This window comes from Opisthocomus hoazin, chromosome 28 (assembly GCF_030867145.1).
Source record: "Opisthocomus hoazin isolate bOpiHoa1 chromosome 28, bOpiHoa1.hap1, whole genome shotgun sequence".
In the NCBI taxonomy this organism is placed as follows: Eukaryota; Metazoa; Chordata; class Aves; order Opisthocomiformes; family Opisthocomidae; genus Opisthocomus; species Opisthocomus hoazin.
In genome coordinates this window covers 5,500,057-5,572,145 of record NC_134441.1, presented here as the reverse complement: position 1 = coordinate 5,572,145, position 72,089 = coordinate 5,500,057, and the positions used below count along the sequence as shown (strand labels likewise).

The 72,089-nt window shown below is 44.9% G+C and overlaps 1 protein-coding gene across 1 annotated transcript; it reads left to right on the top strand.

Annotated features, from left to right (window-relative positions):
• The first annotated feature begins 39,570 nt into the window (after nt 1-39,570).
• ADAM28 (ADAM metallopeptidase domain 28) lies at nt 39,571-60,635 on the top strand. The gene is made up of 24 exons (XM_075444682.1): nt 39,571-39,622; nt 42,379-42,479; nt 43,128-43,204; nt 45,019-45,097; nt 46,848-46,924; nt 47,963-48,158; nt 48,620-48,682; nt 49,084-49,155; nt 49,688-49,857; nt 50,621-50,705; nt 51,892-52,022; nt 52,853-53,030; nt 53,563-53,652; nt 54,092-54,287; nt 54,953-55,055; nt 55,584-55,740; nt 56,416-56,496; nt 57,095-57,173; nt 58,101-58,191; nt 58,552-58,651; nt 58,932-58,997; nt 59,325-59,399; nt 60,409-60,471; nt 60,571-60,635. The coding sequence occupies exons 1-24, from the start codon at nt 39,571-39,573 to the stop codon at nt 60,601-60,603; spliced, it is 2,415 nt and encodes an 804-aa protein (XP_075300797.1). The 3' UTR covers nt 60,604-60,635.
• Nucleotides 60,636-72,089: the final 11,454 nt, after the last annotated feature.

The following is a 72,089-nucleotide window of genomic DNA, read 5'->3' as shown; positions in this document are numbered from 1 at the left end:
TCTACTTTTTGTGGTGAAGTGTGCATTTAAGCTCTTTTCTTCCACTGGCATTAATTAGTACCCTTGTCGTTAGTCCTAGATGAGACACAAAACAAAAAAAAAAAATCAAGACTGAGGACTTGATTCAACATTATCATATTCCAAGTTTGTGTAAGGCATCTTGTGTCCCTTTGGTCTTCTACTCTGCTGTGTAGCTCGGAAATGGACATCAGCGGCTCTTATGTGCTCAGTGACTGATTGGTGCGGGGAATCCTTGGAAAACAAGATGGGAATTCAGGCTGCATTGCAGCCAACAGAGCAACATATGGATGAATCAGACTCCATATTTTCGAGCCTAAAGGTCACTCCCGAGTATGCTGTTGGGCCATGACAGTAAACCACTCTGCCTATTCTTTGTATGAGCAGATAACTCTAGTCATGCGGCTACACCCATCAACATTTACCACAAGAGCTGCCTTAACCTCCTACTTCATTGCTGTGGCTCTCTAACTCACCATTGAGAAGGACTGTTCAAACTGCCCAGCCTTAGCCCTGTAGCTAAACCAGTCAGGCACAGGATGATCTTGGACTGGACTTCTACCTCCAGCTCAAGCTGGTGCAAAACACTTCACCACTGGGAGAAGGAGGGAGAGCAGCCCGGTCCCCTCCCAGCACAGACAGCTTGGCTGGAGAGGGCAGCAAAACGCTGCAAGCCTTGCAGAGCTCTGCGCCCTTAATTCCCCAGGAGCACACTTCCTAGCAGCTCCGGAGCCATTTCAATTCTACACGCAGAACCTTTGAGCATTAACAAAGGTTGTGGTGGCAATGAGGTGGTGTTGGGCCAAGTTAAACCCAGACAGTTTGGTTCTAGCTCTATTCCTTTTAAAAATAGGAAGAGGTTACAAAACAACAATCACAGAAGCCTCATTTTGTCCCATCCCCAGTTCCGGTATGAATAACTGTGTGGCAAGATAAGTGGGCGAAGCATTACAAGATGACGTTTCTGTCGACCGTGATTATAAACAACAACAGAAGAGAAATGTAAGACCTCTTGGTTAATTTTTTCCCATTATAAAACCACTTGGTATTTCAAATTAATCTGCCAGGGAAATGCTTGTTTTAAAGTTCCACTGCTGTAGCTACAAATCATCTCCTTTGTAAATGCTGGTTATTGGTGGTGGGAAGGGGATGCAGAGGAGGGAGAGGAGATCTGGTTTAACTTTATCTGCTGCACATCCAGCCTGGCCGAGGGCTCCAGCATGGTGGTTTTCCTGCTGACACGCTGGCCCCTTACATCAGCTGTGAGATGCACACAGGGGCAGGGTCCCGGTGGGGGACAGAGGACGTGGTCTCCAGGCCGCGTTACAAGTTCGGTTCTCAAGCACTGGTATGTACCAGCCTGCACTGGTATCTGTGTGAATTTGCCACTCACTGCTGCTGCTGCTGCTGTTTAAGAGAAGAAAACACGCCTTAGCCTTAATAACACACTGGGAATATTTGATCCCAAGAGAGGTGAAGGGATAGGGTGATGTATTTATTTGTTTTAGGCTTTTATAAAAAGCCCACGGTAAAAAACATCTGGATTGTTGAATAGAGAGAACCAGGCACAGCCTAAAATGGGCCCGAGACACCATCCATTCTCACAACCCGCAGAGAAATGGGAACATGAAAATCTGATCCATAAACAACAACAAAGGACATAGGTTAAAGCCACCTAGAACTGGCTGATTTGCTTGGGAAGACGCATGCCTGGTTCTTCATTACACCAACTATACTTTCTAACATGCTGAGGCATAGGGGGTCTCTAAAATGGCCACCAATTTTCTTATCCTGTTTCCAGTGCCAATAATATAAAAGAGGCTCGGCAGAATTCAGGTAACTCTGTGTAACTCCAGTCCTTTAGCTGAACTGCTCCTGGGTCAGCAATGTAAAAGAGAGCTAACAGCTGTTTGGATGTGGTCAAGATGAAATTCTCTACATGTTGAATTCCAGTCTGCAATGAAGTGTTTAAGGACACAGCAGACGATGTTCTGCTTGGCAATGCAGGAACTCGAAGTCCTTCAGAAATCAGCTGCCTTTTATCTGCAATAGAGGTTATGATTCAAAATGGGGCTTTTCCAAGCTCCATGTTTAAGCAGCAGACAAGCTAAGATGTTCATCCCAGACAACATGATGTTTTCCCTTCTCCTCTTGATAATATATTCTGTGTCAAGAAGGACAGGGGCATTTAACCAACGCCTTCCAGTAATCCGGGCTCATACTAATCTCTAATTACTAGGCAATGGGAAAACTCAGAGAGACCTTGAGGTTTCAGACTCAGACCAGACTCCGAAATTGGACAAGGATTAAAACCAAAGCCAGTTATGGAAATGGTCCAGGACTTACTCATTAACCACCACTAAATCAGACTATGCTTTATGGGTGCAATTATTATTTTTGAGGAGGGTCAACAGAGGAATCACAAACGATTGAAACCACATCCAGCTCCTAGATGGGAGTCACACACAGCCCTTGTATGCCCTTCATTCGCAGAAGGGATAGGTGAAGGTCAGAAGAAGTGTAAATGTAAGTTTCAGAGGAGTAAATAGGTTATGCAGGCTTTAAACCCTGGGAGCTTTCCGCTGGGGTGTCTGGTTTTCATATTCAGGCCTGCTTGGATTGCATGCCTATAGCTCATTAGTTGCCTTGCGGATCAAGTTAAAAAGCATATTGTTTTCAGAGCAAACTATAAAATTAGTGATGTTGTATAAAAGAATATAACTCAAACTGGACCTCTGTCCTTGACGTCCTATCTGTAAAGAGAACGTTGCCTTTTGCAAACCAAAGCAAGTACTGAGAAGGGAGGGAAGTCCCTTTAATTCTCAGTCCAGGCAACTGGAGAAATTAAAGACGTCAAATCTTCTGACAGCTTTGTTTTACCTTAAACTTCAGTCACTGCTTGGTCCTTTAATCAATGGCATTTAATGAGTTCTATAGGATTAAAAAATTTACATTTTGTTCGCTTTGGACTGAACATGCTTGTAACAGCACTCACACATCGTTCATACCATTAACAACAAAAACTCGCAGAAGATCCGACTCTTGCTTATGACACTTCTCTGGACCTTAAAGGTACCTGTGTACACCAGACGGCCAGTCAAGGTCATCCTGGGTGACCTCACGTACACTGCTGTGTCCTGTCTCGTGCTCTTAGCCGTGCTTGCGGGGTAAACATCTCCAGCTAACAGGGAAGAGTTCACCTATCCTTCAGATTATTATTCAGACACTAGACAGGAGAGCATGCATACGAGACTGCATGCCCAAAGGATACGAGTACGCTTTCGTATGCTTCTGCTGTAACAGGATCCACTGAGTTGCTTTAGATACAGCAATACTTACACAGCCTCAAGCATAAAATGACTTTTCATTTTAAGAGGTACTAGATTACAGGAGGTTCATGGCATGACACCTGTCAAAGGATAGGAGTTTTCAGAGGCAAAACATGGCCATTTTTTGGAAATACAGTAATTCAGAGTGGATGCTTTAGCATGACATTGGATAATCTCTCACATCTCAGCAGATTTTTTTCAGTCGCAGTTAGTCCATAGGGACTGCGAAGACCATCAGACCAGTGGCACACCAAGGACATACCTTTGCTGCTACAGATCAAGAAGACTCAGCACAAGAGGGTGACTGGTGGGTTACACAGGTTGGGAGCCTGAACACTCTTCTCAGATGCAAGCAGTCTAGGGACAAGTTCCTGATGTACTTCAGGCAAAAGAGGGATGTGGGTTTTCTGCATCCCAGGTGATCTATTCCCTGAGCCATTTTTTATTCTGGAATCTCGCTCAGTTTTTTCCATCAAATACTTCAAAAGATCTCCATTTCATCCTGTTGCGAAAGAGAAGAAGTTTGAAATCTTAAAAAATTTTGCAGAACGGGAAAGCTATTTCCTCCCCAGCTCTATTCCTAGACATGCCCTGTGTATCCAGATATAAATCTGGAAGGCGGATCTCTGCACAACAGCTCTCAGTCTAGTTATATTCAGACAAGTGGAACTGTTCAGGGCCATTCATATTTATTCTTTTTCAGTTATTCCAGGTCTCCTCGGTTCTGTTTACAAATCAGATAGCATTTTCATCACATCCTTCCCGTCAGAGCAAGCATTGCCCAAACAGAGCAGCCATCTTCCCATCTGCGTTGTTGTTAAACGAGAGTGTTTGATGATCCAAACTTTGCTGACGCTGTCTGTCAGAGAGGCATGAACTAGAACAGCCTTGAGCGGTTCTCTCTCCGGTGAAGCTGGCTTTCCAGGGCTGGCGAGAGTGAAAGCTGCTTTTGAGCAGGAAGGCCTTGACCTTGCGAATGCAGAAGCATGCAAGTAGCTCCTCTCCTAGCGCCAGCCAGCCAGCTGCTGGGCTGCGACCACTGTCCATCAGACCGAGCACCAGTGCACAATTGTTTCCTTGTGTTTTTCTGTCTGCTTCTATTCATCTGCCATCCACTGTTGTAGCTAAACCCCCTGGTGGGGAGGCCACTGCCTTGATTGATGTTCGTAAAGTATAGAGCGCATTGAATTCATGCTCTGCAGTGAGAACTCGCAAAGGCAGCCACCGTAAAAAACAAACACCGATGCAGTGGAGATCCTACAGTGATTCACAGTACTACTCACATATGTAAAGCTTCTGAGTGTCTGGGAGCAGGGACCAAACCAAGAAGGTGCAACCGAGAGCAGGAGGTGTCTCCTGAGAAGATGCCAGCTTTGTGTCATTGCTTCCTGCTAGACCCCTGCCTACTGCCCACAAGCTTCGAAGTTTGTGGTCCAGCTCACTCACTTTCCTTTTAGAGCTAGAGAGCATGCTCTAACGCCACTGGGAAGAAACCGGGAAAGAAATACTTGTCTACATATATATAGTAGATAAGATGTAAGTTAGGCAAGATGTAGGACGGATCAACCACCAGATTTCTTGGAAAGGTTCACCAGCTCTCAAAAGTGTACAGATAGCCCCAGACTAAAGGAAGAAATGGTCTTACCTATTGTTTTTCTCCTATTTTGGCACAGCCCCTGTGTTCTTTCTCTAGCACTTTAGGAAAGGCACATTAAGACCTAACGACTGAATGCCATTCTTCAGATGGAACCACCTGGGTACAGCACTTCTGCTTTGTCGTTTCGTCGAGTTGGTAACGAACACCTTCGGGAGCTCTGTTGGTGAGTGGTGTTATGACGGGCTCTGATTCACTCTACACGGTAGAGCTGGGACACTGTAGTTTAAAATAAGTAGAACAGTATAAATTCTACATCTTGAACTCAGTCAAAACAAAATTCCTACCAATTCATCAGAAAGCTATTTTTAGAAATGGAGGGAAAAAAGAAACAAAGGCAACTTGTACAGTTCAGCATTTAGTTCTAATCCTGCAAGATGTACCCATGCTTTGAATTAATCGTAGTAAATACAAGGCATAACTCACTTAGCAAAGGTAAGCACATGGAGAAACATCTCCAGCTCTACAGGACGCCAAGCCCTCCCTCCACAAGCAAGAGAAAGAGTCAAGACAGTGCCAAAGAGCACGTTTGATGAAGGAAGGTCATAGAGCCACTGGAAGCCCAACACCCAAGCTCATCACTGAATGCTGACAGCCCCTCACGACTGAGCCCAAGGTACCCCAGCAAGGGCAGATGATCCCAGGAAGGTAGAGAGAAATTTGCCACCCCACAAGATTTCAAACCCCTGTTGTTATCAACAGCGTAGGTTAGCAATCGCTCTGCTGCTCAGTGTTAATTTCAAACAAGTGGTGTGTTCACTTTTGGTTTGTGACTATTTTTAGGCCCCTGGGCTCCTTTTCGGGTTCAATTAAATGTCACTAGGTAATTAGCTAACATAAAGTCAGCTGCTAGGGCCAGTAAATGAAAAAAACATATGTTGAATCCTGAATTAATGGAAAGCTTTTTCCTTGGCAGATAATTTTCAGGGACTTTTTTTTTTTAAGGCCAACTTTTTGTGCTCCTATTGTAGAAGAGCTTTGAAAATATAAATTAACTTTATGAGGTATCTTCTCCTCCCCTCTCTCCATACTCATAAGGAAGAAACACCCATATGCAAGTGTGTGTAAAAGTGATCACAATAGCTCTACACCAAAACTTTTTTTAACCTTAAGTAAATGTTTAAAAAGTTCCAGAGCTGAATAACTCCAAAATCAAATTTACAACTTCCCTTCCTCAAAGCCAAAGGAAGCGGGGAATTCTTTAAAAGCTCTGTTTGACAGAGTAGAATATTTCAGCTTGTCTTAGGACATATTACAGGAGGTAATTTTGACTGCAAATTATTTCAGCCGTATTTTACATTACAGTTACATGTAGAAGTGGTTTGCAAAAGGCTGATAACTAGAGATAAGCCCATTAAAGACAGCAATATACAGCACATGTTAAGCACACATCCTTCCAAGATGTTCTTAATGATTGTAAACGCGTTGCTGGAAGTATTGCCAGTAGGTGTAGGTAATTAATTGCCTTACAGGATTAAGTCTTTAAAAGCAGTTGATCAATTGTTAGCATTCCTTGAACTCCATAAGCCCTGTGTAAGTAGAACCTCAATATTCAATGCTGCCACATTCTAGATGACAAATACCCACTGTAAGGTTTGAGCTTGCAGAGGGGCACAAAGGTACAACATGAATTGTATTTTTGTAACCCAAAACAGCACAGTTGTGACAGCAAGGTGACAGACCGCGACTGGGCGCCATGCGAAGGAGATGCGGCACTGGAGCGTCATAGCAAGGAGCACAATCAGGTACAATCAGAGAACGCAAGCAAGTTACCCTGAAGCAATACACATGACTCAAGGTTTGCAGATACATAATCCACCAAAAATGCAAAGCATGACAGCCATTATCTAAAACTACTTAAGCCTGTGAAACCAGTACATAATTCTGCAGTGCACTTTTTTTTTGGTAGCAAACACAATCAATTGCTAGTGGGTAGAATATGAAGTACATAAAAACAGAAATAATTTTTGAAACCAAACAGTCTCCTAGGCCTGCTGGAAAATGTGGATCAGATGTTTGGCTGGTTCTGGCAAGGATTTCTACTGCTACGGCCATAGCTTTGGTAAATCTCATACCATGTCTCTTTATTGTATTTGGGCCTCTCTTAGGTTCTCAGCCACCTCCCCTGGCCCAGGGCTCCTAAAACCATAACTTCAGCAAAGCCTTCAACGGTCTCTCAGTTGATCTGAGTTGATGGAGTAGAGCAGCAAGAGCTGCAATGAATCAACCTTTTCTTGGGACGCAGACGAAAAGCTGTCTTTTTTACATCATCTCACACCACAAAGCCTTCCAGGAGAAGCCTAACATCTTCCTGTGAAAAGCTCTGACTTGGGAACCAGCTCTGAGTGACCAGACACAAGGCAGGTTTCGAGATAACGGACACCTTCAGGGAAGAGGCTTTGTCCCTAACTGTATGACAGTTTGCTCACTTGAAGGACACAGCGTAAGCTCCTGGTGTCAAGCTTGGCTCTGACAACTGCCTGGTGACTGAGGCCTGGTAACCGCACAGTCAGATTCCTCCAGAGTTGGCATCTTCCAGAAGAAACACCTACATTTGAGAACAGCACTGAACACTGGAGTTCAGCTATGTGGTTTAGGTCTTGCTGTGATCAGAGATCACTGCCTGAGCTTCACAAGACAAGTGTTACTGATCAGTCAAACCAGACGGATGACACAATACCAGCCAACTCCGGACCAAGCACAGAAGGAAGGAGAACCCACTGGTCTCCAGAGAAGGCTGGGCAATTCTGGAGAGGAGCGTAGTACAGGGATTTTTCAATCTGCAATGTATTTGTTATTAAGAAATCGATTCACAAATTTACACATGGCCTCATTACACTGGAAAAAATTTAAATACACAGATCTTTTTGCAAGTGCATGTAAAAATATTCTACCACCTACAGTGAAGAAAGCAAAGGCTGCAGTAGATTAAAAATAAGCAAGACAGCGAGAGAACATCGTACAGACTGTCTTTGTTCCAACTACACATCTCAGTCTGAAATCTCCACTGTTATTAACTAAAGCCATTGCAAATAAAATGGAAGTTTTATAGCCACACCAGTAAATGTTGAACAAATTTTACTGTCTCTGTCTAAGGTTTGTGACAAATTATAGTGAGTAGAGCCCACAGCCAGGAATGAGAACAGTGACTTCTCTCACATATCCTCCTATCTATCTGTATGAGCAGTTGCCACAACATTTGCACTCTCAGCAACTTTGCGTACCTTGGGACTGGATACACCGGATGTGTTCGAATGACTTGCAGTGATTAAACAGTGCTGCATCCATTAACGATGGAGAGGAGAGGGACTGATGGTCAGCTAGTAAACCAGCTGTGGAGAGGCTCACAGAAGCAGCGATGGTCAAATCATGGTGCTTCCCACATATGGCTCCAATTAACGAACAGGGGCAGCTACAGCTACTCGTGCTGGAGGCAGGTTAGCAGATGTGCTTCCAGTACAGCTCAGCTGCTCAGCTGGTTGATAAGCAAGGAAAGAAAGGTGCGAGCAGGAACACCTACCCCATGCTGGCTGTGCCAAGCAGGGAGCTGTGGCCATTCGGTAGCAGCTCTGCAGCGAGTTGAGACATCCATGCAGTGAAGCAGGAATGCTAACGGACAGGCAGATGAAAGGAAGGCCCCACCGCTGCCCCAAGACAAGCTGTTGCTGCTCATAAATTAAAGCTTCAAGCTTTCACTGGGAGCAAGCAGGACTTCTGAGTCTTGGGCCGTGTGAAGCTCTTTTAATTGAAGATATTAAGTCAAGAACACTGTAAGCATCAATGATGCTTTATCCCATTCAAGCCTGAAGAGTCAACATCTGTTCAGAGGCTGTTTTTGTCCCCTGGGTATGCTGCTAGTTTTAGGGAAAATAATATTGTGGCTGTCTGGAGAGCAGAACACATGCAGTGGGTCAAGGGAATACTGTTTAATGTGTTGGGTTGGTGTTTTTTCTTGTTAACATGGTGTTAAACGGTTGGGTCATGCATACTGGCTGCCTAAAATACATCTCAGTAGAGTATCAAGATCCCACATAGATCCTCTCCACTATATGCCATTACATCAAAATGAATTTGTTGAAATTACAGCTGTTGAGTTAACCATGACGCAGTCAATGGACAAACTGAGGAGGAAAGGACGATTATGTGACTTCACCGGTGATCTCACTGAGCCCTTTCAAAGGGCAGTGAAAGGAAGCTACAGATATTGTCAGCCACAAGGATCAAAAATAATCTCATATTTTGGATGTTGAGACCTTTTGAAAAGGTAACTGAGAAACCGATTACTTTCCATAGACTTTGGCCTTCCGGAGTAACAGGTCTTTGAACGAGAATCTGATTCTGTAATTGGAGCTGGTTCTAATAACAATGTGGGATTACATATTGTATCACCTTGCTTTAAATCTCTGCATTTCGGAAGAGGGAGGATTAACACTTCCTTACATGGTTTCTCCTGTGTCCAGCCCTGCAAACACACAAACAGAACTTCTAAAACACCAAATCCGTGCTTTCACTAGGAAAAAGCAAGGGCATATTTATAAAACTACATTAGATAACTCACATTCATAGCCAGAGCTCAGAATCTTGCAAACACAAGGCAGTTGAATAAGCGTTAGCTCCTTGACTTCAAGGGTACTGGGATGCAGGGGTGTGCGGCTGCCTCTTCCGGAACACTTCCAACGAGACCGGCACAAGTTTCACAACCTCCTCAGTTTCAGCAAAGGAAGCCTTTTCTATGTATCTTCATTTCTCATGAAAGAAGGCGGATTAGCGCAGATATTAATAGCAGTTACCTCTTGGCGATTAAAACTAACTTCAGATTATGTTAAAAAATATTAATCTAATTTTTCAAATGTCTGACTGTAGCAATTTCCTGGCAGGGTATGCAGCAATCATTACATACACATTTACAGTAAATCTGTGCCTGCTCTAGTCCTAATCTAAAACTGATGGGCTGAATTATTTTTAGTTTAACCTTGGTATTTTGCTAAAAGGAATGCAAATGACATTGCTAAACGAGAAAACGAAAAAAAGAGAGACAGAAATAACAACTTGGTGGAAAATTGAAGCACAGAGTTGACTATGACCCCAGCAATTAGACACACACAGGTAATTGATCTTTAGTTGCCTAGGTTCTAATGTCAGAAAAGTGATGTTTTTGACTCTCCCATAATGAAGCCTGAATGCGGGTAATGTTCCAGCAGCCCAGATAGGAATCACCAAGGTAGACATTTAAAGCAAATTGCATTTTCTTTATCTAGATTTTAAATCTACTACTAGAATACTATTATTTTATTTCCTTCCTCCCTTCCACCCAGATACTTTACTTGCTACATGAGCTTCCAATTCCAGCACAGCAGCGACCAAGTTCGTTTTGCTTCCACGAGGAAAGCCAGCAACGGCAAATCCATACCCTAGATTATTATGAACAGCAACACTGATTCCAGTGTCATCGCTGAGTCCCAGTATCCAGTACGCATTCACAGTCTCATGGGTTCATTAGTCTTTTACCCCTTGTCTTGCTCCTTATGGGATTAATGGACTAGATCCCCCTATTGCTTTCTGCCTCCTGTACTCATTTACACCATCATAACAGGATTCAAATGCACTTTCCTCATACTCATTTTGTGCTCCTTTATATAGCCAGGCATATCCTTGAAAATTCTTTTCTATTCTTCCTTTTGAAGCATCTGTAAACAGCCACAGAAATACCCTGCTGTTTGATATGGATTTAGGCAGATAAATCAGTACATTAACTTGAAGTCAGCAACTCCACTAGAGTGCTATAGCACAAGTCACACCAGTCACATCCAGAATCAAGGGAAATTCAAAGTCTGAATTTCAACCCAATCTAACTTTGCAGCTTGTCCTTCTTTGTGCAGCATGTGGGACCAGAGACCGGCACAGGTCCCTTCCTACCAGAACCACTCTGTGGCTCTCAGCTGAGGACGCTCTGGGACACTTGATGACCTTTGAATTGTAAAAAGAAGCTTCGGTCTTGCATTAGCATTCTCTGCTCACCACCAAAACACCCCCAGATTTCACCAAAACCCCCAAAACAAACATTTTTTCCCTTAATTTAAAATGTCTCCTTTTTTCCAAGGGAAATCTAATAGAAAACATGTTTCGTTGATGGAGCAGAGTACTCTGGTGTGTAAACAATGGAGATTCTTGTGTGAAAATCAATTTTGTCTGGCTTCTAGGAATTCCACAGGGATAAAAGAAGAGTGACCTATACACAGCCTAGGACTTGTACTTGGTGGGAGGAATCCTGAAGCCAGTGTTAGTAACAGCCATCACAGAACTGGAACCACAGCGATCTCCCAGTGCTTTTCTTCCTCAAGAACTCGAAGGCCTGACAGTCCCTCACAAGCTACATCGCAGGTAGATCTGCTCTCACAGATGAGGCTGGAAAAACGTAAGTCATGATAACCCCAATGCCTGAGCACCAGCCGTCAGCCGCGATGCTGACCGAGCCTGCGTGTCTGCGTCTGGTGACGGAGTGCGCGTGCACAATTCACTCTATTAGAAGAACAGCTTTGTACACCCCAGTGAAATGAAGAGCCTTCCTACTCACTGCTCCGAACGTGGATCCACATTAACACCGTGTGGTTGGAAGTCAGACACGCTACAGCGTGTTGCTTTTTCACGGCACCAACTCCACTGAACGAGCCGCAACGCTCTGCTCTTGCTGGTGCAGCTGAGGACAGCTGTAACACTTCGAAGCAATGGTCACGCTCTGAGCATTTCCCACTCTTTTCACCCTTTTACTTTGGCTTCTGCCTGTTTCTGTTGTTCATTTTTCCCCTTACTATGGTCTGTGTAGGACTGTATATCACTCTGCTTTCCTCTCTGTCACTTCCTCAGCAAACCTCCGCCAGCCGCGTTTTTGAGCCTGTTGGTTTAGATGAGACCCCGTAGCCTGGCTTTCAGCTGGTGCCAATCCGGTTTTGCTGGCCTCACTGGAGCAGTGCTGATTTACACGAGCTGATGATCTGGCTGTATATCTTTAAATGTATATTTATCCCGCAGGTCTGCCCGTGGTGCTTTTAACTTTCCACCCCTTATTCATTCAGCCTCCGCTGGCTCTTTCGGGTTGGGAGCGGCGCTCGTCTCCATTCTGCGCTGTCTCTCTCCTCAATGAGCCAGCTGGAAAGCGCACCGTCCGCTCGGCAGCAAGATTACGCTCCAAGGTTATACATTACAGCATGATGGGTGCATTGCTGAAGGCTTCAGAGCGCAGAATCAGGCCAGTTAGCAACACCAAATATCTCGGAAGGCTGGTTGTTAGAGCGCAGCGTGAATATCTGTGCTGTGAGAGCAGTGCTGGACAGAGACACAGAAACGAGCGCTTGCATCCGTTTGAGCTCTACATATAGGGACAGGGATGAGATAGCCACGTGCAGAGTTTTCTAATTAATGTTTTTAATCTCCAGGCTCCAGCGCTGAATTCTTTTTGCATTCCTTCATTCTTCAACTCGGAAATCGCTGCAGCTTACTGCAAATTTTAGCAAAGAATTTGTCCTGGATCTAGATATAATGATTTTGGCTATTCTTTGACAAGTAGGAAGAGGGGCCCCTTCACAGATATGGGATCTCTGGATCCATTAGCCATAAACTCCCTCTCTTGCCCACTAATGCACCTCCTCTACCCACACGCAGGAAGTTTACTGAGAACAGCAGACCACAGGAATAACCACGAGAGCACCCACGACCATTCAGACTTCATTTGTGTCAGCAAGGTGAAAGTGCCCTCTCCCATCCTTAGCAAGCCACGCTCTCAGCTAACAGAATGTGGGGATGCCTCTTCACCTCTACGCCGTGCAAATTCAGTTAGCCGAGGAATGGCCCTTGAGTCCTGAAGTCAAGGCCTTCTCTATTCCAATTCTTTCATATTTCATAGAAGTGGGTACCACATCACCCACTGGCGCTTCACAAGTATTCTGCTTTCACGTATTGTGCGTGACAATTCTCTGTGTAAGCTAGGTTTGATCTACATCTACACTTTGTTTTCCTATGCAGAAGGCTAGATCTCTTCTCCAGCTTATTTCATAATTTTGAATCCTAATTCCTCCCCATCCTCTGGGAAGAATGCATTTTTTGCAATACCTATGTTGTAACTTTCTAGAGCACATGCTTCTAATTTGAGCATTATTTTCCAAAGCTCCTAGCACTTAACCACAAAAGTTCTTCATTTGTTTTCCTTTTGATTCTCCATTTAATCCATCTTATTTTATGCTTTGGATCATCTTTATATGTTACATTATGGCCTCTAGTATAAAAGCTTTTTGTTTCAACTAAGCACTTAAAACCCACAGGGAAGTACAAAAGTTGTACAGGGAGAACTAGACAGAACTACCCTTTCATTTTCTCATTTACTTTCGAATTTTCATCCCCTCACAATCCCAAATTCTAAAGCATAAGAGAAGCTTCTGAAGAGCTCTACCAGTTTTAAACCAGCATTTGAAGGGGGGGGGGGGGGAAATGTTACCAGAATCTAGTTGCTGCCATTCATTTTCTGAGTGACTTTGGCTACATCATCTTCCCTGTGCTTCAAGGTCCACTGGGAATGGGAATGCTTTATCCTTGTCAGTCTAAATATACTGGGTTGGGTGGTAAAGATCTGTAGGCGTAAGATTTTTCATTCCTCCAAGTTCTGAGGCGCCTCTATTAGCAGATGTAGATTAGGAGCTGCCAGAGTGGATAACTTGTAATAAGCTGTGTTTCTCTGGCCCGAGCAGAGAAAGCCGTCGCGCATCTTGAGACAGGAGGTTACAGAGACCTCGCGGTAGGAACGCCACACTCGCTACACCCATTCTGCAGCAAAGTTTAAAGCAGAGCAGGGTCCCAGGACAGAAACACAGAAGAAGAGGGAAAGCCTGAGGAGCTCCGAGCCAAAGCCTCCCCAGCCTACCAACATATGATGGGAGACCAGAAGCTTATCTCCCTGGCCCTCCCTCCCTCCCCCACACCACTGCAAACACCTGAGCTTCCAAGACCAACCTCCCCCTTCCAACACAAGAACGGATGCCCCATTTCTGAAAGCAGCTGCACAAAAGCACCCATTTCCAGCAGCTCTCCAGCACCCGTGAACGCTGCTGCTAAGATTCAGCCAATTGCTTTCCCTGTGTAACTACAACTCCGATCTCTTCTTCAGCTGTGACCGGGTTAGGGCCAATTCTTGCGCTATGGAGACTACAGGCATTTTGCCAGCAGCTGAAAATTGGCTTCGATATTCTTCACCATCCATACTGCTTACGCTGGGGATGCTCAGTGAAAAATTGGCAGTTTATTTGAAAGCTGGGCCAGGTGCTCTCTCTGTGGGGCATTTGTTTGAAGGGGATGGGACAGCTTAGAAGCAGCAAGCACAGGGTTTTACTTTTAGCTGTCCTGAAGCAACTTCTATCTGTACTAAATCACGGAGCAATTCCCATCCCCTTCACACAAGGGTTTATTATTAGGGACAAAGCAGGAAAGAAACGCTGCTTGCAGACAGTTCCACGTGGCTCTCTGTAGTACCCATGAAGCACAGAATAACTCCAGAATGTACAATAACACCAAATTTCTGGTTTACTGCTCTGTCCAATACCTAGGCCTGGGCCAGTCCTACCGTCGGCGCACCGGGAGAGTACCCAGCCAACCCCAAAGCAAGGAGGAGGCTGAGCCTGTTTCCTTGCTCTAGCACACGGAAGATAGCACAGCTTCACAACTGCAGTAAAACAGTTATTTTAGGCTTGGGCACACCTTGCTAATCCTTAAACCGGGAAAAAAAAGCCTGTGTGGCTACAATGTGGCTCCCCAACCCAACCCATCTTGGGGGACCGTGGCTCTACAGAGTCAGTACAAAAATGAATCTTGGTTGTATTTGTGCCTTCAGGGGACAGGGTGTTCCCATCTCCATACATAGCAGTGCAAGTGTTTGCTTTTTCTTTGGGGGGGGGGGGGGGGGGGGGAAGGCAAACAAAAACAAGAACAATAAAGCAAAGGAATTACAGCATGCTTTAGCCAGCTTCAAACAACAAACATGACCCCATTCGTATGAATACGCTTCCCTCTCCAAGTTTATAAGTATTTGCCTGGTATGTAAATCATAACAAGATGGAGACTCCTGGGCCTGTAGATTTACAATAAGACCTGCCTTTAGTTAGTCCCCCGTTTAAGATGCGATTTCAGCATGGACACCTGTGCTGACTCCAGCTTTCAGCTGCGGTGTCCGTGCATAACCAGCCTTCCAAGCAGGGTGGGCCGGAAGGTAACAGTTCCCTGGAACTTTCTGGTACAAAACAGTTGTTTGGACAAACTCACAAACAGCCTGGCCAAAAGGTTCTCCAATCCCTCCTCCTCTTACACAAGCTCTTTCTTCCAAAGCTTGTCACTGTATCTGTTGTCATAGTAAAGACTCCGAGTTACAAGCTCTGAGTCAGACAGCTTATTAATAACAAGTGAAGGACAGCACAGCACAGATTTCATTAGGCAGACTCCATTTAGCAAACCAAGTAAGATGCCAGGGTCCCAGAGGGCATATTGAGACCATGCTGGAGAATCTGGTATCCTCCTCCACCACCGCAGGCAAGCTCAGATCACTGACTACAGCGAGTGCAGGAATGGACGCTACATTGGTGCAGATGTCCCTGCGCTCAGGCTGGAAATTCTCTGCAGACCAACCTTAACTAGCACTGTTGTGGCGTCAACCACAGCACAGGAGAGCTTTGAATAGCGAGATGCTACCTGAAAGCAAAATACACTGCTTACACTAACTTAGGAAAAAAAAAAAAGTCCAACCAAACTGCACAGAAGTATGAATCCACCTCTTTCTTCCTCACAGTCAGAGGGGGGAAATTCTGGGGCTCAAGACATAAGATTTACTACATGGAGTTTACTCCAGGCTGGGGCTACAAACAGAATCAGTATGATGTGTACACAATGAGCACGTTGGAAAGTCTGGGCTTCACTGAGATGCCCCAGAGGACCTACATTTTCCTAAAAATCACTGGTTTAACCCCCATTGGGACTGTTAAAAAAAAAAAAACAAATCGGTGTCCGTCTGCAATACCGACAGTGGCGGCTCCGCTCCAAGGCAAAGCCACCGCTGACATGCTCTTGACCAGCGACCCTGGTTTATGACGGTCAGTCGGATTACGACATTTGGGAACGAATGGGGCCTTGCACACTGACACCCCTTTCAGTCTCAGCGAAGGCACATCGCTGACAGCAAGCCAGGTTGGTGGGCAGAGGTCCTGCATCGGCCCCCATGGCATCGGTACCACCTAGGTCAGGGCATTGTCAGCGAAGCCACCCGCTGCCCTCAGCGAGGACTGCGACTCAGACAGCTGCCTGCTACACCTGCGGCTACACGGTGTGGGGTGGCCCTGCCTTCCAGCTCCGCGTTGCTGTTTCGGTCTCCCCAAGACTTGCGATCAGATACCGTGACCAAGAACGTTTATTTCATGAAATCTCAGCCCTGTTATTACCAGAATCCATCCTGCCACTCACACAAGAGCTTAGGGGGAGAGGAGGAGGATTCAGCTGGCACTGTTCTGTCAGGGATTTAATCTTTGGATACAGTGCATTAGATGGATTAGAGCAAAGACGCAGGCTATCAGTATTTTTAAAGCCCGATGACCTTTAACAATGAGAAATAATAAGAGGAAAAACGTGAACCCTGACAAATTCATAACTACAGCACAGGGGAAAGGAATGTATTCTTTTAACATATGAAAAAACATTGCACATGACATGTCTATTTTCTTTTCAGTCCCGTAGCTGTTATGAATTATATACAGCATATTTAGTTGTCGTTTGTTCTTGTGCCTTTTTATGTGTGTGGGGGGGTACTTTGGCTGTTCTAAATTTTTTCTTTATCGTTGCTCAAATCATTGTTTAAATGCCATTTGTTTTGCCTCTCCGGAATCCCATGGTAGCGTTGCGTTCCTGTACTACTGATATGCTGTCAGTAAGAGCTCAGAGATAGGGCTCGGCCGTTAACCAGCAGCATCCACGCAAGAGGCACGATATATCACCTAGCTTAAAGAAAAATGGCATTTTGAATTAGTTCCTACTAGCCTTACACAAGCAGTTCAGGGAGAAAATATGTTATAAATATTCCTCATAGCTCTCTCCAGATGACTTAGGAAGGAAAGAAGCAGGTTTGCCAACTTCCAGTCCCCAACTCCAACCCCCTCTGTTATGGTGACAGCAAACAGCAACAGGTCATTACTGGCACGGTGACGGCCAGCGCGGCTGTGGACCGGCAGGAACTCTTGGCTACGGGTGTTATCACCTGGGGATGCAGATGAAAGGAACCAGGCTGCAGCCCTCGGTGAGCCGAGAAAGGTCACTCCATCTCGAAGAAACAGCAAATGAGTGCACTACCTCATCTCCAAGTGCAATCACAAAACAATGTCAGATGTCAGCAAACAGCTCAAAAACTCACGGAATCTAGCAAATACCAAAAAAAAAAAAAAAATATTCCTTTTAATATGGAAAAGTTACCCCCAGTGTCTCTAATGAAGCTAAAGATGAAGAAATCCCCTCCTTCTGTGAAAATTGCCAGCATCTTCATAAAAACACTATTTATTTTTAGTCAGTTGAAAGCTTTCGTTTCTTTCTCTGTATTTTCCTCATTCAGCAACAGGCCACGTACCAAAGCTGAAGTTTTGTTTAGAGGGAAAAATAAAAACAAGCTGCAGCAAGAGGTCCACAGATCTCCGGCTACTTTCCCTGCAAGGGCACTGCCTCAGCCACAGCCCTCCCACCGCTCGGCCAGGGGCCCGGCATCCTTAAAGAGGGTTTTCTCTTGCTCCTGATCATCCCCGTTGCCTCCCCTCTCCCCAGGCTCTGCGGTGGTGGATGCTTTGTGAGCAGGGTTGCAAGAAACAGGCCCACGTTGGTTGCAAACCTTCATGGGGCTCTTGATCTAGAGGGGCCCGGGGTTGGAGCAAGAGGGAGACGCGAAGGACCTTCAGCCCTCCCCATTTCTACGTGAGAGAACAGCAAATACGCGGTAGATGTTTCTTTCCAGTGGGCCTACTGCTGCTCAGGTCACAGAGAGAGTGTTCTCCTTGTGAGAGACCTTCACCGTTAGAAGCGGGTATTACGGCTTTGAGATACATCTCAACAAGATGCTTTTTTCCCCTGAATACTTTCAGATAATCTCCTAGATAAGTTCACGTTCCCTTTGAGATGGTGTATGAGGCTCCACGGGTATATTTAGATGTCGCCATTGGCTCTTACTCCTTTTCACATACGAACATCTGATGAAGACAAAGGTGGTTTGTTGGGTTTTTTTTTTCCTTTCTCGAGAGCAATGCGTTTGGCTCCCTCCTGTGGGCACCAGCACCGCGAATCTCCCAACACAGCTGATCTCAGCAAGACAACACCACCAGCCAAGCTGCAGCCAAATCCACCCTTCCCCTGGCAGAGTCCTCTACTCACTTGGCCAACAGAGATTTTCCTCAGCTTAAGCATTGCCAGCAATGCCATAGAAAGGTGCAACTGGCACACAGCAGTTTTCAAACTGGGGAACTGGGCGGGAGTGAACCACAGCCTGTACGTTCTTTTCTTTAAAGTACACGAGAGGTGGCCTGATGCTGCACTGCCTGGGTGAATGCAGGTAAGCAGTTGACTGGCTTCAAACTTTACTAGGTAATTTTCTGTTACCTCTCAGTGTGAGTTCAACTCAGCACCTTCCAGGATTATTTCCTATTCAGGATCCAGCTACTGAATAGAATAAACTCAAGAAGCTTTAACTCTTCGTTTGCCAGCTGCCCTTACCAATCACTTCAAAACCCCAGGAATACGTGCAAGTACTTCAGAACTCAGCCTGGATACTCTCGATGTGGGTCCAAACCAACACCACCAGCTCAACTAGGAAAGGGAGCTCCTCTCTCCAGAACTATAAGTTGCAGTTTGTCCTGTTCTTTCCACGAAAACATCCCACAGAGCAAAAGCTCTAGGCCACTGCAAGGCAAACGTACCATGTAAACCATAGAAAAACAACAACTTAATACTGTCTCTGTATTGCTTAATCCTTAAAAACATTCTTTTTTTTTTTTCCCCAGGATTAGTTGCTTGAGCTGTTTTAGTTGCCAGCTAGATTCTTTGCAAGCACAAAAATAATAAGTGTGCAGGTAACAGCATTTGCTGTGGGATTTGGATAGCTCTCCCTGGGGCTTCTCTGGAGAGTTTCCTCCAAACCTCATCCCTTTTCTGGTATGTCAGTAATTTGTTATAGGAGACTGTGTGCCCAGTTCCAGATTCGTGGTTTCTATAGAGACAAAGGGAATTTGGGGTGTAGATGAGGCATAATCAGCATTGTTTTATAGAAGATTTAGCTTAGAAGAGCAGTTGCCGAGACTCAGATAGCAAATGCCATTGGAGGTTCCAGCACATATGAATGAGGCTGGGAAATTCAGCCCCTACAGACAGCCACAACCTTCTGGAATGGGAACAGAAACAGCATTTCATGGAGGTTTTCTGTGACATCTTGGATAGCATTAGCTATCTTTGCCTGGATGGCTAAGTCTCACCTGAGCAGTCTTTCTCAGAAACAGTAGGGAAGACTGGCCAAAAGTTTTTATTGCAGAAAAGCTTAGATACTTCATCTGCCTGTGGGGAGCTGAGGAAGGAGGGAAGCGGGGACCTGTTTTCCTCTTGCAAGTTTTCCCAGACGATGCCTCCGTAACACTGTGAAACTCTAACAAACAGAAGTCTGGAGCGGTTTCTGGGGAAGAACTGACGGGTGACTGGGAAAGATCAGTAATTTTTCTTCTCTGCTCACTAGCTTCCTCTCACAAACCGGGACTGAAGTCATCATCTGCATCCCATAGCCATTTTCATACAGAGAAACACTTTATCAGCTTTCCACCGAGAAAGCTCTGTTGACTCCAGGAGTCTCAGAACAAGACCTCCAGTGGGACCAGCCTCAACCAGGGAAATCAGAAGATGTAAAAAGCCGAGATCATTCCCGAGCTACAGCACCCCTATGGCACCAGGCATGCCCACGAACGCAGCCCAGCGGGCACCCAGAACACACGTAAACCTTCTCCACATCACCACACTGGCAAGCAGGTCCAGGCGAGCACATTTGCAGCAGTTTGCACTGCCCTAACCCCCTGTAAATCTTGGTCCGTGACAAGTTTTTTGATCCCTGCCTCAAATAAGTGGGGTTTTGCCCTGAGATGGGGAACAGAGAACAGAAAGTACCCACAGAGAACAGGCAGCAGAACCCAAACAGCCCTGGAAATGCAGAGAAGGACTAACACCATGCGAACATCACAGCTGAGAGGAGTCCTGGCACCGTGCAAGCCAGCAAGGCTCCGGGAGGACTGTGGTCCTGGATAAGAGTCTGACTGCTGCCATCTCCTGCTCCTTCACTGTCAAAACAAGCCTGGGCGTGCTCGGATCAGCCTCTCCGCTTATCAGTGCCACTCCAGTGTCTCAGTGCAATGTCACCACCCACACCCGCATCGTTCTGCTTACAACACAACACCCATGAAGCAACAGCGTTGTCTGATTTCTGTGATTTTATGAGGGTGGGAGGCTGACCTGCCTCCACCTCAGAACCTTCGAAGAGGGAAGGAAAGCAGGTCCTTCAAACCTCCAGTCTTTCCTGACAGTCCACACAAGCTTTATGTCTCCACAGCTGTCCGACCATGCTGAAGTGCCTGTCCTCTGGTCCCTCTTTGAACTCATGGACACTTCAGGCAACAAGATTTGGGATAAGCACAATCTCCTGGACAAGCTGGGAGACATCTGCCCCGTACGACTCTCAGACAGTCCCTCCTATTGCATTCCCTCCGATTTCAATCGAAATGAGATGAGACAATACTGATCACTATAAAGTTGCGAGAGAAGCAGAAAGCCAGACCGTCTTGTCATGCTGCGAACAAAGTTAATGCTCTGCCAACTCGTCAGTCACCCCAGTTGTGAATTATTGACCTGTCACTCCAAAGACACCTACTCTGGAGCTACAACACAGCCAGACCTCACCAGCGCCCGTCACCCCTCGACGGCCAAGGCTTTCCGTGCAGCTCCCTTGTGTCCAAGCAAAGCAGGCACGGCAGCTTTCGCGGGCTCGGGCAGCCTGGGCGAGGGGGTTAACCGCTGCGATCAATGGAGCCTGGCATGACTTGGCCCGACACATGACATACGAGTAACTCACGAGTTCACGCAGGTAGTGATTTACAGTCTGGATTTGAGCTGGAATATTGCTAGAGGGGGAATGTGGAGCTTTCAAGTAAAGAGCTGGCTGACTCATTTTCTCGGTATTTGTTTTCTTGCACCACCTCTGCTCCCCATTCCTCATGCACGATCTCGCAACCAAGTCTTGCTCTCCAGTAAAATGGCTGAACTTGCTCTTACACCAGATCAGTAGTTTTAAAATTAACCAGCAAGCCTCAGTCACACCGTGGGTCACAAGTGCCTCTTCGTCCAGGTACAATCAGGCAACGTTACAGCAAACACTCCAGGCAAGAGCCTTGGGTCATTCGCACTGATTTCAACAGAGCTGTGCCGCCCGCTGCCAGCCGAGGAAGGTCCTCCACAGAAGCCAGCTCTGTCATGTGGATGGGGTGGGGAGAAGCAGCAGACCAGAACGTGAATTGAAGTGTTCTGGGCGTATAGGAATTGGTAAGGGCATGACCTCCCCTCGCTTAACAGCAGCACTTGAAAAATAAGTAAACAAGAAGCCACACTAATAGCCCTCCTGAAAACCCAGAGCTGACTAGAAGCCGGTTTGTTCCAACAAAGCTCGACATTACAAGAGCTCACAAAGATGCCCCAAACTGCAAGCAGTTCACCTGCCACAGATTTCCCTGGGATGGTTTTCCTCAGCCTCTCTCCATGGCACAAAAGTATCTTAACACGACCGTGTTTCAGATGGCTGTTGGTGTCTGAATTGAGGGCTACAGTGCTATATCCTTAGTGTCTGCGTCTGACCCCACAGCAGTCCCCAGGGATACAATTCTCAGGCCTCTGTTCTCTTTAAAATAAGAAGTCAGAAGGCCTCGTGCAATAACGCAGATGGTAGAGCTGTGCTTCTCCTCACTTTTAATCACCTTTTTATCACTAAAATAAAGAGCGGTCAAAGTTACACCTATTTTTCATACAGAACTATCAAGAGTCATTTAAGAGTAACTGAACAAGGTTATAGAAATGCTAATCTCTGGACACTGATCTCCTGCAGGCTCTCTGGAAGAGATTGTGTTGTCTTCATTGAAGCCGGTGTCTAGGGGAAGAGAGAACAGCCTGAATATGAAATGAAGACAGGCTTGTTCCAGATGTGGCAGATCCAGCTTCCAGTTCTTTCTAGAAACTAAAGCTATTTTAGAACATTGTTCTTTATTTACAGCATTTATTATTTATCGCCTTTACCTTGCAGGTGCAGCACCAGCAGCGCCTGCCTCCAGTGCACCTCACCGCAGCGAGCTCTGGATGGCAGCAACGCCCAGCACGGGAGCGTTGCCCAGTGCTGCGGGGCTGGGTTTGCGCCCTTCGCCGGAGTACGGGGACAGGGACCCCAGCATGAGCCCAACGGGGAGCGACGGCTGCGCCTCGCCTCTGCCATTCCCCATGGGTCTGACGCTTCCTGAAGAACTTTCCAGCACTATGAGAAATGGCATCGAAAGGGGCAGTGGAGAGGCTATTTTTCTCCTGCCGTGCAAAGCTGCTGTGAGAGCAACTCCTGAGCTCTACACGCTGTCAAAGGCAGGCGCTTACAGTGCAAGGCAGCGTGTCCCCAGCCCTCACACCCGCATTGCACAGGCATGGAAAAAGAGGTTTTCAAGCCACCTCTCAAAGCACGAGGTGCAAGTGCCCCCTCCCAGCCACATCACCTCTCCCTAACCCAGCGAATAAAGCCGAACACCAACATGCACGGGTCTCGTGCCACGATCACAGAGCTCACTGCTCAAAGGGAACTTTCTCTGCTTTAACACCCTCCATTCCTCAAGGCAGTTGAACCAAATATGGCAAATACAGAACTTGATTCTAAGCGTGCTTTCCACATGTTTTCAAACATAGTTCAGCAGCTGTTCCTGGGAGGGTTTATCTAACATGGGGTTAGGAGTAACCAGCAGCTTTCTATCTACCTCTGGTCACAAACACCAGGTAACAAAAGCTGAGTAAGAAATGAAATAATAATAACGTCTCCAGTGAGGATAAACCCCTGTTACACAGTGATAAAGTTTATATCAAAGCTCTCTGATATGCCTAGGTTGCTTTAAGGTAAAAGCCGCAATCCACAAAACTATGTAAGTTCTACTCTTATGTAATGGTCAAAATTTTGCCCTTAGCAAATGAATCCATCTCTCCCTGCTTGAAGTATCTTAATGAGAAGTGACCTTTCAAGAGAGCTTTAAATCTTCCTCAGTAATGCGAAACCCTGGAGCACGCTGGGAAGTTGAAAAGAAACTTATCTAACATCAGTTGCGCTTGCTTAGTTTCCAAAATGCAGTTGGTTCCAAGCTGTCGCAGCGAGTGGGACTGCGAGGGCCCAGGTACTGGGGTGTTTTTTGTCTTTTTTAACAGAACTGATTCACCTGTCTCTAAACCCGAGGGCACAAATATCGCTTTCAGTGTGACTCATCTTGGAGTAGATTGAAATGTTGCTACAGACCTGAGTAGGTGCTATCATCTTTTGCCTTGCAGGATTTTTACAGACAATGCTGAGAAGTCTTTGGAAAAGCTTTGAGACTGCCTCTTCTGCATCTTCCTTCTCCTCCCACATCCCTCTTCACTCCCAACTATTCTATTTTTGGCAGTCACAGAGCATTTCCTGGGGCTCCCTTTTTATTCTTTCAGCCTTGCCATAGGTGACACTTATAGAGTTTAGTGTCAGGAACTTTTGCAGTAGGCAAGAGTGAGGTGTGAATGTAAATTTCCTTCTGTGAGCACCAGAAAAAATAACAAGCAAGGGTTAAAAACCTGGCATCTCTTGAGAACTTCTGATACAATTAAGCACAATTATGCTGGCAAGCACCAAGGACTGTATCTTCTGCATCAAGAACACAGCACAGAGGAGCTGTCAGCAGAAGACCTGTGCTGCTTATTGAAGGACAGGAGGGTGGCAAAAAAGCGAATTGTATGTACCGTACCTCTTTCCTCCTACCCTAACAGGAAAACAGGGTGTAGCTGCAAGATACCCAAGAAGAGGAAACGAGACAATTGCCTAAGATGTAGGGAAGGTAAAGTAAACAAGATTCTTCTGACCGTAACAACTGCTGAATTCAAAAGGGCACGAAAAGACCTGTTCAAACCCCAATTCACTGTCACCGTTCCAGAGGAACACAGCAGATGCAGCGGGGACACAGGAGCTGGCATCCCTTGTTCTCCATGCTGCCGCAAGGAATCCTGCCCAGACTACTTGGACACGGATTTCTTTGTGGTTTTGACTCAGTGAGTATGAGAATGTGAATAGATAGATACAACTCAGAAAAGTTAAGTAAAATAAAAGCCTCCTTTCCCTTCCACCAGGTCTTCCATCGAATTTTGCAGACATGAATTCCTACACACTTGAATTGAGTAGTTTGATGACGCAAATATAGAGTCACTGGCTTGTAACAACCGAACGGCGTTAGTCAGCAATGTGAAACCTGGCAAAGTAAAGACTGACAGACTGTTCAGCAATAAATCCTTATCTTAAGTACTTTTTAAAAATGTTTCGAGCTATAGAGAGCGGGAGGCTGGCTTTGTTCACAGTCTTTAATCACTTCTGCACCTTACTCTCCACTTTTCCTCTGTTTTTCTTTGCTGTGGTACATATTGAACAAAATCATATATGAAAAAGAAGTTGCAGTATGGAGCACATTTCAAAAGCCTCTAAAGTATTTTAGACGGTAAACTGCAGTTTTGCAAAACTGTTCTTCTGTGAAGTGCTCGAGTATCATTGAAATTCCCAAATGACAGTAATTTCTAAGGATAACATTTCTAACAGTGAGGTGTGACTGAAAAGCCTAAAATTCTGCTGCTCCTCTGGAGAAAGCAAAGGATGATGTGGCTTCTAAATCACTCGTAAATGTTCCCCCTCTCCCCTAAGTCATTACAAGTTGGTTTGCACTTCCTTGCCATTTGGGCACTGTATTCCCACGGACTCTCTGAAGAACCTGAGCCTAAAAGTTTTACTGAGACGTCTGAGCCTACGCAGCAGAGTGAGTCCAGAGCGCAGTCAGAGACCTCGACACTACCGTTAACCTCATCAGCTTGGGTACCAAGAGAAGCCAAAGCTGCAGGGAGCTTGGAGAATCATCTGTGCTGATCTTCACTCCCAAAGCACTCCCAGTACTGTACCTGCCTCTGGGTTTCATTACTGATCCTGGCACTGGCACGCCCTGCAGCCCACCCCCAGCCCTGACAACAGCACCGGTAACAACTCAGGTGACAGCTTCGCTCCTCCGTTTTCCACCTCATGAACCAGACCCAACAATATTTACGCAGCTTTTCAAAATGCATGGACAGGCTCGTGCAATTAATCACAAAGCTACATCTACAAAACCTGCTCATTCAAGCAGCTCAGCCTGAGCGTTCTGGTGTTGCAGCAAAAGCAAGCAAGTCTGAAAGGTGCAGTGTGGCAACAACGGCTCACATTTAGAGCCTCCTGGGTGAAATCAGTTAGGTCCTCAGCTGATTGCTCCTGGTCAAAAAACCCGGTTCCGTGAGTGAGAAGTTCACAAGTGCTCACAGCAAATTATCACAGGACAAGGGATTGAACATACATTCCTGAAGAGAAGAAGAAAAGCCTTGTTTATCTTTTTTTGTCCTAGAAATTCAAGCTTTCAGTATCAAGATGATGAACACCTGCTCCGTGTACACACACAGAGAAGCCTTCTTCTCTCTGTGCACCTGCAAGCACGTGGGCAGGTTTCTCCCTTACGCTACATCCCCTGTAACCCCGTATGGCAGTGGCTGTGAGCGACGCAGAGCTACGGAAGGAATTAACGCAACTCATGGCCGCTTTATTTCCTCCCACAGAGTGGTGCAAGAAGGCCTAGTCTGTGCAAGCGATGTGTGTTCATGTGTACCTGCGTTGGAAGGAAAAGTCCAGGAAAAGTGTGCCAGACAAAAACGGCTTTCAACGTGCAGAGCTGCCCGATCTGCACAGGACCAGCAGCCACCACGCAGGCAGGCGTATGTCCGGGCAGTATTCACGCGGGTAAGGCAGCAAGCACGCCCACCAACCTGCAACAAGAAGTTCTTCTGTGGCGTCACCCTCAATACTCCCTCCGTTTGTTACCTAAAGCTTTGGAAATATAAAGTCACCGGGTTTATTTTAAAAAGGGCATGGTACTGGGGATTAAACTCAGAATGACAGATTCATTGTGTTGACCTCTATGGCAAGATTTTACTTTCCCGTCAGAACCTTTTGAAGGGAATAAGCATATAATGAGAGTCTAACAAGGGCAAATAACAATGATGTGGCAGAGATCTCATAGCCTAATATTTTGCAAGTGCTGATATTGTAGAAATTTGCTTTCCTGGCATTCATCAACGGGACAGATTTTCTGATATGTGCTAAATAGATTTCAACTTTTAAAAATAACATCTTCTAAGGATCAGATTTAGTCTAATTCAGATAGGGAGATACATGGCAGCTGTGGACATATTGCAAGCTATGTTCCATGCCCGGAATAATTTCCCATCAAATTTCATTCGGACAGGGCAATTTACTGACTAAATTGCAGAATAAACAGACCTGTTTGGCTAAGCTGTTATCTTGGCAGTTGTCTTCGTGACCTTGCTCTCACTTGCTTCCTCCCATCAGAAGGTCGTTGCCAGTCCAAGGGGTTTTTGTCAATGAGAACTCATGGTAAAGCCCACCATGCAGCGAAAGACAGGTCTCTAGAGCAGCTACAAGCCTAGCGAGCTCCATGTCCTGCCCGTCCACTGTCCCACGCCACCTTCAGACACCTTCTGAGGGACCTGTGACTGGTGCCTGCTGGCACACCGTGTGCCCATGGACAGGAATGGCCTTGCAGGTCAGAGAGGGCATGCTGCAGCATCCTCTGGGATGCCAGGTCCAGCTTCACAAGACGGCAAGTGGGTGGAAATGATCAATAGTGCAAAACAGGCCATGATCTGCAGGTGATATTTGTGCCCTAACCAGTGTAAAAAGGACAAGGAGCAGAGAATCTCACTCCAGGGATGTTCCCGCTTTGTTTGCGAGGTAGACTGCCGTATGTTTCCTACCCAAATGTCACCACAAGCACAAGGTTTTCTCACACACATCACAGAAAAGCTTTTGTTTGCAGCTATTAACGGAGATATTGAACACAGACAGCATTTTGCTTTAGAGTACCCATTCTAAGCAGAGGGCTGTCCTTTCCTCAGGATAAAGGTGGGTTGCCAGAGTACAGGATTATATAAAATTAGACAGTAACACCAACAAAAAGCATAGTATGTGAGATTATAAGTAGATTACTGGTCCTGGGCTCTTCTTTCCGCCCCTGTATGTCCTTGCGTGGTCAAAGAATAATGGCATAGAGAAACCAACTCTTCATTTAGCTTGGAACCGCTCCCTTGAAGCAGCGACGTCCTGAGAGCTCTGGTTTGAACCAGACGGACGCTGCAGCAGGAGCCGTCTGCCACACTAAGCTCCTTCTCCCAGTAGTAATTAAAAAACTTCCAAAAAGTAGAAACCAGAGACTTTGAGCACGCCATATGTGAATTAGGTATCTGGTTTTCACAGGAAGAAAAGGGAGGTTGGAGTACTTAAAAATCCTAGGATCTTTTCAAAATACAGACATAAATTACCCGGGGAAGATCCCACCTTCTCCACAAGACCCTTTGCTTTGCCCCCTCCGGTTCCCCAGTCAGACCCCTCTTCAGGTGTCGAGCCAGATTCCCTGGCAGCTGTTTTGCAAAGTGGCTAAGAAGCAGCTCCTGATACCTTGGCCCGCTCTTCCCTCAGCCAACGCAGTCTCCTCGAAGGAGACCCAACGCCACAGCTCATTTCCCAGGGACTACAGGAGCACAACGTACACCCTTGACTGTAAATTCTCACGGACATTGACAGCCACAATGCTTAAACACACAGAGCAACTTAACTTTTGCCGACGCTGTTTCATCACGTATGGTAGAATACAAAAAGACTTAGGAAAACAAAAAAGGTTTGGGTTTTTTGCTTTTTAAACACAATGTGAATGAACGGGTATACTGATTAAGCAAGGTCACAGAAGTTATCTGTGTAGTAGAGGGTAAGAATCCACTGCAATTCAATAAAACATAATTTCACTTTACATATTTTCAATTTTATTCTTGTCCTTATTGGACTCACCCTAGAATCTTTTGTAAAATAGGGTGCCTTTAGCACAAATAAACATTCTGGAGTTTTTTTTATTTAATTTTTTACTCTGTTCTATAGCTGACCAAAGTCCTTAAAAGTTACAGTGTTCATTTAGTAGAATACTCGGGCAATTGTATCCCCAAACATTTTATTCCTGAAATCTGGTAATGTTTCTCTCTCATGAATTTTTGTTTTACTACTTCATGGCACTAATGAGCTTGGAAATACTGCAAAATCAGCCGTTCTTGGGGCATTCTGGCACTTCTCGCACAGAACTGACCAAGACCAAGATGATCAGAAGAAAACAAAAAATTTTTAAAAAATATTTCCCCGAAGTTTTATGAAACTACAAAAAAAAAAGTCTGGCTCCAGATAAGTACCTTAGCAAGCTTCCAAGGTTACTACGCCCTTCCCAAATTTTAACGATTGCAAACAAAAAGAGAAAAAAAACATGAATTTTCCTAGGCATCAGATCAGAGCTCAAAAATATCTACCAGACTTATTTTAAGAAAGGAACTTGGAAATATTTAACTAAACCCACTAGAGGAATTGCCACACACACAAAAGCAATGATTACATGGGGTATTTACTTCAAGATTTTGTAATCTCCCCTGTGCATTCTCCTCCTCTCTTATCTACACGCAGACACACAAATCAAGACTCTAAATGCCAACATCACGAAGATTCAGCCGAAGGGCTGCATGTTCAAATACACAGCAGAATTTCAGGGGGTTTTTTGTTCTGTTTTAACACTTCTTGCTGCATTTGTGCAGACGAGCAAAGCCCATAGTTCTACACCTGAAGGCTGCAATGCCAGCGTGAGTAATACACCGGCTGCGTGGGGCACGAGGGCTGGACAATCACCCTCGGCAGCACGAAACCAGTAAATGGCTCCCTTTAGGGACAGTGGTGCCAGCAGCTGGTGGCACAGAGGGAACAGGTACAATTCTTGTGCAAAATGTGCGACTCATTCTCACTTTACTTCTTTAAAATGGTGCAAATTTAAAGCCAGCACCGTGTTTGGAGTTGGGGCAGTGGAAAAGGCATTGCTGAAGTCTTCTCCCTCATTTGTATTAATGCTTTTATGCCTGTATTTGAACGGCGTTAGCAAATACCTAAGTATCTCTGCCGCTATTTACTAACCTAAGTAATTGCTAACCGCACATTAATATAGTGCAGGGATTTGGGGCATCTTTACTGATACTATCAGTGCTGTCAGAGTCTCAAATAAATGAGGTGAGGAAGAGTAGCGGCGTGTAAAAAGCCAACCAAAGCCAAGAGCTGTAGTAATACAAGGAAAGACCACGACAACAAGAGCCACTCGGCGGCAACTGCCTGTCAGCGTTACCCTTGGCACCACTGCCACTGCGAACAGGAACTCTTTCCTACATTGCCGAGAGCTGCACAAAGCTGGAGCACTCATTACTGCTGTGTGCCATCTCCTCTATGAAATAATTGAGTAAGTCTGCTCATTAAAAATTTCATTGTTTTCTGAGGATTAAAACAGCAACAATAACAGGAAAGTGTGGATTAATAGCTCGAAAACAGTCAGCTAATAAACGTACGATATTTTGTAAAACTGACTAACTTCCAATTAAATGCATTTGGAAGTTTATTTTTCTTGATTTAATTTTCAGAATTTTACCTTTTGCAGGTAATCATTTGAAAGGACCTTTTCTATTTAACGTACCTGTGGACGTTTGGGTTGGCACTCAGCAAATGTACTCTTTAAACAGGACGGTTAAAAACTTCTCCCGTACAAATGTAATTTTAAAGCAGTCTTTACTTTGCCTCCAGTTAAAATACTCAAACATGCCAAAAGTCACACGGAAATCAGGAAAAGGTGGTAAATAAGTTTTGGCTGAACAACACCAATTAAAGCCTGGCTGTGTTCCAGCTTCGAAAGAAAAATAAATGCAAGTCAGTAAGTTTTGAATTAGTGAAAGTTTACACACCGAGTATGGACAGGTTCGGACAACGGACTAACCTGTTGCCTCTGTTTGGAGATGTGGTTGTGGAGAGCGAACGCAAGAGTTTGCCAACCTGCCGGGCCCCAACCACCAAAAATGTCATTCACAGGGCTGGCTCCTGCCTCTTGTAGCCTTCCTGGATCTCACATCTTGGCAGCGCTAGAGCAACAACCTACCTACTATATCACAGCACGGGAGGGGCTGGAAGGGACCTCTGGGGGTCACCCAGTCCAACCCCTGCCGAAGCAGGGTCACCTACAGCAGGCTGCACAGGACCTCATCCAGGAGGGGTCTGAGTATCTCCAGACAAGGAGACTCTATAACCCCTCTGGGCAGCCTGTTCCAGTGCTCCGTCACCCTCAGAGGGAAGAAGTTCTTCCTCATGTTCACCTGGAACTTCCTCGGCCTCAGTTTGTGCCCGTTGCCTCTTGTCCTGTCGCTGGGCACCACTGAGAAGAGCCTGGCCCCGTCCTCCTGACACCCACCCTGTTAACATAGTTATAAGCATTTATAACATCCCCTCTCAGCCTTCTCTTCTCCAGGCTGAACAAGCCCAGCTCCCTCAGCCTTTCCTCGTAGGAGAGATGCTCCAGTCCCCTCACCATCCTTGTAGCCCTCCACTGGACTCTCTCCAGTAGCTCTTCATCTTTCTTGAACTGGGGAGCCCAGAACTGGACACAGTATTCCAGATTGGGCCTCACTAGGGCAGAGTAGAGGGGGAGGAGAACCTCCCTCAACCTGCTGGCCACACTCTGCTTAATGAACCCCAGGAGACCACTGGTCTTCTCGGGAGCAAGAGCACACTGCTGGCTCATGGTTAAGTATATGGCAGATGCAGTTTTTCTTTCCAATACCTGATTTCATCACCCCCCGTCCCCGGTTTGCCTGACTTAGTGGGTAAAATCCTGATGCAGGAAGATCTATCTGCAGCAAGAGGCACACCTTCGAGCAGGACGAAACTCAAAGGCACTCTCTGCACAGCAATCACAGCCAGTTCCCTATCATATGACCTGGCAGGGCAGGTAAATACCTGGGACAGATGAAACCCGAGAGGTCTGGTGTTTGTCTCGTAGTCTCACTTCTTTTCTGACTTCTTTGGATCTGGAAATGTTCCACCGTGCGGCCACAGGCTTATCTGATCAAAGACAATAGTGCGTGGAGTGAGTAAACAGCCACACTGGGCCTTGCTTTTGTTCCTTCTCTTCTATGCTCAGTGCCTGTCCTTCTCAAAGGGCATGCGGAGGGTGGCAGAAGAAACACTACCCACACCAAATAAGTTCCTGGTACTAGATGAGTTGAGCTGGTAAGCAAGGATCACTTTTTACTGAAGTGCATTTTGGGTCCGGGAACTCTCCTTTTAGAATTGACCCCTCCATGACCAAACACTGCAGCTCTGCTCATTTATACCCAGCCAATGACTATTCACAATTTTACTACTTTTTTTTTTTTTTTACTTTAGGAATAGCTTGCTCTGAGCTGCTCAGAAGCAGCACAGCATCATTATTAGAGGCTCCAGGCCACTTTGCTCCAGAGAAGACTTAGAAGATCTGAAATCGGTTCTGTATGCCACTACAGACTTCCTATGAGACCTTGAGTGCTTAGTCCCAAACTCGCCAAAACACTACATCTGTAAAGGAGGATTAAATACATGCTTTAACTCACCTTTTGTCTTTTGATGGCTTGCAGCCTCTTTGGAAAAGGGAATGGCTCAGATCAGGACTTGGGACTGCCAACTCCAAGTGTTCAAAACCACCAGCCAGGCCTAAAAAAACAACAGAGCCCAGGAGAAATTTAAAAAAAAATATATATATATATATAAAGGCATTTGGAGTTCTTGTTTTCTCAGTTTTACATTGTTAATATTCATGTTTTCAAGCATTTCTCTAGATCCCTGAGACCTACAATACCGCTTTCTTTTTAATTAAAATAATAATAACTGAAAGCTGAGACCACAAACTATTCACATGACTCCAGGGATCAAGACTTTAGGGAAAGCAACAAATGTACTGAGACTCATCGTGAAACCATGCAAGCTGGCAGGCTTCTACCAAGATGAGGCCCCAGTAAAACAGAGCCATTTATAACTTCTATTGTGCTGTTGCTAAAAGTGGTCCTCCCTTCTCAGAAGACAGACACAACTTCATATATCACAGAGGGCTTCTGGCACTGCCCTCACCACTTGTACTGTACATACACTGAGGAGCAATGGTCTTCAGTCCCCAGCTGCGTGGTCCCCCCAGTTTGCTATGGCTCCAGTGGAGCCATCCCAGCATAAATATTATTGAAAGGCACATTTGACCGTTCAATGCCAGGACTGGAAGCAACCCTCTTCACACATCCACCACAAATGCAAAGTGACCAAAATGACCCACCTTAGTGCAGCATTTCAAACACTTCATTAGCATGCTCATACCTAAGGAAAGGCTCAGGTACTGCTTGAGAGCAGCTGAAGTATGCAGAGCAGTCCAGATAAGTAAAATGAGATGATTTGAATAAGTGCGAAGGCAGAACAGACACCCATCTTTCAGGAAACGGTGTAGTTCATTCTGTTGCTCTATTCTATCACACTGACTGGGGGTTGCCTCTTGTCAGCGATACCAAATCAGCACTTTCAAGGTCTGTCTAATGACGACAGCATGAGAGGTAACAAAACATGTTCAAGTGTTGCAGCCCCCTGTATCCAAAGTATCCACAGACGCTCTCGCTCATCCATGGGTTGGGGTTTTTTTGCTTTTTTGCTGTCATTATAGTTGCTCACACCAAAACAATATAAAAAAAACAGATGACCAACATCTGACCTTGAGCGTAAATACCGTCCGTATTCTCTCTCAAGGCATGATAGCTCATTGAAAGCTCAGTTTCATACAAGCCCAAAGATATACATCTGGTCCAGAAGGTTGCCACCAGACTGGGTGGACACTTGCAGCAAACCACCCAATTTGTAGATACCAGGTTTCCCTACCTGTAAGATGGGGAAATACTAACCTTATTGTGAAAGCACTTGAAGACCTACTTAAGAGAAGCATTCCGTAAAAGCTAGGTATGATTAGACTCTTGAGGTCTGATTCTTATTAATAAAGAGGTGTAAGATGGTCTTAACTGTGTTTGCACCTGCTTGGTGGCTCTTTGATCTTGAAAGGATACTGTCACAGAATGTCTGGGGCCACTCACAGCTGTATCTGTTGCTTCAGAGACAGGCTTAAAAAAAAGATTAGTAAAGCCACAAATAATTATAGAAGGCTGCAGCTGAGCAGGAGCGGGGAGAATTGTCTCCTCATCCTGGTGGGTAGAGATCATCTCAGAGCAGAGAGCCCTTACAAAGGCTCCAGATGTAATGGAGGGAATAGCACAAAGCCACTGTCATTCTCCTGGGTTGAGACTCACAAGAAGCTGGGAGTGAAAGGAGGAAGCTGTGAACACAGGAAACGAAAGGTGAACATCACTTTGGGATACGTTCCTCACAGCAAGCATTTCCACAAGGAAGGCAACAGAGGATGGCATGCAACTTGGCTGGTGGCAGCTCCTTCTCACTAGCCTCCCTACTCGGTGGTCTTAAGAGCATGCACATATGACCAAGATAATGCCAGGTAAGGTACGGAGTAAACCTGCAGTTGACTCCCTGCTCAGCTACCTCCACACACACGCTTTCATCTGGGAGTGAAAGAACGTGCTCATTCGCTGCAGGTGGATGTGTCTCCCACTGTGCAATAAAACACAACTGGGGGTTTCCTGCAGAGTTCCTGCCATGTGTTTGCTTTCACACATCTCCTCTTTTCCTTTCGAGTATTCAGTCTGTATTACGTAAGGAAGTTAACTGGGATGAAGATACCTTTGTGCTAGACATGGCATCTGACATAATCACAATTGTACTTGTACCTGTAGGGCTTGTTTTACTCAAGCGGAAGGCACCTTCACCCTGCTGGTCCAATGCACATCTTGGCTGCTGGGTAGCCCTGTCCACACTGGGAGCTCTTTGTCAGTAACTGCATCAGGTTTCTTACGCCAGGAAAAATCTCCTGCTGCAGAGGTAGCTCAGGTTGGACAGTCGCTTCTTTGTTCATGTTCTTGCCTCAAGCACAGAGGTAAGACAACTCAATAAAATGTTCTCTATGCACTCTATGTGTGTGGGAAGCAATTGGAGTCCATCAGAGTGGAGACACTATGACAGGTCATCCAGGTAAAATAGTCCTGCTTCCCTTTCTTGTTTGCCAGAAAAAAGCTGCCTGCCTTGCCAGCGCTCTCCAAATTCCCTGTGAGGGAGAGGATTTGAGCTGAAAGGCCCGATTGTGGCCGATACGGTAGGACAGCGGGCAGCGCAAGCAGGTGCAAGGTCTCCCATGGGCAATGCGGGAGTGAAGGAGGAAGAGGACGGATGGGTAGCGATGAGGCTCAGCTCGTGGAGGTCTAAGGTGTGGATCCATTCTTTGCCATGCACACACGCTGCCTCGCACGGCTCTAACACAGCCTCTAGGTCTTCCCACAGCCTTGGGCAGTGCCTCCTCCCTCCTAAAACCCAGCTCAAAGAATTGTGCCACTCTTTGCCCTTGTGTGTAGCAAGCAGAGCCCCGGATGGATGCCAGCCAGCAGAGAACCGTGCTAGACACCACGTCGTAGCATGCAGGACTCCCCGTCCCTCGGCAAAACTGAGCCAGACATCACGTACTACAAGTATAAAGAGTACAATAAGCAACACCTTAAAAAAAAGGAACTAAGACCACACTGAGTGCTTAATTCAGTGATCTGCATTGTCGCTCCTGCTGTACAGCTGGAGAACATTAAACAGCTCGTACGTGTGCACACAATTGCACAACACGCGGCACAGCCAGAAACGGGGCTGCACGTGTTATCTAAGAAGCATTAACCTTCAAAAAACTCGCCTTAATCACATTAAGAGGTTATGAGAAGTTAGCGGGTCTTGAGAAATATATCGAAAGGTCCCGTACCTTCAATTACCTATCTACAGTCTGTGTTAGGTTGCTACTGTGTGTACTGCATTACGCTGGTGCAGGAGAATTAAGCAAAACGCAGCTGAGGAAGAGAGATATAGAAGGAAGATGAAGTAACCATTTTTCATCCTACAATTTGAAGAAAAGGGAAGAAAAAAAGGCAGCAACTTACTTGTAACATACCATATATGTCTACAATACTCTCCAAGGCAAAAAGATGTAAAAAGTTTGTAATGAGGTTTCATTAGTCAGGATCAGATGACAGTCTGTGGTCTGATTAGAGCCGCACCAAAACTTCACTCGGCTGGTGCTCACAAAGTTAGTTTGAATCACAGTTTAGGTGAAAGCTTTCTACTTTATATTAAACCCTGGCAATACAAGCGTAGTCAAGCGCTGCACGTAAGCTGAGGAGCAGGTAACTGATGGCTGGAAGGAACGTAACTTATCCAAACACTCTGAATGGGGCTAACGCAGCCATCTGATTACATCCTTCAACAGAAACACAGAAAACAAGAAGGACAAAACACTGAAGACTGGTAGCTGAAGAAAAAGAAGGATAATTCACTTGAGGAACATGTGAGGCAACAGAGACAAGCACAAAAAAAAGCTTTATGTAAAGAGTAAGTTTTCAAGAGGAACTGCAGAGCTGATCCAAGGGCCCTGGAAGGCAATAGAAGATCTTCTGTTGACTTCAACGGGGTTTGGATCGGCTTTGGAAATGGAGGGGAAGGGCCTGGGGCTGGCACGGAGAGGCAGGTTGTGGGGAGGCTGGAATGCAGCTACGAATAGACGGAGGAAGCAAACAGGAGCTTAGAGCTGGAATGCAGATACAAACAGAACCGTGTGGCTTTTGCATGTCTGAGAAAAATAATCTTCAAGCCGGCTTGGGCTGAAGCTTGGGGAAAAGAAAATGGAGGCAGGCAGGTCAGAGTTTGAGCTGAACCAACAGACCCATGGTAACCCAGCTACTTATCTGTCTGTAGTAGCTATATAGACTTCCTTACTGTTGTGGCTGAGTATCTATCTACCTATCTATCTATCTATCTCTCTACTGAAGTGCAGGGGAAACAGACACCTATGCTGTTTACACACTCCTGACCATTCCCATTCGGTGCATTCGTACCTTTGCAAACCTGGTTCAAAGTGAACTTTAGCACAAGGCAGAAGCAGAGAAGTGATTTGAATCCAGTTTTTCCCTAGGCTCAGCCTAGTGCCTCAGGATACAACTGTCATTTTGCTTTTAATACTCAGTTTAACCTCACACGGACAGGATTTGTGCAGACCCTTGGTCTAGGGGTGAAGTTCACCCTTCTCTGCTTCCTTCTTCTAATTAAGCAGATAGCATTTAAGAATACCAATAATCTAGCTACTAAATGTTGAGACAAACTTGTCATCCAGTTTTACTCCCCCGCAAATATGAAAACTGCTCACTTAGACATTGCACAATCGTTAAGGGGTTTCAAAAATTCAGAAGCAGCTTTCCTGTCAGCTGAGACCTCGCAGATACCTCTCTGACCACCTCCGGGGGAAGAAGCTCCAGTCAGACTATTACAGAATCGCTGAAGCAAGGGCAGAAACATCAAATGCTTCTCAAATCACAGAAGGAAATTATGCCCAGTTCCCTTTCAAGTCTACCCAAGACCTTCACCACATCACATTCCCTTCTTCATGCCAGGTCTTTGTCGGGATGTTGTGTCTATTCATACAGTAACTCTCCTTCATATACTATTTGGAAGTGCAGCTTATTAAGAACATTAGCTTAGGAGATTGGCGGGGTCAGTTCATGGTTTTCAAGTGCGTCACACAGAGAATGAGCTGAGATAAATGCTTGGATAGCAGCCACTCATTTTTAAAACCAGTTGTTCACAGTTATTTTTGTTAATTATTTTTGTAAGGCAAAGATGCAGTCCAAGAATGCGCGGCTTATTTCTATTCATCTAACATCTCAAATACTAAATTGCCTACCTTTTAGACTAAGCTTTGTCTTTACAGAACTAAAAAGGCACCGACGTAAATCAAACCACACAACTCCTCTCCGATGTTCGCTGTGACTGAATCGGACACCTCGGCAGGGTCTGCTCAAACCCTTTCCAACGGCGCTTCATGAATTCTTTGATGAAGGGCTCTGTCATAATCCAGGCTGGCGACACGGTTCGCTGTGCTGTGTGACTTCACTTACAGCAAGGAGGCTTGCTCTGTCGCCAAGCTACAGTGTCCCCCAGAAGTCCCTAGCAAAAAGCATTCCTGTCCTGGGAGTGCCAGGCTGCAGCTCTGTCCTGGGAAGGCTCAGCTCCCACGGCGCTGGGAGGAGGTAGAAGGTCCATCTAGAAAGATGTCTTTTGTCAGAGCACAGTGCTAGCTAAAATTAGTGTGATTATAATAGCAGATGGGAGATTAACATTGACCTGAGTTATCATAACGTTGCTGCAGGCTCACCAGAACTCCTGGGTTTCAGTCACACAGCGGAGAAGAGGTTTGATGGCAGTTATCAGGACTCTGGCTGACAGATGCCCTTTGCCTCTCTCAGGCCCTCTTCCTGCTCCACGGGCTCTCAAACGCTTGCAGAGACTGTTCAAACCCAACTTCACTCATGAAGAACGAGGTGTTTGCACTAGCACATCTCAGAGCAGGCTGGGAGGCCAGACAATATGTGGGGTCTATGCTTACTCTTGTGAAGGAGTATTTTACGCTGCCGTGTCCCCAGTAGAAATGTCGTGCTACTGCCAAAGCAGAGCATACCCTGCAGCAGACCAGAATAAATGATCCGTAAAACACATCTGCTGAAGGAAGACCCAAGAGCTAAACGGCAAGAAAAGCTGTACAATGGGCTTGTAGGTGCATCCAGCCCAGCATCCCTCAGAGCAACAGAAGCCAAAGCAACATCACTGGGGCACAGTACTGGCACCTGGGGTGATGGGAGGGTATTCTGCCCTCAGCCCCCGTCACCTACGCCACTGCAAAGCAATGCTAAGGGACAGGAAGATGTCCTCCTCCTGTTCAGCAACGTTCTGCATCCTTTTTAAAATCACTTTGCCTCACTGTAAATGGCTAAACAAAACGAAGACACAGGAATAATCAGGCTCTTATCTTACAGTCAGGTTTTACTATTAAATAACAAGTTCTACCCTGAAGTTGATTATTGCAATCAGCATTGCAGATAAATTGTTAGTAATTACTACCGTTATATCCTTAAAGAAAGCTCAGAGCTCACTTGTTGGTAGCTCCCAATCTGTCCCAGAATATCTGGAGATTTAGTAAAACCTAAGAGGAAAGTTTGTATTTACAATTTCAGATTTCAACATTAAAAAAATCAGACCACTTTTCAACATATACCTGAGACAGAAATAGTTATCCAATAACAGTTACATTGGAAGTGTGCAATTTTGTTATTTATGGCAGTAAAAATTCTCCTGAAGATTTACATATCTTTATTTATAAAAGAATGTAATAAAATAATATATATTACTGTGTAATGTGTATTGCTAATATAAATTTTTATTCATAAACTGCAGTATACAGCACGATCCATTCTAGTTCTGTGTACTCTGTAGTAACTATTCTAACCTATGAAAAGTTAAACTTCTGTAAAGCAGCTCGGTATTGATAGCTGTGACCCTGAGAAGCACATAGCACTACTTTATTACAACTGGCTAAGTCAATGTGATAAGACAGATTTTTAGAATATTATTTGACTGATATCACCATGATTGCTCACTTGTCTGCATCCCCTTTTATCCAGACAGTATGACATGAACTTCAAAAGCAAACATTACTAATACAGCTGGAAGGGGCAGAGAAGGATCTACTCCGTGTTTATACCGCAGATATGATTCACAGATGCAGAATTCCATGTGCCTTTACTGGTGCTCTACACCCTTCCCTCCCGTACAGACCACACGGTAATCAGCAAGAACTGAAACACACGCTGAACCCCAGCTCTGCGTACCTGTGTTACCCTAAACCTCTTCAATACTTCTCCATTCCTTGAGCCGCCAGTGGTGCCCACTGGTTCTATGGTTTCTATTTGACCAGCCACACTAGAGAAAGACAACAGCAGGACCACTCCGATCTCCCTCCTCCTTTCTTTTCTTTTTCCTGATGAACAGTTTTTGGGACCTCATTCCAAAGGAGTAATCAATATATCACAATTCGTGTGACATTAACTAACCAGCAGGAACTTCCGCTTGCTGTAACACACTGTGACTTGAAAATTGTGCAACACCTTTAGTAAACACTTCCTCATATAGGAAGAAGAATAAAGCTGAGCAGCTCCCTCGCTCTCATTCACTGCCCAGGAGAGGGCTGCTCAAACCAGAGGCAGCCTGGGAACCCAGCTTGCCCAGACTACGGGGACCACTGCCAGACAAGGGCAACTGAGATGACTCACGCACTTCTCATTTTGGTCATTTTGCTACGTTTTCTCCAACAAGGTATGTCGCCTTTTGTTTAATCCTTTATCAGTGGTTGCTATGGATAACCTTGTACAGCTTTTATGAATTTTTAATCATTAACATGTAGATAGTACTGAAGAACAGTCAATTGAAGCCATTGGAAAGAAATGTTTTTGCTGAAGTTAAAGAGGTTTGTTTCTTTCGCTTGCTGTTCAAAGCAATTATCTAAAATTCTCTAGGTAGAGAATTACTTGTGTGAAAACTGGCCATAGATTGCCTACAGACCCAGAACCGGTTAGTTCTGTGAGCCAGTTAAGAAAGCAGTTCCCCTGCAAGTGAGCAGACAATTTATCCGATTGGGACTGCTTCTTACACTGACAGCATTTTGGCCTTAGAAGAAAAGACTTTTCTTTGAATTCAGCTAATGACACTACCTGAATTAAAATAGTTAGCACCCTTGCCTGTGTGACACTCCAGATTAGCAGTATTCACATGACTTAACAGACCACACTTTTTTTTTTCCACATGCATTTTTTTCTTATAATTCATGTCAACAGGGAACAGATTTTTTTCAGAGCTTGGCATGCACAAGCATGCACAGGTTTTATATACGTAATTAGACACGTAATTTGTATTCAGGCAGATATCTTTATGATTTCATTTTTTGAACAGAATATCTGAAAACGTGTACAATACTAATGCTTAAAGTATTCTATATTTTGTTGCTTGACAAAACCAAACCTTCATTGTCAATGAAATCCTCACTAATGATTTTCCGTCTTGATTTAGGCTGTTGGAAAGGTACATAATTATTGGTTCCTTGTTAGCATTATTCTAGCTGTTAAGGAGGAATTTCTTTCCTCCTTAAAGCTACTGACTCAAGGCAATGCCTGAAGCCAGACAAAGACAATATGCTGAGCTGATTTAAAAAAAAAACAACTACCTCCAAGAAATCATTTGTTCCAGAACAAAACTAACCCGTTTTCCTCGAAATGCTGTTTGTATCACACTGCAGGAAAAGGACGAGTTTAGTGCTGAGTCTTCATTTAAATCTAGCCTAAACGTGAACCATCTGGGCTACAGCTGGCCTTGTGAAAAGAGTCTGCAACAGGGAATGGATAGATAAAACAGAAGCATAAAATTCTGTCTTGAGAGGCCTAAAATCTTGCTGTGATCATTACGCAAGAACGTACTTGAAGCTCATGGAAAGACTAAGTCTACAAGGCAAAAGATTTTTTACAAGTAAACATAATTAGTTGCTTAAAATAAAAGACAAAACAGCATTTAAATTACAGTAACAAGCTTGTACTTGGTATTTACTAACAGCACGTGCATGGGTAGTTATTGTGCACTGTGTAACAGCTCAGGTGGTGAAAGGTAACTTCTTAGCACTTATTGCCATTACACCATCTTGCCTTTCTCTACAGCACTCACCTTTATCAAGATACAACCAAGTTTATTCTGCAATTATTCTTGAAAAGGGTTTAATCAAATAAACCTGTTAGCAAGAATTAATCTGTTTATTTTACTGGAACAATTTGCACGAGGCTGTGCTCTGTTGTTCCAGATACAGAAAATTACAGTAATGGGACGTCCCACTCCTGTGAAAATCAGGCCTTGAGGCAGGCAATTAAAATGGGAGTTGCGCTCTCCCTTTGTTGTTTGTGGGTTGGTTTCTTTTTTTTCAAAATACAGGCTCTTGTGCTGAGTCCTCAAGAATTTGCCCATTCAGGTGAACTGACCTTTTGTAGGAGATTAAAGAGCTTTGGAGACATATAAAACCTGTGCTTGCCTTGTGGGGAGCTAACACATCCCTCGTGCCACCCTGTTTTCCCCAATGCTGTCCACCAGCTGATATCTGCAAGTGGTGCAACGTGTGCTGACCACCCCTGCGAGTCATGCCACAGATTAGCTCTTGTCAAGATTCACTCCGGCTCAGAAACAGAAAGCAAAAAGAAACACTCTTCATCAGCACTGTGTTTCCTCAAAAAGTTCTTTATAGCCACTGCAGACACGCGACACACCACACAAGTAAGACCAGGAAAAAGGATTTATGCGGATGAAGGAATCACCTGGATTCCTTACCTCCATCAGGATTTTCCTACTTCACTGCCTACCTCCTATTCTTTTACCTGGCCTGGTTCCAATGCCTTCCCCAGCCCTGCTGCTGTCACCGCATGCAGCCAGCCCCAGCCTGACTCCACAGGTGAGAGCGTATCTGCTGAAGTGCTGTCACAAGCGTTTATGCGAGAAGACCAGCTGAAAAGCTTTCAAAAGGAGATATCTAGGCTCGGTCCAGACTTGTGCTGAACTGTAGGAGCTTATTTGCTTATCTAGAGGCAGCCTTAACTTGCACTTCATCACGTGGTAAAGTCTGGAGATCACTGACTGCACAGAGCCATGTAACTGGATTCACGTTGTCTGCAAAATGGGAAGGCAAAGGTTGCACCTTGCAGAGCTGCTCTGGCATGCTGGTACTCGAAACTGCCAGTTGGTGCTGGGGAAAGAAATCCAAAGCGAATTGCACAAAATATTTTGACACCTGGAAATCGCCAGGTATGTCAACTCCTCTGAAATCCAGACTGTAACAAGCCTCGGGTTAGGTCACGTTATGGGGGTGAGTGCTTAGACCAGACGAGCCCACGCCAGAGCCACTGCGGAGAACACATGAGAAACGAGTGGTGCAACAGATGAATGACGACACAGCCCAAGAGAATCAGTCTTGACAGACATGAAATACGGTGTTTAATAAGTTAATACTGTGTTTTCATAAATATATATCTGTTTCTCCGTAGGGAGCACGAGCAAGAAATTACCTGGAGTTGAGCAGTATGAAATAGTTTATCCACAGAAATTGCACACAGTCCATAAAAGAGATGTAGAAAGAAACACAGAGGTATTAAAAGTGATAACTTTTTTTCTTTTTGTCCTGGGAGATGGGGAAGGTTTTCTGAGGCAGAGTACGCTTGGTGTTCAAGGCTAAGAGAATTTGGAGCCAGACACTTAATCTTGCAAAATGAAACAAAAGAGAAAACCTGTCAGAGTGATCCCACATCTGGTGAAGACGGGCTGTGAGCTGGGCTCAGCGTGCAGTGAAGGACCTGGATGCCATCAGTGGGTCTTCTCTGCTTGTGTCTCTGGAGAGATGCAGGGTTTGATACTACTCAGATTTAGAATAACCTATAGACATTTTAATTCAAAGTATATTAAATCAAATGCTTAAAACTAAGCATGCTCTTACATACTTCAAGAGAGTTAGGAAAATGTTTTAATTTAGGCATTTGCTTCAGCACTTTCCTGAATATGCAGGGTATGTGCTTATGATTGTAGAAATACAAAATAAATACAAAGTAAAGTTAAATTTGTTCTTCTAATTAAAAATTCCAAAACAGAGTGACCTCCTGCTTATTCTGTAGCTGCCAGAATACTTATTCTTGGTGAGAAGAGAAAGAAAAGAATGCAGCTGGCAACTCAGGAACAGCCAGCTCACAGTGAGGGCAGAAATTGTAGCAGTCCGCATTCTAACACTTAAATCTGTTTACAGACAAAATACGATGACACGGTGGAGTACGGAATCAAAGCCAACGGAGAGGAAGTCATACTGCACCTACAAAAAAATAAGTACGTTCAGTTCAGCTTCTTGCTTGAGCATTATTCCTCACTGTAAATGGCTCTGTAGGGCATTCAGGATACAAAGAAACAGGGCTTAGGCTCCTGTAAGACAGAGGTGTTTTGGTAAACACAACCTTTCAACTCGGACGAAAGCAGAGGAGAGAGAAAGCATCATGTCGCTGCTCGGTAATGTGAAAGAACCACGCAGGCTTATGACACTACCACGGTGCAATGCCTTGCCTATACCACTTACTCTATTCCCCAAATGGCTAAATCCACTGCACGTTTAACGGTTTTGTACTATTTCACAATATTTCTGTGTCCGTGGATAGTCTATGGGTTCTATTTACCTGTTCTACGCCAGTAGAAACTACAGAGAAGAACAAGTGAAATATCCATGAAGTGAGGCTATCTGTCTTGGCTCTGTATGCTTTTCAAAAATGGAAAATAGTCATAAGAAATGCAATAATCCTTCATAATTTGGCTCCCAGCACTCCCTACCGTAACACTACTGCTGTTGGACTTTGAGTAGTCTAATATATACAGGTGATGACAAAATGCTTTACGGAAATCCCAGGCAAGGAGGGCTCACCTCCTTGGCTGAAGAGATTAACAGCACTTCCACAGGCAGCGCAGAGGGCATAGAGAAGCAGCAGCCTTGTCACAGAGCAAAGCACACAAAGAAAAGTCCAAAACTGTACAGGGCAACATAAAATAAAAGTTCATTTGTGATTTTCTGCTTGCTGGCTCCACCATAGTATTTAACATGGGATCAAACAAGTCTGCTTTAATAGGTACTTTTGTAATGGCTGTGTAAATACAATAGTACTACAATCAGTTCATGTCAAATAGAGACTATAATTAACTTTTTGCCCCTGTTTTAATCTAATCTAAATATTTGTGGGGAAGGGAAATCATACTTACTAAATCCCACTCTTTATTTAAAAAGGCATGGGATTGTGACTGTTTGGGGTACTTGCGCCAACAGCAGTGAGTGCAGACTTGCTTTGCTGCTGGCTTTAAGAAGATGACAGCCCTGGCTCAAAGTTAAGCATCTGCTTAGTGCTCTGCTGCGTAGGAGCCCGAGTGCGGAGAACCTTGCAGGATCTGGCCTTCCGCAGCAAATCGCAAGTGTCTGTGCTAACAAGAAGCCCAAAGGCACCTTTCCCAGTGGTGGCAGGAATATAGGAATTTATCGCATAGTCACGATGCCCTCCTGTGAAGGCTCAGGAGCACGCACGTGTGCAAAAATAGAGATTTATGTAGGCAGAAAAGAAAAAACCAAGTTCAGACAGAACGATTACAAAGATGAGAACTAAGTTCTAAAAAAGCTATGAGCAAAAGAATTGGACATATGTGTGTTAGCGTGCTCTCTGCAGAGAATCTCTGAGTGTGTGCACAGGTGCACACGCGTGTATGCACGGGCACATGTGGACTGGGAAGAGACCAGAGTGGCACCAGTTCGCAGACACTGTGGGGTGGTGGAAGCGTCTACACAAACTGGAGGCCAGCAAAGGATCAATACTACATATGTAATTATACATTTACTTTCAGATCTGCTAGGAGACTAGTTTATAGCAAAGAAATAAGTAGACTTTAATTGCTTTCTTATTTTGGAAATTGAGTAAGGATGTTTTGTTTGAGTAAGGATTGCGAAAATGCAGAATTCCCCACCCAGCAGCTTTGCTTCCCTAGTTTTTCGATACTAATAATAACCTGAGTAATCATTCGAACTCCCTACATACTTTGCGTGTTATGCAATTGCCTCATTTTTAGATGACTACAATATATTTTGAATAATAACTGCACTTGACTCTTTGCAGGCATCTGTTAGCCAGAGATTATACTGAAACAGTGTATTCTGGTGACGGTCGACGAATAACAACAAGTCCTCAGATCAAGGTAATAAAAAAAGTCTTCCCTCCCTCCTACTTACAGCCTTGAGGAAGTCTGTATGAGATTCACGGGTCCATGAAATAATAACATACCAGATGGAAAAAAAAGATTTTAAATCAAGGTTCTATGCACTGTAATTTAGGATGCCTCTCAAGGGACAGGGACGATGTGACTCGTGATTTTGGCAGAGCTGCACTGACTTACCCCTGTTGAGAATCAGCCAGCTTTCTTTCAAAAAGACAACCACTTATCTGCTTAGTGGCTGATGAACTCATTACCTGAGCTGAATTTCTCTGTTTTGGCAGGAAAGGGAGTGGAGCCAGGGCCATTTCACTGCCTCCTACCTCCTGACTTTGCCCTCCTGACTTTGCTCACTCTGCACCACTCCGGGACTCGCTTTTACACCCTAATCTCCGTGAGATCATAGATTCTGATAAAGACATTTCCTCGCTGGCTCACGTTACCACCCACGCTCACAGCAAACGCACTGCAGGTTGCCCCGGGTGGTTTCTCAGAGCCATGACAAATCAGTTATTCACATCCAGACACAAAGCAAGTCACTGCAGAAGTTATTTTTTTAATTAACTGCGCACAAATGGGTCTTATCCTCAACAAAGCTCTCACCTGAAGGTTTTTGTCCAATGTCATGTTATGTGTTTTAACGCATCTAATTTGGAATACAAAGCCTAATATTCTTTGTCATGGAGTGATTAGCAGGAACAGGAGGATCTTGAGTGAAGTAAATGAGCATAAAGAATTCTGGGTTGGACATTTTTTGTGGAAAGAGATGCCATTTCTGATTGCTCCAATTACTTTCACTCTGTTAGCGGATCCTGTGAAAAGCAAACAGCACCTATCCCTGGTAAAGGTGACCTCAAACAGGCCTACCTGTGCTGCTTGCTGAGCAAGGAATTCCTACGCTGCGGATACTTTACTGCGATCTATGGAGTTGCTGCTCTTGTATCCTCAGAAGAGGGAGAGTATTGCTCCACTTCTTTCTCTAGTAATATTCACTTTGTTGGTGCCTTATTCACTGTAAGAAAGCTGGCACCTTGTGATGGAAGGATGGCAAATATATGGTAAAGCGAAACCAAACATCTCTGAGAAAACAAAAGGCGCAACGCGTGCAGGTTTGCCCACTGTGTTACAGGTCTCTCTGAAGAAATCTGCTAAGGAAAATGCTACTGGTAAAATTTTCCACAGTACCTCAGTGACTTTGAAGTCTCTTTGAACACAGAAGTGTTCATTAGACCTTAGATCCTTAAGTCAATTAAGTCATGAAAATTTTTCCCCTAATCATATGTTTTAATATAATGCATGCATTTTAATCTCATTGAAGTTAATGCATGTAATTGTTGGGTTAGCTTTAAAGGGTGTTTCCTTGAAATCTGGCCACAATAAAACCATTCGGTATGGACCTTAATTCAGCAAAGCACATCAAGTATACGTTTAAATTTGAGCAGTGAATATGCATATTCTTATTTTCATGTACTGGTCTGTACTGAGCAGAGCCCACCATGATTGGGTTTGTCACTCTGTGCTGAAGGATAACAACACTACCATAGCGAACATGGATACGGTCACCAGCTTTTTGCATTTTAAGAATCTCCTCTAACAGGAGATTTCCTCAGACAGTGGAGTTTGTTGTAGCTGTAGCTAGTGTAGTTTGCCTTCTGAAATCACTGGATCTAGACCAGTTCATTGCAGTCACTGAGACATGGCCCAATTTGACAATGTATTTTTTCTTTCTGAACAGGATCACTGTTATTATGAAGGTTACATTCAGAATGATGCTGATTCCAGAGCGAGCATCAGTGCTTGCAAAGGTCTAAGGTAAGAGGGAGGCTTGGTTCCCAAAGGGTACCAATGGCAGAATACACGCACTCTGTGAGGATAAATTTTCCAATATAAGAAGAGCCAGGATGTACATAAACGGTGTAATCTTTCATTCATGCTTACAAGGAAACTAGTTTACAGAATATAAGGGACAGAAGGGAGAAGAAAGTTACCTTTCTACTTCCCTTTTGGAGTTCATAAATTGGAAGCTGAAGAAACACCTATATCAATAAATTTACATGACTAATTCCATATTAGATCCTGTCATAAATCATAGCATCTGGTGGTGCTTACAGCAAACATTATGGGTCGCTGCTTCTAAGCTGTAGGAAGCTCCGCTGACACTTCGAGAGAAAGCTGCACTATTTTCAGTGCTACAGCCGTTAGAGGGTCAGGAAGTTCAAGAATTTGTATGAAAAGCTCAATTAAAAGAACCTGCTCATTTCTAATCACTGAAGACAGCGCTATAAAACAAAAAGGCCAGAGGATGGCTGTGGAGTCTGAGAAGCTGCAGCAGAACATTTTCCCAATGGATAGTGGCATTGGGCCAAAACCCAGACTTTCTTTGTGAACTCTTCTTGCATATCTTCTGAGTTTGCATGTTAACACAGAGCACTTCTTTTGACATTTGCTGCTCAAAATTATTCAAAACTCTTCATTCCTTTCAATATTTCAGCTTTTCATCTCAATTAAAGACGCAAACATCTTTGAATTCCACACTGAACTGAAATTCACTTTTCAGTCACTTCTGTTAGCAAAAATACCCCGAAATTTAAATCTAAGTCATTCCTAAACCAGTTTCTTTCACACTGACATTCTCCCACCCAGAGACTTCGCTGACCAGCCAGATCTTCCAATTGACCCAGCAGCTTTGATTTCTGCTTTTAAACTGTCGTACGCTTGCTGCCAAACTATTCCATTGCATCAGCGTGTGCAATGGGCTGTATGCTTGGGCTGAATGCTGCTCGAGAGAATGCTGTTATCTTGACTCAGTCCTGCGGATTCAAAAGATCCCCGTCTAACTCATTTTCTTAGTGGGTATTTTGAGACCCGTGGTCAGAAGTACCTCATTGAACCCTTGGGAACCTCAGACAGAGACGAACATGCTGTCTATAAGTATGAGAAACTCGAGCAAAAGTCCATAAAAACCTGTGGCCTAATCAACAACACCTGGGAAGCGGATTCAGTGGACCCCATCAACGACATCTTCAAATCCAGCAACAATCCAGAAGTAAGTGCACGCTTAAACAGCCGCCCACTAACTACATGTCAGAAAAGAACCTGTGGCCGTAGGAGAACCCTGAGTAGCACCAGTCCCACTTTGTCTGGTGACACCTCCAGGAAAGAAGCGATCACAAACAGGGAAGCATAATTAGATCTTACAGAACCAGCACAATATCTCACAGAGCTGAAATTTCAGAGTCACCACCTGAGTTAAGCCCTCCTGCATGTACCAATAGGTGCCTGTGTGCATCTTTAAGCATCCCATACTTCTTAACACCTAGCCTAGCTTTCATAATCTGAATAATCATTTTCATATCTAGCCTACCTTTCATCGTTTTAAAACAAGGCAGTCCCATTCTAAACAACTTGGCTAAAGAAACACCCTGGTAACTAACAAATGGCTTTGAAATTGCAAAGGCTGAGACTGAAACAGGGCTCAGAAGTGATGTAAATGTATCTTTTCTTTAGATGAAAGCATACCTGAAAGCAAAAAAGTATCTGGAAGTTTACATCGTTGCAGACAATACTCTGGTGAGTACTGGAAAGATGTTTTCTCACTTTGCCAGCTACAGGTGAGCTTTACAAATATCCCCGGCCTCCTACTGCGATCGCAGCGCTCCACTACGTCTTACCACTGACTTGGGCTAGCAAGAGGATTTCCTAATATCGATTCTTTTGATAATCCCACCTGGAGGTGACAAGAATTCAGAAAATACAGCGCAGCACCTGTCCTCTTCTGCACCCTACACATCGATACACGTTTTGAAAGGGCCTGACCTTGAAATACATTCTCTGATAAAATAGTACATGGAAAAGATAATAAGAATTAGACCAGGGTGTGGTTCGCAATGTGCTTTTCTGGGGGATATTTCTTTTGTGGTAAACCACTTTTTTCATCTCCTTTTCCTGACATGCTATATTTACCTTTTTAGTACAAGAAGTATGAAGAAGATGTTACAACTGTAAGACAAAGGATATTTGGAATAGTCAATTACATCAATACGGTAAGGATAAAGACAGCAACGTGCAATGGAAATAGCCGTGATTTGTCACTGTTTTCATTTGCAAGCAGCATGAATTTTCATTATTACATGTAGGAAAGAATGAAAACTAAACTTCATTGTCATTTATGAAACAGATTTGATACATCTGTCCAGATTATCCCGTTCTATGCCTTCCAATATGAGATTTCTATCAAGAAAGATTTATACCTTATTTTCTTAACACTTGTTAAAGTGAATGATCTAAATCCTTTGAAAAGAATGAATTGATTCTTGATTCCCTTTGCAAGTCAAATTTCTTCAAAAATATGGCTGGAATTTACAAGTATTTTAAAGGTTTAAATGGGAGGAGGGGAATACGATCTTATGTTTTATTTGGTTTTTCACTGCAACTTCAAAGTGCAGAAAAGCTGAAATCAGGGTCTGGAGTGGACTACACTGCAAGTGGCAAAAGTGAACAAACTCCCGGGATAAGGATTTGTTTCAGAAGTCTTCGTCACTTCATTTTTACAGCAACACTGCTTCTCTGCTGCAGGTTTATAAGGCCATAAATATCTACGTGGCTTTAATTGGCCTGGAAGTCTGGACAGATGGTGATAAATGCCTGCTGAGCCGTGCTGCAGGATTCACTCTGGACAGTTTCTCCAAGTGGCGTCTATCAGATCTACTAACAAGGAAAAGAAACGACAACGCTCAGCTAATCACGTGCGTATCAGTCTGCTTCCCATTTGCATTTCCAAGTACGTTAAAGAAATATATTCTCTAAAAATTGGTCACCAAGCCATCAGAGATGCTCTCTCTACTGAACCAGATTTTGTGTTTTCCAACACTGAACTGCACTAATTCTAAGACAAAAAGATAGATGCAGGCTCTCTTTCCTTGCTTTTATTTTATTCGTGGAGCACCATCACCTGCTAGGACATAGTATCTCATCTTTCTATCTAAATCCCTGCAAAAACAGGCAATACGGATTTTTTGCTACATCCCAGTCTCTGCTTTTCAATGCTCTGGTCACAGAACAGTGGAGTGTCCTGAAGACTGCAGCGTAGTCTGCCGTCCTAAGGAGCCACGACCTGAAGTTTAATGGCAGTGAAGCGCGCTTTGCCAAACTAAACCAGCACTCACTTCACTATCCTGGCTCAGGTTCAATGGCCCTGATTCATCCAAGCACTTTGCTACATTTAAAGCACTTCATCAAGCGCTTTTACATTCAAACAGATGCTCTAAGTCTGATGAACTACAGTGTAATTTAAGTAAAAATTTAAAATGAAAAGTGTATTCAATTGTTTTCTGATTTGCGGTGATCTTAGCATGTCCTCAAATATTGTATTAAATCAGGGATACAAACCAAAGCTGACAATGAATATATTCCTAACGCCTTGAGCCTGGTTAATAACACAGTCTTGGCTTCAGATCTGCTTCCTGGCCTCTTCACTGCATTTCACTCTGCCTTTCTTCTTCCTTCCAGAGGCTATGACTTTGAGGGGACAACGATTGGATTAGCCTTTCTAAAATCCATATGCAGTGATATATATTCTGCAGGTATTATTCAGGTCTGATTTACTTTTGTTTATTTTACTTTTTTAAAGGCTTTTCTATGTTTTTTACTCAACCAGTAAAGAACACTTATGAAAATTACTTGGTATACAACACTTCTAGGTCTCTGTCTGGTTCATATCGGTATTTTATTAAACTATAGAAATTCACAGAGACTTTAAATGAAGTGCAGAGGCTAAAAACGTGGTACTCATGTTATCTAAATGCCAACATCAAACAGGGACACCTGTACTCGGAGTACCAGGCTCCAATAGAGTCAAAGGAGAGAGATAAGTGATTCTGTGCCTCTACCTTGAGGCTCCCTGTTTTGAGCAGGGAACTGGTTCTGACTATCACAACGCATATCATTAGTTTAGCAACTTAATTACAGCTGCCTAAACTACTGTACTTAAACTGCAGCCTAAACAGGAACACAGATTCAAAACTTTACCAACAGCACCGGGAACTCAGCTGCTGCACCCAGCTTCAGAGGCCGGGCTTGTTGGTAAGAGGAATAACCCGCATGAAACTCCAGCTTTTCCCCACCATTAGGAAATCCCAGGATGAACGTAAAACCAGAATGCTTTTCAAGGTGGTGGGATGCATTTTGCAGCAGCATGGTTTGCAGTGCCGTGCTGGAAGAGTACGACCAGCCCACTGCGTCTCGTGCTTTGTGCGTTTCCACTACCACCCGTGCTTCACACAGCCAGATTTCACTCAAAGAGCAGGACTTCTCCTTTCCTCCCATCCATCACAACACACCAAGCTAAGAGCAAAGACGGAGCACAGCATCTGCCTTCCCTTCCCTATTGCACACAGCACGCAATAGTTACCTTGCTGTAATGAGTAATAATTACATCGCACCCACGTAATTACCCTAAGCACAGAGACAGCTATCCAGAGAGAGGATTAAGAGTTTCAGATGTTCAGTTCCCCATGACACTCAGTCGTTTCTTGGCAGCCTAACTTCCTCATGTTTATTTAAAAACTAATTATACCAATTTACTTATGTTCATTAGTGGTATCATCTCATTCCTATTGTAACCTAATCCTGCATGAACTGTGGGAGAGATGCATGCATGGATTGAACAATGGTCCTTATTTCACTTGAAAAATTGTCCTCTCTCTTAGCCACGTGGTCTCTGATGTTCCTACTAGTTCTAAACCACTCACAGAAATAATAGCCTGCTCTTATCTCTACAGGATCATAACAGAAATGAAATTGCAGTCGCAGCTACCATGGCACATGAGATGGGACACAACCTTGGCATGAGTCACGACACCGACGCCTGCACCTGCAGTGCTAAAGTTTGTATCATGACAGATACTGTCAGGTAGGAGCCTGGACGAAACGGCGAGGGCTCTCATGCACAGGGCAGTTAAGGACGGGCTTTGGATCAGCTGCCAGTTTCCACAATGCAACTGTAGTTACTTTTGTCCTCTGAGATTACCCCATTAAAATTATACAAAAAGAATAGAAAAATGAAGAAATTGCAGGCCCTTGTAAGATATTCCCAGACATACACCCCACACACACAAAAAATAAAGAACCCAAACCTAACCAGACCCTTAGTCACTTTTGAATAACATCAGCTTTGGGTATTATTTCACAATAACCCATAAATCATCTCTTCCTTGAAATGACAGCAGCATAAAACTGCTGTGGCATCTCAGATGACAGAGATTCCCCAAGATTTACCTAATGTGTATTTTTGTTCTTTACCCTGAAGAGGGCTCCTGTGAAAACCACACAACGTGCTTGCACCTTCAAGAAACCCCTGGTAGATAGGAATCTAGTTCAGTCTTTGTCTCTGGTTGCGCACCCTGAGCCTCCACTGGACAGCCCAGTGGAAAGCTCCCAACGCCTGAAGCATCCAGGCACCAGCTGTGCAGACCAGGCTTAAATCTGTGGGATGGGAGTTTATTACAGGCAGTGTTGGCATTTAGCGCATGAAACTATTTCTGACCTGTTTGTTTCCACTTTTTCTTTTCCTGCTATAAGTAGGAGAGTGCCATTGTATTTATTAATATATATATATTTTGGAAAAATGGTTCCACCCAATAGTTTGGGGGATGGTCACTTGTTTAACTTCTTTTGTCGAGGGTATTGGTTCTCCCTTCCTATGCCAATCCTAACGGAAATCCTCCTGCTTTCTCAATATAGTTCCATCATCCCCAAGACATTCAGCTCTTGCAGCCTCCAAAGTTTCGAGAAATACATGTTGAGCGACATGCCAAAATGCTTGACCAACATCCCAGAGATCAGCAGCATCGTAGCACCTCCATCCTGTGGAAATGGCTTTGTGGAGGAAGAGGAGGAATGCGACTGTGGTACTCCTGAGGTATCTGCATAACCAGGAATAAAATGATACTTAGAAGAGGCAAAGAGGTTTATTTGGGCCGTGCAGTAGCTGGTTTCTGTTAGTTCCCAAGGTAGCTGGTTTAAAGCTAGCGGAAGTATTTCTGTAGAAGCTGCGGTCACCAAAGTGCTGATCTGCAATGCGGTCACCCCTACACAGTGCATGCCAAACAGTGGGAAAGACGACTGTGTGGTTTGTCATGCCTTGTTGACAGAGGAATTGAGACAGGGGAAAAGCCATACAGCCAAAACTGTCTCGGCAGAAATAACCAAATTCCCTGCACAGCTTCCATCAGCACTTTCGTACTCCAACACCCTTTGTACTCTCTATGTGCTCACTCACGGTGGCTGGCACGGCTGCTAGTGAAAACGGTTTTCAGCAAAGCAAAGCTCGGGTCCGAGGCATCCTGCCCTCCCTCGTAGCCAGGCGCGGGACAGCTCGCTGAGCGGGCAGTGCCGAGGGGACCGAGCCCCGCAGCAACGCGCCAGAGCTCTGACTGCCCGCTCTCTCGCAGGAGTGCGCGAACGACTGCTGCGACGCCAAGACGTGCAAACTGACAGCGGGGTCCGCCTGCGCACACGGAGAGTGCTGTGAGAACTGCCAAGTAAGGCTCCTTTTCATCTCTCGTATTTCCTAGTGTATATTTTTTATTGCCCGTGAGAAAGCAGTAATACACCTTTCAAAATAATCAATCCTCTTTACTTGCAATTACTGACATAGCACTGTAATGAATGACAAGCGCACTTTATCCTTCCCAATCTCCACCACAACCATCAGTTCACTCAATCTTTCAACATCCCGGAGATATGAGCATTTGGATTATTCATTTTCTCATGGAAAGAAAAGCTGAGGCACCACCAGGCAAAAATCTTCTCAATTGACATACTCAACTTTAATTTAGATAAAGATCTGGCCCCTCGTGCACCCAGTACAGTGAGGACAAGATTTTTATCCCCTGATTTTAGCCCTCTAGTTGAGTGTGATTTTTAACACCCCGCTCTTCCGTGCTGTTTAAGTGTGCCGTTCCTTTCCCCCCACTGCAGTATAAAAAATCGGGAGCTATTTGCCGAGCAGTTAAGCACGACTGCGACCTGGCCGAGATGTGCACCGGCTCGTCTGCGAACTGCCCAGTGGATCGGTTCCGTGTGAACGGATACCCCTGCAACTACGGCGAGGGCTACTGCTACATGGGAGACTGTCCCACCCGAGAAAACCAGTGCAAAGCTGCGTTCGGACCACGTGAGTACCAGCTGGCAGTGAAAAACAAGGTTGCCCAGGTCAAAGGAGGGAGAGAGACAGGTAGGCTTTGTCTGCTAGCTTGGTACAGAACAGCTATAGAAATGAGTTCTAGTTTATAGTATACACTTAATAATTAATATTATTTTTATGTTTACCCTGTAAACTATTGTAATCACTTGAGCTGAAGCTCAGAGCATACAGCACAATGTATTTCTAAAGAAATGGGAAGTGGTAAGTGTATTCCTCTTTTGCACAATGCTTTCAAGACAGCATTAGAATGGAGCTGGGTGAGCATTCTTTGCTTGATAGGAAGAGGAAATGTCTGTATTTCAAAATAATATCCAAATTTAGCATGTCTTTATGTTTCTGAAGATATGTGTTGGATTATCTTCCTCACAGTCCTAAACCATCTCCAGTTCTATGTCCCTTCTCCTGGGCAAGGTCCCTAGGTTTGTACTGGACAGAAAGAGAACAGACAGGGTAGGTTCTGCTGCGCATACAAAATAGCATTGCAGAACTGATGCATGAAGTGCCAGAGTCATTTAGGTCCATGGGCAACCTCACCGGGAAAGGCCATTTCCTAAATAGGTAGAGGAAATCGAATGTTATTAGTTTTCACAGGCAGAGAACCTAAACCAACCCCACTGTGTTTTCCTCCTCCACAGAGGCTACTGAAGGTGCAGCTTCCTGTTACCGGATGAACGGGAAAGGGGTATATTATGGATACTGCAGAAAAGAACAAGGTAGTCACGTCCCGTGTAAAAAAAAGTAAGCACTGTGTTACAGAATTCGCTGGGATGGGGGAAGAGACACCATTCCTATGCAAAATAAGAGGCAGAAGCAAGGAGCGTGCTACTTGCTACACGTGTGCTACACGTGCACACGTGTCCCTTTGTCACTTCTTACTCAGTTTGAACGTTGTGGTAAAGACAGTCCTAAGGAAACTAGTTTCTGAATGTTGAGATCAGTCTGAGAAAGAGCAAGTGTGCACAGATGTACGTGCCAGCCTGCTTGCAAGGAGGACTGCGCGTGTGCGCAGGCATGTGCAGGTAAGCACAGGGAAGGGATTTTTGGATAGGGAACTTCTAATTTCTGCAAATTACTGTGGGCTCCCCAATAAGCTCAAAAGGAATTCAGAACTTGCAAACCGACCTGAAGATACCACAAGCCAAAATTCCTTTCTGCAGCGAAGTCTTTTGAGCTCCTGTATGGACCCGACAAACAGAAGCTGGAGGAGAGACCAGCTCCGACAGCTTTGCTGTGCTGGTGTTGTAGCAGCTCCTTTTCTCCTTCCAGAGACTTAATGTGTGGGAAGTTGTTCTGTACTGGGGGGAACGAGATGCCTCAGGACGGGAGCCTGGTGACTTTTGAGGCCTGCAAAGCAAGTTTTCCTAGAAGTGGAGAAGTAGACCCAGGGATGATCCTCGACGGAACAAAGTGCGGGAATGGGATGGTTAGTAGAGAAAAGCTTCTCTCCTTAGTTTTTCCCCTCTTTCAGTCTTGTCTGTATCATTTGCTCTTATACCAGACAAGAAAGATTTTGAAACAGGGAAGACTGAAGTGGACACCAAACTGATCTACTTTGCCACACCTTCTGCCTTACGCCTGTCACAGATCAGTAGCAAAGCCAACAGGAGCTGCCGGCGTTCCGATTTCCTTACGCTTGACTGCTGTCTCGTTATCTTTCGCTGACACAAATATAGGCGCCGGCAGAAACATACCTGTGTATGAAGGGTTGAAAGACCATACATATATTCCTATTTTTAATTCTTTCCATCATGGATATGCTAGGCATCTCTGAGCGCTGTGTCCAACTGCTTGGCTAAGTATTTCTACTTGGCGGTGGGAAGGGAGGATGAAGGATTGAAGAGGACTGGAAAACAGTGATGTCTGTACATCTTTGTCACTCTCCTTTGCTATAAAATACCCAAAGGTCAAACGACAAATCATATCCACATATCAAACTCCTAATGTAGGTTGAAGTGATTTGTAGACCTGTTTCTATGCCTCCTTTTACTCTTTATCTCTCATCCTCTACGCTTTGTTGCACTTTGCACAATAATGTGCAAGCTCTGCATGTTCTGAAAGCTATAAATCACTTTGTTAACATTTGCCCTGTATGTTCCAGGTGTGCAGCAATGGAGAATGTGTGTATGCTGAAGATATCTTTAGATCAACTAACTGCTCTGCCAAGTGTCCTGGACATGCTGTAAGATATGAGCATTTGATGCTACTAACTTAAAAAAAGCGCAAGAAAATTATGCTTATCAGCTACAGACCTTATTGGCGACAGTATTTCAGTCATTGGGATAGGAATTCGCAAAAATTGTGGAGTCAGAAGCTCCCTATATTTTTATGAAAGCACATCTAGCCTGATGCAGCATCAATATTTTTGCTAAGGAGACCACAAGAGATGGACACAGATTCTGTGTCCGGCCCTGCCTCTGAGCCACGGTACCACAGCTATTCTCTTCCAGGTCATCTTCTCTTTTGGGAAGACAGTTGTGCTCATCTTATTTGAACATTCAGAGACCTACAGCTGCAAAGACCAGCTCTGCTGTTTTGTGCCTTGTACGCTAGCAGCAACACCTGCAAAAGGCACTTGACAGCAGGCAGACAGACCTGCCCTTTACTGTGCAAAACTGCCACTCTGTGCTAAGTTTTAGTCCAAGTGAAGTGAGAGGCAGTTTCCAGACCTGACTGCAATAAACTTATCAGGACTCTGATCCAGAGCCACTGAAATTTTCTGAGATCATCTTCACTCCTGTTTCCAACCTGAAGGTATTCCCGGCTTTGTGCTTCCCTAGGTGTGTGACCACGAGCTGCAGTGCCAGTGTGAAGAAGGATGGGCACCGCCAACCTGCGACAGCTCGTCAGCAGTTACCAGTAAGCACTGTGTGGTCACGCACTGGGTACCAGCATCCGCTGGCTGTAATGAGCTGTTTTAACTCCACTGAAACAGCCCCAGTTGCACCGGTGCCAGCCTGTTTCTCCACAAACGTTGCATACCTAGGGCTCTGAATTCTGCCTGTCTTTAAGTTGTTGAAGCTTGTATGAATGACTAGAGCAAGCTATTTTTCTTTCGAACCTGACAGAAGTGATACACCCAGGAGATTATTTAGGCAGCAGGCTTTTTCCTTCTCCATCCCGTGATAACAAGCGCACCATATTAGCTCCCTGTCACATCTGAGTGGAGGCAAGCTCCCAGAGATTTCGCTGTGAGGGAGGGCAGGCAAGTTCATCTCTATCATCTGCAGGGAGCTGGCCTTTAACTGATCTACCTCTGAGTGGAAATACTTTGTGTGCAAATTTCCACGTGTTTGGGAGAAAAAAATTATAAGCCTTTGTTATTAAATACTTTTGTCCTCTCTCCACACTCACTAGAGCACCGCCAGCTCTGAACATTGTGGGTTAGTCGAGACTTTCTGATGGCTTTGTAGAAGGAAGATTGTGAAGCCTTAGTTGTTCACAACGCCAAAGGCCTGTGCCCAGTTTTGGGTAACACCTTTTGAGAAAGAGGAGAGGAATGACAAAGAAATGAGCTTTGAGGATGGATAGAAAGGGCAAGGTTTGCTTTATCCAAGGACGGTTCAGGCAATAACCACAGTGTCCATATAGGGCAAAAATGGCAGGAATACATTCCTTTCCATCACCATTTGCGGCAGGAGAAGAAACAATAAGCTTGAGCAATAGCGAGAAGAAAAAAGGTCTAGTCCCTGTGAAAAAAAATTACTTTGCCAATGGTCATGATGGGAAATTGCTTAGTAATATTTGGCCTTTTAAGAAATAAAGCTTGTGTTCTCTTCCTGACAGGCTTCGCCATTGTCGCTGGTGTGCTGGTTGTCCTCGCTGTCACAGCAGCTGCAGCAGTGTTACTCACCCGATTCCGAGTATTCAAGAAGAGGTAAAACGCTTACGTCCTTTGAGGAAAAAAAAAAAACAAACTTACAGCCAAGAACCTTCTGGATAGGTGTTAAGCTGGAATTTTCAAAGGGGGTGGAGGGAATTAGACACTGGAAACCAAGGAAGTTGGTCCATGACATTTCTTGAGCTGTTTCAGAAATCCCGTAGTTGGGAGAGGACTGAAGACTTGAAACTGTAACTCTCAAGATTTATCCTAAATAATAATAATAAAAGGGAGAAGGAAAGAAAAAAGGACATGGCTACATAACACACCAATAGGAGTACAGCAGGCGTTCAACTTTAGCAAGGTTTTATACTTCAGTCAGGGTAAGATTTACAATTATATGTAATATTTGCTTAGCTGCCAGACCAGAAGGGGATCTGGAGCCACAAACCAAGTCTTTGTGGATCAAGAACAAAGGCACAGAGAACACCCTGTCCTGGCGGTACCTGGCCAGAAGGTAAGAGCTGGGAGGCACCGGGTCAGCTATAGTCTCCCTGGGACTGTAACCGAGGGGTGGAAACACCAAAACCCAGCAGCCGAAGCATGCTACACTTCCGTGAGGGTTTCAAACGGCTTGTCTGGGGCTGAGAGGACACTGCTGCGGATCCCAGCATGGGGAGGGAGTGGGGAAAGCACATGGCACTGAGTCCCTGAGTAATCTGTCTGCAGTAAAGGGGCACGCAAAGGTAACACCTGAGATAAGGGCTCCATCCAGTTTAACTGTTCCCTGTTTTCAGATGAACGATAAGAAACTTCTCCTTCCTGTACCTCCACCGCAGGAGAACAAACCACAGCTCCAGAGCGTAAGTACTTCTAAAGAACTTCTCTGCTTTCCTGTTGGCTTTGGGGAAGGCAGCACATCCCAGTTCACACCGCGGTGGAGATCCCGCAATGACAACCGGATCCCAAAGGCTGGGGAAACCACTACGCTCCAGATAAGGCCCTGCATGTTTTCTCACGGCCAGACAGCAGAAGGCATCCCCGCCGCCAAAACGAACGCGTCCCTTAACCCCTATTAATACACTTTCGATACAGAGCGCAAGCCTGCACGTACCCATAGAAACAAGCAGACCCATACACACACAGTAGGTGTATAGGGTCAGCCTGTTTTATATTCCATTCTTTTACAGCCTGCCATAAGGCCAAAGGGTCCCCCACCTCCTGTGCCTTCTACCAAACCAGCCTCTTCTCACAAAGAGATTTTTGTAAGTATAACCCTGCAGCTTTTCACATCTTTCATCCGAGTTGTAAATCAGATGCCAATTAGCGTTTTCAGTTTCTGACTACGATTAAAAAAAAAAAAATCAGACATTCGGACCACGTGTTCTTTAGATTAGGAGTCATCCTCTTTGCCTTGCAATCCTAAACTGCACAAGATAATCTTCAGCTGTGCCAAGGAGGCCTGTAAGCCATCGCCAGCACACCTTCTTTGCAACAGTACATGGAGTCCAAACCAACAGGGATTTCAGGTGTAAACACAGGGCAAGCGATGAGCATTTTGCTACTGCAGACATCTGCAATGGGCCCTGTGTTGTGGAGACCTGGTAGTCTCTACAGATGCCACCCGCGAGGGGATCTCCAATGTGCAACTTTTTTTTTTTTTTGAATTCTTAAAAAAAAATTCGGAATCCAGAAGAGTACGAATATTCACCATTAACGAACCCAAAGCATCCTACTTAAACAAAAATGCCTCCCTCAAATATTTACCATCTCAGCATTTGAGATCCCTGCCCAGCTGATACAAAGGTGTAGAAACCACCCTCACGCTCGCAACAGAATTGCATGGTATTTCCTGCATAAAGAGTGATCATCAGGACTAACAAAACCAAAAGAAATAGACCTCTTCATATCAATTTGATTATAAAAACACATTTAAATCCCACTGTCTGTTGAGATGCTTTCCTCAACAGGCACCTCGAGCATGCGATCAGCTTTAGCAATCTATTTGAGCACGGATACTCGACACAGATGAATTTAAGCACTGAGAATAGCTCAGTGGTCTTCTGAGACAGCAAATCTATACCCCTTGTGTAGTTGTATTATTGTGCTTTCTTGTATGTGGACAGATCAATCTAACTCACTCCCAGCTTTTCCCCCAGCAACAGGCTGTAGTAAATACAAGAGATAACAGTGGCAGCAGCTGAGGTCTGCGGAGGGTCCGCAGCTGCTCAGACTAGAAAGCCTAACAACATTTAAACCACATTTTTGTTATAGGCACCAGAGAGGAAACCTGCTCATCCCCCAGTTCCCAAAGGCAAACCTCCACCTCCACCAAAGGTAACCCGAGTTCAGATGCGAACAGCAATGCCTTTGGGATGCAATTCGTTGGAGCTGCACCAGGCACACTGTGATTTGACTCTTTTTTTTTCCACGTAGGCTTTAAAACCACCAGCAAATCCCAGAGTATGAAGCTTCTGAAGCAGCGCTGACAGAGATACCCGATATTTTCAGGGACAATTTGTTTGTCCCTTGATTCCTCCACTTTTGGCAAAGGCAACCAAGAAAAGTCTTCCTGTTCTCTTAATAAAAAAAAAAATAAATAAATAAATAAAGAAGAACCACCGACTGACAGCTGCTTGGAAAGAAAAAGATTGGTTTTCAGACAGAGAGGAACTCTTTGGTCATGACATCAATCTACTGTTCAAAAGGAAACGAAGCAGAATCGCTACTTGCACTGAGGTGTAGACTGGGAGTAAGTTATGAAAGCTGCTTAGCGCATCCTAACTCCTAGGCCACCACTGCAAGACGTGGCTGCGCTGGGATGCCCTGCACCTGCACTGCCGTTCTGGGTACGGACCCGAGGAGATCTGGGAAAGTAGGGCTACGGGGGGTTTGCAAACTGTCAACTTACTGCTACACTTCTGGAGCTGTGCCAGCCCCCTCTGCAGCAACAGACCAGACCTCCTCCTCCTCCATGTGCAAGCTGCAAGTTTTGGAAAAGGCACAATCCTTCCTGCCCTTTGGAGAAAAGTTTGTGTCCTCAAGGCCTGAACTAGCCCAGGAATAGTAAGATTACACACTGGAAATGCAGTGATTCTATAAAGATGCTTTTGGGTCAGATTCTCAAGTTAACCCTTGAATTACCTGTTAGACAAGGTTCCTCTGTTGAGCAGCTAGAATGGGAGATGCTCTCAAACGTAAAGCACACCAGAGTCAAACCACTTGCTGCTTGCAAGTGCTCCTAGAGCTCAGGCTTGTGCCAGTTGAAAAAGAGCTCCAGCTGCCACCATTGCACTTGGACGGAAGAAACTGGAAAAGCGCAGTCAACAAAATCCTTAATCGTTTATTTCATTTGCCCCTCAGCTCCAGAAACATCTGAATATTCCTCTCTTCCAGGGTATACACACCTTGGTGTTTTCGTTTAATTGCCCTTGCACCAGGGTGTGTTATTGTAAAGCTGTTAATGAGAACCGGGCTGGGCACAGGGGTTTGTTATTGTGGGACAACACCGTAGCGTGAGGCTTTGCATGCTGGTTTATTACTGAGGGGTTCTTCATTGCTTCTGGCCTGTTGGCATCAGCGTTGTTGACACCATTGGCCTGCTGGCATAGATCTGCGTGATGCTGTTGGCACTGATGTTAATAATACTGTGAGGGTGCTGGCACTGATGCTATTGTTACCATTGGCACTGTTGGACTATTCATGGGGTTGGCATCAATGTTTTGAAGTTAAAGCGCACAGAAGTGTTTTTCAAGGAACAAAAATTTTACCAGGAAAAAAAAAAAAAAAGAAAAAGAAAAAATTACAGAGAGAGCGAGAAACAAAATTGCCCTGGACCCAAAGTACCCAAGATTTTATAGAGGTTCCAGTTTGAACTGGATTTGGGGTTGGACCAGGACCAAAATCAGAACACAGATCCAAATCGATTACGCTGCAGCTCAGGAAGGTGGTTTCCAGCCCTTGGGCGTAGTGGCTTTGCTAGAGAAGACCCCACGGCTGCCAAACTACCCAAAGGGGACCGGAGGCCTCAGGCCAGCGTTGTGCACATCAACCTTCACCTGCACGCGTTCTCGCCAGGGCCCACCAGGACTTCTAAAAGAGCCCGATCCTCAGAGGGCCTGCAACCTCCTTCTGCTCCAGCTCGCGGACCAGCTCACACCTGCCGAGATCCTGATCCACATCATCGCGTTCGGACAGTGAACTGCACAGTGGCTTTTCAAAAGCAGAGCCTTGTTATTTACAGTGGCCGTTACTGCAGCTGCACGCTGCAGACCCATCGCCTCCGATACTGAAATGCATATAAAGAAAACAATTTTTTCTTTTGGGCTAGGCTTGTTTTGATGTTGCCAATCAAGTACTGTATGCTCTGCATAACACAGATGTGCTGAAATTAGTCTTCAGTTTGAGGAGTGAGGCGGGTTTCTTGTTTTAGGATAGTTTTTATTGGAAGAACATAGCTTTCTTCCACTTTGGTTAATTGCTTCTTTGAGTCAGAAATGGATTTTAATCTGTCTGTGTTTGACCATGGTGTAAAGATTCAGAACTTATTTTTTATGAACTGCAATTAATGTATTTACAAAGATTTCTATATTAAAAGTATTCTGTCTAAACTAGAGGTACCATACTTGTTGTTTTTTTTTTAAAGATCGTCATTTGCACATGAACATATGACAACAGTGTAAAGTAAGATCATTTACAATATTGCCAAATCCCTGAAACTCCTAGTTTGGACCAAAAAGATCATTCACAGGTATTGCCAAACCCTGCCAAGTTAGCCAGTAAAGCTCAATTAAATTTATAATAAGGGCTGACAAAATACTACATCACAGTTTTTCTGCCACCTTAAAATCTATTTCTTCATGGTTTCGAACCTTTTCCACTTTGTGAGCACTCCAGAATTTTCCAAGGATAGAGAGATTTGAAGAAAGCCGAAGTCTAGAGACTTGCTTTTTCTTAATTTCCTTGCAAAGATCCAACTCCCAAGCCAAGGGGCCTGGGCTTGCTTTCCCCTGCAGAAAGCCGGTACCGTCTGCCCCATACAGGCTCAGACCTCTCTACATCTGAACACTTTCTGCAAGCAAACCTGCACCCAAGCAGAGTGCGAGTGCTGAGCTGCGACCAAGCCTCCACCTTCAGCAGTGCCTCGCAGTAGAAACCGAAGAAAAATATGCAAGCGCACGCACCCAGAGCGGTTCATGATTTAGGGCTTTTCTTGGCCCTGGCACCCAGAGGACAGGCGACAGCATCCCCTGCGACGGAGCCCTGTGTCGTTCCAGGCAGGCCTTGCACAAAATCGCTCGTCCGTAGGTAGAATCTATTGCTCCGTTATGCAAACGTGACATCTACTGTTAAAAAGCTTCTACTGCAAGAGGAAAAAGAACCCAAGAAAACGGAACACAGCCTCAGCACTCCGACTGTCAAGAGCCTGTGGTGCGTAGCCCCAGAGGGCTAGGGCATCGGCAGATGCTTTTCCCTCTGTAGTCTCACACTCTTCACCAAACTGCCATAGTCTGCTCCGGGTCCAGCTGTGCCCTTGCTCCCGCGTCAGGGTCCCGTGCTCGGTGTCATTTGCCACGCACACGGTGGAGCAGAGCAGCCAGCCCACCTGCTGGCAGTGCGCAGAGAGATACAGAAGGGATTTTGGCACAGTGCAATCGCCCCCAGCGAGCTGACACTGACATTTGCTATGCAGGAGCCACATGCCGGACCCTTGTTTTGCTCCCAGCACAAAAGCAAAGCACTTTACCACTGCTTTTTTCAGTATGAGTGAGCACTTCGCTTCCCCATCTTCCCTTACTCTACGGCAAAACAAAAACATCTTTTTTTCCATTTCTTTTCAACCTCTGAATTTACCACCCTATTTCAGCCCTCTCTTCCCTCCCTCCCTCCATCTGTCTCTCAGGGATGGTGCTACCAAGAGAGAACAAACCCTTTGCTCTTTGCAGCCCCAAAGCAATCTTCACTGAAGAGTTTTGGGGATTCTTGAAAATAAGGCACAGGCCGGCCCATCACAACAAACCGTTTTCCTCAGCAGTTCCTATCTGGCCCTCCGAATTGTCCACTTTGCTGTGCAAGTTCCTCACTGGCCACTAGAGGGCAATGGGGCATGGAAAAGAAGTTTCTCTTGCTTGCTATCGGGTGACTGCTAGCACCTCAAACGAATCAATTCTGAATTTACTGCATCCTCTGACCTTGGGCTAGAGATTCGGGAGACATTAACAAGGACACCATCAGCCCGGAAGGGCAGGGAGGTTGGAGCACGTTCAGATCTTCAGACACAGAGGCACCAGGCAACTAATAAATGGGCTAAACCCAACCCTTCAAACACGACACCACAGACAGCACGTGCTTTAAGCTCTAAACGGCAAGAAGCAGTTCTAATTGATTCAGGTTTTACTGACCAGAAAACAAAACATTGTCCTTCCAGCCCTTATAAAAACAAATAATAAATGTCACTTCTAACTTGAAATTAAGAATTTGCTTCCACTTCCGCTTCCTTATGCCAGCAGATCTTTCATAGCCTCGTGGTACTGCATAAATCATTACCATCCAAACAAATAAGTGAATAAAAGGATGCTGGATGAATCCACCGATGTGCAAATCAGTGAAAACTCATGGAAATATTGAAGATTTCCTAGGTGACAGACCCTAAGAATTCAGACCTTACTGTCTGTCTACAACCCAGCTGGGCCTGTAATGGCTCTGCAGCTCTATCAAAATAAAATGGCTCTTCTTATGACGGCCTTTGCCACTCCTGGTAATATCAGAAAATGTGAACCTCAGCCATCAGCTTCTCAGTATTATTTACCAATGGCTGAGAAGTGTCAGTCTTTAATCATAAATTTATTGATAACTTCCTGAGTACAGCACTGCTGGATGCATCTAATCTTCCTCCGGTGCTGAGAAAATGGGAGGCCCCAGGCAAGGAGGAGGAGTGTCTGTCGGGTTGCCAGCAATTGCCCTGGCCCCCAGATGACTTCAAAAAAATCTTACAGAAAAGTGACACAGATATTAGCAGACTGTTACTGACATTAGATCCATAAATAATTCCACGTAATGCATGGCCCCAGCCCTTAGAAAGTCCAGGGGACAGAAAGGTAGAGGCTGACGTATTGACAGATGTGTCTGCAAGAGCTATTAAAAAAGGGAAAGCAGTTTCCGTGGGATTGGGCTAAGCCACTGCACCCAGGACCAGACAGAAACCTTGGTCACGTGTCTGACAAAACAGATCAGAGTGCACAGCACCAAGCAACAGGACAAATGGAAAGAATAACACCGCTTCAGCAGGGCGTCAGAAATGAAGGCATCCCCCGCCAGCAGACAAAAGCCCTTGTGAAAGACTGGAGAAGATTTCCAGCAAGCCTCAGGACAGGTGAGGACAGAGCTCAGGCGCGCTTAGTCTGTGCCGCAGATACAGAGAAGATACTCTTACATCTGTTCTTGCCTGGAGAAAGAAGCTGCTGTCTGCCATACGCTAAATCTATTTTTTCATGTCCTTAAGTGCACTGGAGTAATGTATTTTCCATGTTACTTTTTGCAGCTATCACTGAGAGACACGTCCCTGAATCCCGCCAGTGGGTACATCCCGTCAAAGTGCTGCAGTGAATTGCTAAGCATGTTTTATAAATTAGCTCCTCCAAAAAACCCCTGCTACCCAGCCCCATTCTGTGCTGAGGCTTCATAACAGTAGCAAACCCATGATACGACTTGAACAGAGGAGAAAACAAAAGAAACATTGCGTAGTCTCCCAGTCGAAGTAGTGAAACAGATGGACATGATTCCCCCCTTCAGAGGCACTGACCAAGTGCCTAAATGCTTTGCTGCAGGCATCTAACCCTGTTACGAGTCCCCCCCCTCTCCTTTCTCCACTGACAACGCCTTCATTCCCGACACACGCCCAGGAACAGCAAGAAAATCCCCACTGCCTAGGAGACACTGCTCAGGTAGCTTCCAGCCAGATTTCAAGGTAACAGACCTGCTCCGATCCTCAGCTGGTGCTACGGGATTGATCCCACACCAGTGGTCAGATTTCTTGGCACTTAGCAGGGCTGGCTTTTCAGAAGTGTTTAGCATCTTCCACACACCCAGCTCGCTCGCTCGCAAACTCAGTTCCAGCCTTAAGTTGCTTGTGCTTCCGCTTTGCATGTTCAAAACACGGACACGGGGTCCTCTGCTCTCCCCGCCTGCCTCATCTCTCAGAGCCCAGATGCCCTCCCTCGCCTCCGCCGGCTGCAGAGGGGATGCCCAACCCCATTTCTGGGCTGAGCCCACTGGGACCAGTTACCTAACCTCCAAGCTGTGTGTCAGTACCTTTCTGGATCCCCTCTCTCCGTTTTGTGCATTTATAGCAGCCCACGCTAAGGGGTCTGCGTTGGTCTTTTCTCTGCTGTAACAGCAAGAACGACTCGCAGCGACAACACAAAAACCTCTGATGCCACCACCTCTCAACACGCAATCTACTGTCACATCGCTCTGCTGGGGCTGATCTTGCTTCAGGAATCCCTACGCTGAAGCCCCGCAAAGGAAAACAAATAACCCTGCACAGGACCAAGTATGCTGCAGCAGCCCAGCACGCAAAAAAGGGGAGAGGGACAGAGAGAAACCACAGTGGGACCCTGGGCCTGCCTCCTCCGGATAGCTGTAATCCACTGTGAATTTTTCCTGCTAGAATCAGCTGTGTGCTGCAGGCACATAGCCGGATGGAAAAGGAACCTGAAATATTAATGACCCACTGCAGAGCGCAGGCAGGAAGAGATCTACAAATGAGGACAGGAACCTTAGATAGCCTAGCGGAATTGCTCACTTTTTATCCAAAACACAGGTGAATTCAAACGACCACGTGCTGTCCCAAAGGCACTGGGAAGGAAGAGCACTGGATTCCAGACTTTGGGGTGCTCAGCAGCTGCTCTGTGTGCCACGACGGGAACCCAGGTTAGCTGAACCCGCCAGGCTGTCACGGGAGCGGCTCGGCCAGGATCAGCACAGTGTGCCGAAAGCCGTCTCCTTCCCAACCGCCGGTCTGAGCGGCACGAGGCCCAGGGCAGACAAAGCCCACAGAAAAGGGGAAGGGCAGGGGGATCTAATTGTGCACTTATCAATATACCTCAGCAGCTGTCTAGACATTATACGCCAGCAGACAGACTTCTCTCTCTCACTGATAAGGCCTGACCCAAAATTCTTTAAATTTGACCAGAGTGGAAACACAAGACCTCTGTCAGAAAAGAGCAAGAGCTCTAATTCATATCAACATCATCTTTTTTTTTCCCTTGAATAATTACATTACTAATTTCACACCTGTTCCTTATTCATGTCGGCATTTCCCTGCCTTAAAAGCCGTCCTGACATGGGGTTAGAGTCATTTACTTAATCACTGCCATCATTAGGAATGCTGCAATCATAGGAATAGTGCCTTCTCATTACTTATTTAAAATGTGGCAAGCAGCATAGACATTTGTGAGATATATGCCAAATTATGCCCAACAGAAAGGCGGGGGGAAGAAGCAGTTACGCACACGCATCTTCTGAGCATCTGCAGAGTACCCCATAGCATGTAGGAGTAGCCTAGAAGCTCCGACATCAGTTTAAAAAATTCATGGGCCAGCAGTTGCCTCCCTACACCAGAAATAAACCTGTTAGTAAGTGTTACTCAGAATGAAAAAAGGTGGCAATATTTGGGCTGCTGAGTTTATACATTATGTCTTGTTAGGAAAATCCTGATAGGATCCTGGGTAGAGGAAACTGTCTCAAAGTTGCATAGCATATTTCACTCGGATCGATTTTGGCATGTTTAGCAAACTGTATTTATGCAAACCACATCTCAGGAGCTGCAGTAGAAGGCAGATAGTGGGAGGTTTTGCAAAAGCTGGCGATTTGGACCACCCTTGCTCAGCGAAGCGAGAGCTGCTGGTGCTCTCGACCCTGCTGCGACGTGTGGGTGGTGCAGCGAGTCCTGTCACTGTGAGCCTCGGAAGAAAGAAAACCCCAGCTGGGAACGCTAACACTGCTCATTTTCCAGCAAGCCACGGCTGTCACTAAGGGCAGATCCTGGCCCCTTCAGCCAAGGTTTGCTCCGCAAATCCACCCAGGTCTGGAGCAAGTCTGATCTAAGGCTTTGATGTCACCCATCTTCCTATTTGAAACTGCAAAAGAAAAATACAACCATTGACCGGTCTCTGGAGTCCACAGAACTGGGCTGTGCCCTGTCCTCAATTCAGGTGAATTTTAAGCTGACATACTACGATACATGGATCACAGACCTGGAACAGCACAGGGGTCCCCGCAAGCTGCTGCGTTCCCCAACACAGGGTGGCAGGAGACAGCCCCAGCAGCACAGATTGCAGTACTGGTCCCCAGCTCCCACCGCAGCTGGGAAAGCATCTCCTCTCCCTCCTGGGCATCACTGGAAGAATCTTGTCCCTTCCCACAGCCAGGCACCAGCTCCCCTCAGCCCACCCAAGGGCCACAAGACACCCAGAGTCGCTTCCTGCCATCTCCGCTTATAGAATAAAGCTAGAAGTACTACTCTTACTACATATAAGTATTTCCCTGTTCCAGAGAGTACTGTGTATCCCCAGGGTTTGAAAGATTTAAAGGTGTTTTATGTATTCATGTGGAATATGTATTCCTATTTCTGTATGAACACACATAGACCATGAAAAGAACGCTGTGTTCACTCCTAGAATACTTCGGTACATGAAGATAAAGGCTATTGGGTGTGTTAACTCCAAAATACACATTACATACATGCACGTAACTGCTACTGACACCAACACACCCCTGTGTGGAAAGTATTCCTGCCCATGGCAGGGGCTTTGGAACTAGGGGATCTTTAACGTCCTTTCCGACCCAAACCATTCCAGGATTCCAGATAAGCTACGTGGAACTGCACATGAAAGTCCAGCATACAGGGTGTTTAATACCATCTCTGTGTACAGAGGATATTCATTTAGAAAATATTTAACATTAACAGGGAAATCTTCATTTCAAGATGTTTTTATAGTGCTATGATCTTGGGTTAACCTCATTTTCTATCACATGTACTACTTGAGTTAATTCCTTCTTTATAGCCAGTGATTTCTTCCAGTCAATCCTTTGAGATCTGGCTAGTGGGACCTGGTGTGTTTTGCATGGCATTTATAGAAACCCTTCAACAGAATTTATTTTCAATTATTCTGTATTTATTTCTCTGAAAAACAAAATCTGTAATCATTTCTAAACCTGAGGAGCAAGTGAACTACTTGTTACACTTAAAAGAAAATGGTCTGGAGGTTTTGTTCACTTATTTTTCCTGTGCATATGCTTTAGCTCACTATAATCAGCTGGACAAAACTTACTTCACCTTGCAGTATTTCTGGAATTAATATGGCTACTGATTTTTGTCCAGTCATAAAAATGGTCCTTTTATCAGTGTGATTGTGGAGGGTGTTTTCAACCATTGAAGAAATTCTCTATTTTGAAGGGGAATAAAAGCAGTTTTATTCCTAGTTTCCGAGGCTCATGTATTTCCCTTTCCTTGGTGTCTGTATTTCTGCTCTATTGTTTCTGTTACACAAAGAAAAGAAAGGAGCAGAGGGAAAGAAAAAAAAAAACAACAAAACAAAACTGACCTCTTTTCTCCTCCCCAAAATGATCCCTTTTCATTAGATCAGTTGGAAAACACTAAATATTTTTGTGGTGAAGTTTTTAAAAACTGCCGTTTCCAAGTCTTTCCTGCTTTTCCAACCAGGTCTAGAAGCTCTCTAACACGGGTCTGGTTTCGCATTATGACCGGGGAAGCAGAGATCAGGGAGGAAAATTACCCAGCGTTGAGCCACCACCCCAGCAGCAGAAAACCCGCAGCGGGTGCCCGTCTCTGCCCCTATCCCCAGGCTGGCACCAAGCCCTGCCTGGGCAAAGCTCTTTGCCCACGTTGCAGGGGCTCCAACGACGTCAATGCCCTTCAGTCCTAACACACGCTTAGTTTTAAGCCGCACTTAGGTCTTACAAGAAAGTCTGCTCATTCTCTGAAGCGTCATTGCTTTCACTTGTCTGACAGATCCCCTTCAGCAGTGACCATGTCCTGCCAAGCCCGTGGTCTTCATCACTACCAGGAAAGCTCTGTGACAAGTGGAACAAGCCATGCCCAGACACTCCAGTGTCTCCAGAAAGAGTCACTAGGAACAGGCAAAGAACATCAGGGATAACGTACGGACCTTGTTGCACATCAAACATACAACTCCAGTCACGATCAGAAATATTTGCAGTGTTATTCTTGTTTCTTCCCCAGCATTATTTGCAACTCAGATCGATCCCTGCTGAAGTCAGTGGCAATGTTTCCATAGATTTAAAGTGACCTTCACAAACCCTATATGTTCCCCAACCAAAGCATTCATCCTGTTTTCTGTTTTTACTGTAACACTAAAATTTCATTTTCTGACCGAGCTTGTGTTGAGCTGCCTGACGGACAATAAATATAATCACACTTAAGTTAATGGGCAGGACACCAAACCCAAAAGCTTTTATTTTCATTAAACATCATTAGATGTGGCATGTCTTTTATCAAATCTGTCGCCGATACTCACTTTATTAAAAAGTCCATCACCCCAGACTGCATAATGCAATCTGCAAGGACAGGCAGTGAATTTATATTAAACACGTTAGCAGGTGGGGACACAGACTCCTGAAAAAAAATATATTCAAAATTCCTCTTCAGAAAGGATCTTGAAAGGACAAGCAAAACAAATAGAAATTAATAATTCAAATGTGTGAAGGGATTATTTTGCAAACAGTAAGAAGAAATGACCTATTTCAGCTAAAAATACCCCAAATCTATGAAGTCTTACAAAATCAAAACCAAAGATATTCAGATGAACATGGTAATTAAACATTTAGATGTCTTTGAATATCTGACCACCGTACACAGGTTATAAGCAGCATCCATTTCTGCAAACTACCACACATCAGCAGGAACCATCCAGGGCCCTGAGGACTTCTCAGCACGGGTACACGAGCTACATAAAACAGGTGACCGCACTGAAATTCGCTTACCATCACCACGCTACGCCAGCTTCAGGACCCATGGTTAGGGCATACAGAAAAGAAATTGTTTTATTTATCCTAGACTATACTCATGTTTTGAGCATTTAATTTCAGGACCTATAAAGGCACAATTTCCAAGGCTGCAGAGATGCTACTGGAACACTTCAACTGGGCTTGAGGGCATTCACGGAATAGAAACCCCTCGTGAATCACGTAGCTCCTTTTCTATTGAAATTCAAGCCTAAGCAGCAGAATCTATTCTCCACCCTTTTAACTCAGAGGTACCATTTCCAGAACAGAGCTGGTCTGTACATAGACAGCTTGGTACCAGGGATAAGAGCTTCCATCCCCCCGAGTTAGTCCACATCCAACACATGCAAAGCTTCCCGTGTCCGTCAGCCTCAGCACACTGAAGTGCAGCATTTGCTGCATGAGCCGTTTATCACACTTGTGACTAAAGGCTGATCTTCAGGAAAATATCCATTCAAAAAATACAATTAAATAGCATCTGTCTCTTTTCACTGGTGCTTTACTTTGTATTTTTAAAAGCCTTAGTTAAAAAGGCCAGACAGATTTTGCTACAGAATGACATTGTATTTCCTTCTTTGGCAAAAAGCAACCCACTCATCTTTTCCTGTCACTTTACAAAAAAAAAAAAAAAAAACCAAACCTAGCAACTCGAAAATTCAAAGCACTTCACACCCATGTCACAGTTTTTAATCTCTGAAAATCAGTTTTGCAAGGGAATAAGGATAATCTGTGCCAGCTTCGATTTACTTGACAAGCCATTTGCTGTTTAAAAACAGGACCATTTTCCTGGGAACTCGTGAACCAACCCTCTTCCTGGAGCCCTTGCTGACTAACCGAGCAGCAGCCACCGCACAAGGGTGTTTCTTGGTCTGAGGAGGAGCAGCAGCTCCTGGTGCGAGATGCCAGTG

Bases quoted from the DNA above. Each gene is read 5' to 3' on its own strand.
- ADAM28 (XM_075444682.1), top strand. From the start codon at position 39,571: ATGACTCACGCACTTCTCATTTTGGTCATTTTGCTACGTTTTCTCCAA. The intron at 45,098-46,847 runs GTAATAAAAAAA...CTTTCTGAACAG, and splicing joins CAACAAGTCCTCAGATCAAG to GATCACTGTTATTATGAAGG. The intron at 57,174-58,100 runs GTAAGCACTGTG...TCTTCCTGACAG, and splicing joins CAGCTCGTCAGCAGTTACCA to GCTTCGCCATTGTCGCTGGT.